At 41.8% G+C, this 72,089-nt stretch overlaps 4 protein-coding genes across 8 annotated transcripts in view; 2 read left to right on the top strand and 2 right to left on the bottom strand.

The window, feature by feature from the left end:
• LOC116221025 overlaps window positions 1–2,596 on the top strand; it is a 2,744-nt gene extending 148 nt beyond the window's left edge. The window contains exons 1-7 of one of the 3 annotated variants that reach the window (XM_031569984.2): window positions 1–45; window positions 154–468; window positions 763–897; window positions 1,042–1,085; window positions 1,332–1,400; window positions 1,685–1,753; window positions 1,952–2,596. The exon at window positions 1–45 is cut by the window's left edge and continues 148 nt beyond it. In XM_031569984.2, coding sequence (XP_031425844.1) covers window positions 1–45; window positions 154–468; window positions 763–897; window positions 1,042–1,085; window positions 1,332–1,400; window positions 1,685–1,753; window positions 1,952–2,038 — 764 coding nt within the window. In that variant the 3' untranslated portion in view covers window positions 2,039–2,596. The remainder of the gene's footprint in view (window positions 46–153; window positions 469–762; window positions 898–1,041; window positions 1,086–1,331; window positions 1,401–1,684; window positions 1,754–1,951) is intronic. The other 2 variants (XM_031569985.2, XM_031569986.2) reach the window with 2 other exon arrangements.
• A 14,316-nt stretch (window positions 2,597–16,912) lies between these two features.
• On the top strand, window positions 16,913–21,852 carry LOC116221111 (CXADR-like membrane protein). Its single transcript, XM_031570781.1, has 7 exons — window positions 16,913–17,295; window positions 17,423–17,743; window positions 19,654–19,965; window positions 20,242–20,346; window positions 20,516–20,559; window positions 20,812–20,880; window positions 21,062–21,852. The coding sequence occupies exons 1-7, from the start codon at window positions 17,244–17,246 to the stop codon at window positions 21,146–21,148; spliced, it is 990 nt and encodes a 329-aa protein (XP_031426641.1). The 5' UTR covers window positions 16,913–17,243; the 3' UTR covers window positions 21,149–21,852.
• Window positions 21,853–23,060: 1,208 nt separating this feature from the next.
• On the bottom strand, window positions 23,061–44,809 carry msi1b (musashi RNA binding protein 1b). Of its 2 annotated transcripts, none has more exons than XM_012826221.3 (15): window positions 44,586–44,809; window positions 44,144–44,184; window positions 43,370–43,451; window positions 43,104–43,188; window positions 36,800–36,841; window positions 36,478–36,570; window positions 30,938–30,986; window positions 29,203–29,285; window positions 28,712–28,829; window positions 28,239–28,319; window positions 27,200–27,256; window positions 26,553–26,612; window positions 26,011–26,162; window positions 25,771–25,818; window positions 23,061–25,517 (listed from the first exon to the last, which is right to left on the bottom strand). In XM_012826221.3, the coding sequence occupies exons 1-14, from the start codon at window positions 44,642–44,644 to the stop codon at window positions 25,777–25,779; spliced, it is 1,044 nt and encodes a 347-aa protein (XP_012681675.1). In that variant the 5' UTR covers window positions 44,645–44,809; the 3' UTR covers window positions 23,061–25,517; window positions 25,771–25,776. The 2 variants fall into 2 exon arrangements, with proteins under 2 accessions (XP_012681675.1, XP_031426640.1); XM_031570780.2 differs by having other exon boundaries at window positions 26,011–26,141.
• Window positions 44,810–61,999: 17,190 nt separating this feature from the next.
• Window positions 62,000–72,089, bottom strand: part of lzts1 (leucine zipper, putative tumor suppressor 1) — a 29,563-nt gene continuing 19,473 nt past the window's right edge. The window contains exons 1-5 of one of the 2 annotated variants that reach the window (XM_031570778.2): window positions 71,959–72,089; window positions 68,310–68,800; window positions 66,361–67,389; window positions 65,498–65,692; window positions 62,000–65,060 (exon numbers count right to left, since the gene is read on the bottom strand). The exon at window positions 71,959–72,089 is cut by the window's right edge and continues 77 nt beyond it. In XM_031570778.2, coding sequence (XP_031426638.1) covers window positions 64,467–65,060; window positions 65,498–65,692; window positions 66,361–67,389; window positions 68,310–68,660 — 2,169 coding nt within the window. In that variant the 5' untranslated portion in view covers window positions 68,661–68,800; window positions 71,959–72,089 and the 3' untranslated portion in view covers window positions 62,000–64,466. The remainder of the gene's footprint in view (window positions 65,061–65,497; window positions 65,693–66,360; window positions 67,390–68,309; window positions 68,801–71,958) is intronic. The other variant, XM_031570779.2, reaches the window with a different exon arrangement.

Raw genomic sequence — 72,089 nt, 5'->3', positions numbered from 1 at the left:
TTTGTAATGCCGTGCTTTTGTTTTCTTCAATTTTGTATATTTTAGGTAAGTCTATTCAAAAGCCATGATCTGTGGACCTATAGGTCTATTGATGATCGTATATCCTCTCTTCTGAATGAAGGTTTGTTGTGATATTCTGTTATCTTTTCACAGATGGTACGTATGGAATTACCGTTCGTCAAGAGCCGCACAACTTGCAGGTTTCTGAAGGCGCAAGTGTGAATATGACCTGTAATTTCAGCATCCAACGTGAATATAATTCCACTGTGACGGCGAACGTAAACTGGTTTAGAATAGATGTCAACCGATCGAAAGTATATTCTGACAGGCTAAACATTTGTGGGTCTTCAAGTTTACAGCTTCATTCAATGCGTTTGAATGACAGTGGTGTTTACATATGTGAAGTGAACGTTATAACACCACTGTTATTAAACGGCAACGGGACCGGCACACGTATTTTGGTGACAGGTAGGAGTTTTAATTACCTCAAGAAGCAGCACCGTTCATAAATATGTTTTCATTTGGTGATTTATTTTTTAGATAAGCAATCGCTTCTTTTACAGTTATAGGATGTGAATGAAAGTGGAAATTATCTTTCACCGACATTTCAGAAGAGCACGATTATGTGGCCCAGATGAGCGATGAATGAATGATTGTAGTATTTAATCTACGTCTTTATAAACATATATGTTTAGATTAGATGTGTGAAAACAATCTCGCAATTACTCATAACGTGAGTTTCATAAGGTTCATCATCCACAGCAATCAGATCCGGGGGACCAATGGAAGCGTTTCCAAACTTTCCAGCAGTAGGCAACCTGGCAGCTGTTGGTGTAAGCCTATTTGGTCTGCTGGTGATTATCGTTGTAATAGCCACCATTTTCAAAAAACGTCGAGGTAATTGAAAACATTTCACCAAATGTTACCAACATTTCATTATATACCATTTCATTTGCAATACTGATAAACTTCTGTAATGTGTCCTAAGGTCTATATGAGTAAAAAAAAACTACTGACTAAACAGATATTTTCTATCGTCAGGAAACAGCCAAGTCAGTGTGAACAGAGCAGAAAATGACCAACAGGTAGGTTGCTCACCTATAACTGTAATATAGTTGCTGTTTTATGTCCTTTATGCAGACTTCATCTGTTCGACTGCTTCCATGTCTATGATAATAATTTGTCCACTCAAAACTGCTAAAGCATATAGCATGATAGCATATCGCATGTAAAATATATACAGATTGGTATACAGGGACAGGCATGTAGGCTGTGGATCACAAGCAACTTTTAACCTATGATTTAAATAACTGATCCAAAATGGTCTTTAGGCTGAGGTCTCCGAGGTTACTTATGCATCCATCAACAATCAAAAGTCCCACAGCTCTAAAAACCAACAGGTACGTTCACTACAAACACATAGTAGATTACAGTCTGAAATAAAAGATAAGTAATAGCAGACATCTGCTTCATGGGCGAAATCTGTTTGACTGCTTCAATGTCTATTATAATATTTCATCCACTTGTAAATTATCAGCTGATCAAAACTGCTAAAACATATTTCACAGTAGCATATCTAATGTAAAATCTCCACAGATTGGTATGCGGGGACAGACGTGTAGGCTATTGATCACAAGCAACTGTAGACCTATGATTTAAATAACTGATCCAAAATGGTCTTTAGGTTGAGGTCGCTGAGGTTACTTATGCATCAATCAACAATCAAAGGACCCACAGCTCTAAAAACCAACAGGTACGTTCACTACGTACCTACATCGGATACCGATGTCAGGCCTACAGTCTCTACTAAAAGATACGTAATAGCAGACATTTGCTCTGTGAGTGATATTTATAATGGTAGGCAATGTGAGCACATGGCATAGTCTTATTTCAGTCTACATTGAATGGCAATGTAATAATCTAATTAGTTGTGTATATGCTTGAATCACAGAGGATGGAGGACAAAAAACAGGGCCAGGATTCCACTAACGAGGAGCAAGTTCTCTATTCTGCTATCCGAATAAAACATCCAGATTAGATGAGCCATCATCACATCTATTCTACAGTGATAAAATAGCCAGTGTGTTTGTGAAATTATGTGAATGTAAATAGCTGACATGAAATGGGCTTTAAATATTTTATTCATAAATACTATAATAGTAAACAAGAAAGAGAGAGCTGTTTATGTATGAATAGGTAGGAGCTTGTCTAGACACTAGATGAATGTGAATTGAAGATATCTCATTCTGATGTAATTCAGGGTCTAGGCTCTGTCAAGCGCTTAGAGACTATTTCAATTGTTACTGTCATTATATAAATAAAACTGAAATCGAAAATTGAAAGCAATACACCTTTGAGGAATTAAAACTTTAAGGAATTCCCCCTCTGAAGAACTCACCTTAAGAGTAAAAAACAGCATGTGGGCCACAGTAGCCACTGTGATTACAAGATTATGTTTTTCCTATCCAATTCTGGAGATTGTTCAGGTTAAGAGGCAAACCTATTTTGCTACAGGTACCTTGTATGACAAGATAAAAGAAGAGTTTGCCAAATGATTTTCATGTTTTCCAAAAATATTGTAAATTAAGTTTGAGGGAGGTGAAAATAAAATGATTGAAAAAAAGTTATTGCGTATTTGTGCGTGTCTCTCTCTCTCTCTCTCTGTGTGTGTGTGTGTGTGTGTGTGTGTGTGTGTGTGTGTGTGTGTGCGTGCACGCATGTATGTGTGTGTGAGAGTGAGAGAGATGAAAAGGTGTGTGTGTGAGGGAGAGATAGATAAAAAGTTGTGTATGAGAGAGAGAGGGTGTGGGATAGAGATGTAAAGGAAGAGTGTGGGTATCCTATACTGTTGGTATGAGATACACTAGAGACTAATGAAACCTACTGAGAGGCTGAGGGTGCAGCATGAACACACCAGTCTTTGATGAACCCTGGGTGAGGGCTCCTAACCACAAGGAGGGTCACTGTTGTGTTTCTCATGCACGCCTGCATCTATAAGTAGGAAGCCAAAGGTCTTGGGTTGTCAGTGGAACAACCACACAGCTCAAAGCTCCAACCTGCTAAGCAACTGGTTGAGGTTAAGATGCACGTTCATATTTTTCCCCTTGCTCGATATTTGAGCGCTGCTCATCATAAATGACAAGCAGCTACTCAGTTCACATGGAGAGGATTAGAACCAATTGGGGACAGGATAGCACACAAATGTGTATGTCAAGACAACGCGTCTGTGTGCAAGACAAAGTTGTGCCTAAAAGCCTCACACACGGTACAAACACACACTGCTAACCCCCCCCCCTAGCTTCCACCAACACTGCCTCCGTGCCAACTACTTGGCATATCTAGTACGCCATCCCTCCCTGAAGCACCACCCCTTGCCGATCGGACATGGATGGGAGTTGGTGGATGGTCATTGTCGCCCTGTCCGCTTCACATAACCTGCTCTTCCAACTCATCAACCTGCATCAAGGCCAGTTGAAGACAGCGAGGAAGATGAGAGCGAGTATGATTGTGATGAAAAGAAAAATGATGATGTGCAGAGTAGGCGATGGGATTCATCGGATAGTGGTGATTTAGATTCTAGTGAGGCAGAATGCTCTGATTTGGACTAATCTTATATATCAATGTAGATCAATTATTGACTAGATCAATTATGGACACCTGGACACGGATATTTTTATGCAAGTCTAGGAGCTTAACACGACACATAGATTTAAAAGTTTCACCACATCTGCTTGATGGAGTGTGACACATTACTGTGGGCGCTATGAGTAGGGGGGCACCAGACTGCAGCAAGCCAGAAGGTGCTGAACAAAGGCACCCATCTTTCAAAAACCCACAAGCGTGACAAGTGACAAATGGCATGCGCGTTGTTGCATTCTTCACTGCAAATTAGTGCATGAGTGACTGACAAACTTATACTGTACATGTATGTAGCCCACAGGTCCTCAAACGGAGCTTGTCTCGCCATGCGAAACTTTGTTTTTGTTTATCTTCCTGTTCTCGTCTGTTCTTAGTAGCTTAAATGATGAGCATTATAGACTGTAAGCCTGCCTGTGTAGTGCATTGCAGCAATGATAGAAAGAGGTGTGAATTTATTTAAAATAAAGTTATTTTTACTCTCCCTTCTAGCCTTCTGCTATTCTTTTTACCATCTGAAAGTTAACTGTAATGGTCAGCTAATAGATCAACACTTACTGCTCATTAGTACTATTATTATTACTTCTACTACTAATACAACTACATATCAGCAGTGTTATTCCATCGACAGTCCTAAACGTGTTATGCTTAGATTTGACCAGGGGTGCCCGGGCCACCGAGACAGCAGTAGCACCACGTCATCGCACTTTATCTCATGGACATAACTCAAGACCCTGTCACTAATTTCAAGTTAGAGAGGTAAAAGAGTGAAAGCAAAGTAGTTCATAATTAAAGCATAAAATAAGAGAAAATAGAGAACCGAATGCAGTTGTATGGGAAGAGGTTCTATGCCCTGTCTGTGTAGGCTATGAGGCACGACTGCAGCAAGACAGAAGGAACAATGAAATCTTTGAAAAAGTGTGCAAAGGTGTGTCTGATCACCTTCTATGTAGCCCACAGGATGTGTATCCACACGCACACAACTTTGCTTTTGGTTTCTTTCCTGTGTCCTCTGTTCAGAATCCTAAAAGATTATAGTTTTTAGACAGTATCTATACAGTGCATCAGAGCAATAACTAAACAATGGGTGTTAAGTTTATTTAAATGAAGGCATTTTCCATCCCTTTGGTGAGTGTCTGACTCATGATTATTGAACTGAGAGGTGCACAGTTAGTTGCTGGAAGGATGCAAGATGCAATCAGATGCGGTAGTGGAGTCTGGGCGGGTGACTTGAAGTAACCTGTTTGTTAAATTATGTTAATGTTAATAGCTGACATGATATTGCCTTTAAATATTTTACTGATAAATACTGATAAAAAAAAAAGATAGAGCTGTTTGTGTATGAATAGGTTGGCCCTTGTCTAGACACTAGATGAATGTGAATTGAAGATATCTCATTCTGATGTAATTCAGGGCCTAGGCTCTGTCAAGCGCTTAGGGATATTTCAATTGTAACTGGCACTATAAAAATAAAACTGAATTTGAAAATTGAAAGCTATACACTTTTGATGAACTAACACTTTAAGGAATTCACCCTCAGAAAAACTCACCGTAAGAGTATGAAACAGCATGTGGGCCACATAAAAATATAAGGAAATAAAACTACCAAGATGCCTTCAGAATCAGAGATCCTGTCCTCCCCGTGATAGATTCCAGAGGTTTAAGCTCTGAGTATTTTTCTGCTCTGCCCATCTGACTGAACAAAGCAGTGGGATTCTTGATTAACTCAATACACCTGACAGTAAATCATAAGAATCTTAAGGTGTGTTTGAGGGAAGGATAGATAGAACATTTTCCATTCAGAAAAGAGCCTTGACAACCCCTGATGTACGCACCAGTGCACTGTATTAACTGACAGCATGTTTAGCACAGGCCTGGCAGTGTTTCAAATTGGCCAGCAGAGAGAAGCAGAGGGCAAGCCTGACAAAAGGCTGATACTGAGCAAGTCTGATTGTGATATTACTGTACCTTAATCTTTCCTTGATTTTTGTCTCCCAAGATACAAGAGTCAGCTAAATTAATTTTCTCCATTTCCCCCTAAAAACAACTACCCTTCTGCCAGAGCATCTCATGTACCCTTCTGTGTGCAAGACAAAGCTGTGCCTAAAGGACCCAGTGCGAGTGGCAGTTGCAACAAGAGCCATATTTACAGTTGCCACTGATTATCCTCTTGTAACAGATTAGACCCTGACTTGCCTATGATACTCTCTCACACACACAAACACGCACACACATGGTACAAACACCGCTGCTCCCCCCCCCAAACCCCCCCCCCCCCCCTGCAATCAGCTCAAGGAGAGCTGTGCATCAGATGACTATTGAACTGAGAGGCCCACAGTTACTTGCTGGAAGGATGCAATATGTAGTCAAATGCGGTAGTGGTGACTCGAAGTAGCCTGAAAACTTGTCGGCGATAAGCGACACATCTGTATGTGTCCTCTTCCGGCCCTTTTAATGGCATATCATGCGGGCCCAAGTGCGGCTATTTGCCAATATCAGTTCGAAAAAGGATTTTTTAACGCCGTTCTTTTGTTGTCTACAATTTGTTATGGTTTTGGTAAGTCTATTCAAAAGCCATGATGTTGCGCGGATCTGTGCACCTATAGGTCTGTTGATGATCTTATATCCTCTCTTCTGAATTAAGGATTGTTGTGATATTCTCTTATCTTTTCACAGATGGTACGTATGGAATTACCGTTCGTCAAGAGCCGCACAGCTTGCAGGTTTCAGAAGGCGCAAGCGTGAATATGACCTGTAATTTCAGCACCCGAACTGAACATAATTACACTCTGATGGACGTAAACTGGTTTAGAATAATAGATGTCAAACGGTTAAAAGTATATTCTGAAAGGATAAAGTTTTCTGACTCTTCAAGTTTACAGCTTCATTCAATACGTTTGAATGCGAGTGGTTTTTACATATGCGAAGTGAACGTTATAACACCAGTGTACTTCAAAGGCGAGGGGAACGGCACCCACATTGTCGTGACAGGTAGGAGTTTAAATTACCTCAAGAAGCAGCACTGTTCATAAATGTTTTCATTTGGTGATTATTTTTTAGATAAGCCATTGCTTCTTTTACAGTAAAAGGATGTGAATGAAAGTGGAAATGATTTTTCACCGATATTTTAGACGAGCACGAATCTGTGGCCCAGATGAGCGATGAATTCATTGTTGTAGTATTTAATCTACGTCTTTATGTTTTGATTGGATACATGAAAAAATTCTCGCAATTACTTATAACGTGAGTTTCACATGGTTCATCATCCATAGCAATCAGATCCGGGCGACCAGTGGACGCAATTCCAAACTTTCCAGCAGTAGGCAAGCTGGCAGCTGTGGGTGTTAGCCTATTTGGTCTGCTGGTGATAATCGTTGTAATAGCCAAAATCTTCAAAAAACATCGAGGTAAGTGGAAACATTTTAGCAAATGTTACCAACATTTCATTATATTTAAAATGTAACAGTTCCAGTAGTAATACCTTTCCATTTATAATACTGATACACTTCTGTAATGTGTCCTAAGGTCTATATGAGTAGAAAAACTACTGACTTAACAATTATTTTCTGTCGTCAGGAAACGGCCAAGTCAGTGTGAACGGAGCAGAAAATGACCAACAGGTAGGTTGCTAACCGTATAACTGTAATATAGTTGCTGTTTTATATCCTTTAGGCAAACTTAATCTGTTTGACTGCTCCCAAGTATATGATAATATTTTGTCCACTTGTAAATGATCAGCTAATCAAAACTGCTAAAACATACTGCACTTTAGCATATTGTAAATCTCAACAGATTGGTTTGTGGGGACAGGCATGTAGGCTGTGGATCGCAAGAAACTTTTAACCTATGATTTAAATTACTGATCCAAAATGATCTTTAGGCTGAGGTCACCGAGGTTACGTATGCATCTACCAACAAACAAAGGTCCCACAGCTCTAAAAACCAACAGGTACGTTCACTACAAACACATAGTAGATTACAGTTTCAACTAAAAGATAAGTAATAGCAGAAATCTGCTTCATGGGCGATATTTATAATGGTAGGCAATGTGAGCACAGGCCGATTCTTATTTCAGTCTACATTGAATGGCAATGTAGACATCTAATTAGTTGTGTACATGCTTTGATCACAGAGGATGGAGGACAAAAAACATGGCCTGGATTCCACTAATGAGGAGCAAGTTCTCTATTCTGCTATCCGAATAAAACATGCAGATTAGATGAGCCATCATCACATCACATCTGATCTGCAGTGATAAAATACCTTATTTGTTTGTTAATGATGTTAATGTTAATAGCTGATCTGATATGGGCTTTAAATATTGTATTGATGAATACTATAATAGTAAACAAGAAAGAGAGAGATGTTTGTGTTTGAATAGGTAGGCACTTGTGTAGACTAGATAAATGTGAATTGAATATATCTCATTCTAATGTAATTCAGACTCTGGGCTCTCTCAAGCGCTTAGAGACAATTTCAATTGTTACTGGCACTATATTCATTGAAAGATATACACTTTTGAGGATCTAACACTTTAAGGAAGTCACCCTCTGAAGGAACTCATCTTAACAGTATGAAAGAGCATGTGGGGCCACAGTAGCCAAAACATCAATGTTCCTCCTGACAAACCACAATGATCAAGATCAGCCTGTGGACCAGACTGTCCAGATACAAGATTATGTTTTCCCCTATGTTATTTCTGGAGTTTGTTCAGGTTAAGAAGCCAACCATTTTCTTTGCTACGGGTACCCTGTATGAGAAGTTAAAAGGAGTTTGCAAAACGATTGTCATGTTTACAAAAATATTGTAAATTGAATTTGAGGGAGAGTTGAAAATAAAGTAATTGAAATTAAGTAATTGTGTGTGTGTGTGTGTGTGCGTGTGTGCGCGTGCACCTTTATGTGAATGTATGTGTTTCAGAGAGAGAGAGAGAGAGAGAGATAAAAAGGTGTTTGTGTATGAGAGAGAAAGGGTGTGGGATAGAGATGTAAAGGAAGAGTGTGGGTATCTTATACTGTGAGATTCACTAGAGACTAATGGGGCCTACTGAGAGGCTGAGGGTGCAGAATGAAGACACCAGTCTTTGATGAACCCTGAGTGAGGGCTCCTAACCACATAGAGGGCCACTGTTGTGTTTCTCATGCACGCCTGTATCTATAAATAGGAGGCCAAATGTCTTGGGTTTTGAGTGGAACAACCACACAGCTCAAAGACTGAACAATCAAATCTGCTAAGCAACAGGTTGAGGTTAAGATGCACGTACATGTTTTTTACCCTTGCTCGAGATTTGAGCAGTGCTCATCATAAATGACAAGCAGGTACTTACTTAGGTTAAGTTACTTAATTAACTTAAAGTTATACACCTTTGAGGATCTAACACTTTAAGGAATTCACCCTCTGAAGAACTCACCTTAACAGTATGAAACAGCATGTGAGCCACAGTAGCCACAATATCTATGTGCCTCCTGACAAACCACAATGATCAGGATCAGCCTGTGAACCAGACTGTCCAGATACACGATTATGTTTTTTCCTATGTTATTTCTGGAGATTGTTCAGGTTAAGAGGCAAACATCTTTTTTTACTATAGATACCCTGTTTGACAAGTTAAAAGAAGAGTTTGCAAAACGATTGTCATGATAACAAAAAATATTGCAAATTGAATTTGAGGGAGGTGAAAATAAAAATAAATAATTGTGTGTGTGTGTGTGCATGCATGTTGACTGCTAACCTAGTGAGAGGGTCACTGTTGTGTTTTTTAAGCATGACTGTATCTATAAATAGGAGGCAAAAGGCCTTTGGTTTTCAGTGGAACAACCACAGAGCTCAAAGGCTGACAGATAAAACCTGCTAAGCAATAGGTTGAGGTTAAGATGCACGTACATGTTTTTTACCCTTGCTCGAGATTTGAGCGATGCTCATCATCAATGACAAGCAGGTACTCAGTTCACATGAAGAAGATAAGAAACAACTGGGGACAGGATACACACATGTGTATGTCAAGTCAACGAGCCCATATGGAGAAAATGGAACCTTTGCTCACAGTTTGTCAAATGGCAAAGTTCCTTGAAAGGAAATATAGCAGTAATATAGTGAAAAGTTTATACAAACAATGGACCTCAGAAGCCAAAATTGGAATGTTTGAAAATAATTTATTAGGAGTTTTACGTGTTTAAAGAGACAGTGTGTATATGTGTGAAAGGAAAAATAAAATGACAAAAAATGACATATTATGCACAGAATAACGACAAAAAAGCAGTTGATAGCACTAACAGGGATCACCTCTTTTCACAGTGATCTTTCATGGCTCTGGTTGGTACACTTTCACAAGTTAAAATCCAACGTGAAGGGAGTCAAAACCACAAGAAAATAAAACTACCAAGATGATTTCAGAATCAGAGATGACAAAGATCATGGACCCTGTCTCGTCCGGTTTAGGCTCTGAGTATTTTCCATCTTTTCCTGCTCTGCCCATCTGACTGAACTAAGCAGTGGGAATCTTGATGAACTGAATACACCAGACCTAGTTAATCATAAGACTCTTAAGGTGTGCTCGAGAGAGGGATAGATCGAAGATTTTCCATGCAGAAAAGAGCCTTGACAACACCTGATCTATGCCCCGGTCCACTGTATTCAGTACACAGACAGAATGTTTAGCACTGGCCTGGCAGCGTTTCACATTGGCCAGCAGAGGGAGGCAGAGGACAAGCCTGACAAAAGGCTGATCCTGAGCAAGCCTGATTGTGATATTACCTTATTCTTTTCTTGATTTTTGACTCCCAAGATACAAGAGTCAACTCAATTAATTTTCTCTCTTTCCCTCTAAAACAACTACCCTTCTGTCAGAGCATCTCATGTACCCTTCTGTGTGCAAGACAAAGCTGTGCCTAAAAGCCCCAGAGAGAGTGGCAGTTGCAACAAGAGCCAAATTCACAATTGGCACTGATTATCCTCTTGTAACAGATTAGACCCTGACTGGCCCATGATACTCTCATACGTGATACAAACACACACACAAAAAACATCAGCAATCAGCTCAAGGAGTGCTGTGCATCAGCTGCCTATTGAACTGAGAGGCACAAAGTTGCTGGAAGGACTCAGGAGGCAGTCAGATGCTGTAGTGGAGTCTGTGCGGGTGACTCGAAGTAGCGACACTTGTCGGCGATAGGGGACATATCTGCAAGTACCCTATTCTGGCCATTTCAATTCCGTTTCATGTGGCCCCATATGCGGCGATTTGCCATAATCAGTTTGTTAAAGGATTATTTAACGCTGTGCTTTTGTTGTCTACAATTTTGTATGTTGTTGGTAAGTCTATTCAAATGATCTTGGGTGGATCTGTGGACCTATATGTCTATTGATTATCTTATATCCTCACCTCTGAATGAAGGATTGCTGTGATATTCCCAATGGCGATTTTCGTCCGAAATTTCTGGTGGGGCAATTTTGTATGATGTCATGTCATCGTCACAAAAATACAGGTAGCTGATTATTATATAAGCAGTAGGCCTATATGCACAGGTAGGCATAGGCTATGGGCTGCATTTTGAGTGCCGGCAGGGAGCAGAAATCCTATTTCAAATACATTGCACATGCTTCAGTGCTCAGCACGACACAAAAATGTTGCTTATAATATAGCAACCAATTAAAATATTGCAACAAAGTATAAATATTAGATAGACACATAGCTCAAATAACTTTGCTTTATCAAGCTTGTGGCACACGCATACAATATGAAGCAAAAGGCACAACTGAAACAAATAACAGCAACAAATCATGCTGCTAAATGAACAAAGATTACATAAAATGTTGTCTTATAAACAGAAATTATTTTAGTCTGCAACTTGAAACACAGAGTCTGGTTCCAAAACAGTAGAAAACTAGCGATAGCTGACTAGCGGTGACGTTAGTGGCGTAGATCTGACTGAGTACGATCTGTATGATTTATTTTTTCTGGCTAGGCAGAATTCAAGGGACACAATTACAACTGCCACTAAACCCAATGTAAATGTTGGGATGTCTCGATCACGCTCGCATATTGTTTCCATAGCAACAGTCTTAAGATTGCAGCGCTGCCCCAGAGGGGGAGTGACAGCAGAGAGCAGCATTTCACAGAGCAAGCACAAACACAGAAACACACACAAATCAAATTACAAAATTCTGCACCATAGCGCCATCGGGATCTGGTTGGGCAGTGCCCCACATGCCCCCAATGTAGAAACGCCACTGGATATTCCCTTATGTTTTCACAGATGGAAATACTGTTCGTCAGGAGCCGCACAACTTGCTGGTTTCGGAAGGCGCAAGTGTGAATATGACCTTTAATTTCAGCATCAAAACTGAACATAATCACACTCTAGATGCCAACTGAAAAGCCTTCCTCCTTAGTCGCTGGGCACCATCATAGTCTTCCTCATCATAACTACTCTGGGCCTAACAGAGAGAGAGCAAGGGGGGGGGTTAGAGAAAGTAACTAAATTCAATTCAATACAATTTGCTAAAATATTTTACAAAAAAGTGACAGATGAAAAGAGTAAGATGGTCAACATCAGGGGTTTGAACTTTTATAAACATCAAATTGGGCAAAAATGATTGCTTGTCGTCAGTGGACCAAAGCAGCCCAGGGGTACATGGTGATGATGCCGGCCTCACTCCCACGCTGGTGTTGAGATCACCTCCTCAAACAGGCTCAGTGACATCCCCACAAGGCCCACTGGCTGTATATCACTTTTATTACTAGAACTTCAGAAGGGCAATCTCTTTCAAGTGACATATTTGAGTATTTTTCATTTCAGTCAGTAGGTCTGCTTCAGCTGAATGTGATTGCCCTAAACCCAGTTCAGAGTAAACTTGAGTGCTGTCGTCTGCCTCACTTTCACTCATCTCCACATCCTTGCATTTAACATAAACGTTAAAGAATTAAATGTAATGTTAGGCTACAGTGCTCTGGGGATGTAGTTGTGTTTTTTTTTTGTGCTGTCAAATGATTATCATATTTAATCTCGATTAATCGCAATTAATCGCACATTTTCATCTATTCTAAATGTCCCTTCATTTATTTTTTCATTCTAATGCTCTTATCAACATGGAAAGTAGATTGGCTTGCTTTATGCAAATGTTTTATTTTATTGAAAAACAACATTGCCAAACAGGGCGGTACAAAATAAAATTAGTGCACATTTCAGGTAAACAAGGACTCAGCCTATAGTGCAGTTAAACCATGGTTTAATATTTTTTTTTTTCAAGTTTGCTGGGAACATAGCAGTCAGGCCTCTTATTTCAGAAACAATGAACTGTAACAGTTAGGTAACCAATAAAAGGTAAGCCTACTACTTCTATGGTTTCAGTCAGCTACTCAAACAGACAAGCCTGTTGACATTTTCAGACAACAGTGAAGCTCGCTTCTTTTGCACAACACAACTTTAAAAGTAAACTTTCCATTCAGAAGCTTTTTATCATCCATTTCGCCGTATCGCACTCACCATTCACTCAAACCGTAACGTTAGCCTACTACTATTGGCCGGCTTCCAAGCCCAAAAGGCGTTCCTATTGTTTTGCTTCCGGTCTAGCTAGCCCCAGCGTGGTGCTGTAGTTTTTCTAAGGTTACTAGTTGTTGCAACTAGCCTGGATACCAGACCGAACTTAGCACCGCCCACAACATTTGAAGTCAGGAAGTTCGGTCTGGCATTACTCCATTGGGGAGAAATTATCTGCGGACAGACATTGCCGGACCAATCAAATTGTCAAGGCGGGCTTTATATGATGATGGACAGATGATCAACAGTAACGTAATCAAGCACGTCACCAACACACGAGTTGAATTCGTTTTCAACAAACATGGCTGCCGCTGGAGAGCTGAAATGTATAGATTCGAGTCCATTTAGACATTGACAGTGCATTCATTTTGAAAGAGGAACAGAGAAACGCGATTAAGGCATTTGTCAATCGAAAAGATGTTTTTGCCTTCCTTCCTACGGGATCCGGTAAAGGTTTAATTTATCAGCTGGCCCTGGTCACATACTACATTGTTCTGATTGGTTGTAGGTAACCAATCAAGCGAAGAGGCATTTTTTCTCCTGGTTCGGTTGAAACACGCCCCATAATCACAGCCCAATGGAGCGATATCAGACTCATATTCTGACTAGAATTATGAGTATGACATTGTCAGGCTATGTTGCAACAGCATTTGAAAAAAAACTACACAGTTTGCGAGGCCAAAAAGAACATTAATCTAAAAAAAAAAAAAAACGTTAATCTCGAGATAACAAAATTGACGTCGCTAAAATGGGTTGCGTTAAAGCGCGTTAAACTGACAGCACTAGTTTTTTATTTTAAGAAACAGCTTTCATGGAACTCTTTTGTAAGGGGTCTACTAATAACAAGATTGACTGCTAGAGCCCACAAATAAATGTCTCATAATATGGAGTTTAAAGCTGCAAGTGCGATTATATGCTAATTAAGCTCAAAACAATGGGAGCGAAAAAGAGATATTACGAAATATTATTGAAGCATCTGAAATCCAAAACAATAGCCTACACATATCCATAAAAAACACCAAAATCAACTAGCTACCGAATACACTTCTACAGGTGGAGCGTTAAGCAGCACATTATAAAAACGGTATAGGACTAACAATTAAAAAGTGTACGACATAATGTTGTATCTAAATCTATGGGGCGCCGTTTGTAAAATGTTGCACGTTCGAAAATCCTGCTCAGTTTTCGTACATTTACCATTATCATATGGAAAAAAAGCATGACAATATTCAAATGTCACTTTTTCAAGCAGTCATTAGAGATAAATTCATGTAAATTCATGCGATAACTTTTCCAAGGATCATTTTTGGCAGTAACACAAAGTTGTTAAATAATATAAATCTTTCATCTAAATGTAAATGTTAAATATAAATGTAAATGTTAAATGTAAATGTTAAATATAAACGTAAATGTTCGATGTTATATGGGCCATTCTACCGAATTGGTGCAAAGTCAGGTTGGAAATATTTTGAAAATGTGTATGTTTTATTCCCAAAACTTTGTCCGTTTGTATATTGAACAATATCTAAAGCACACATTTCTAGTAAAAGAACCGTCAATTTTTATGTTGTATTTTCAGAATGTGTTGGAATGTTTTTCCTCTCCCAAAAATTGTCACTACCGAAACATAGTAATACACTATGGTAAAAGAGTATTATTATTAACCTGTTCAGATTGTGTTTCCTTCCCTTCTCTGAAGAATATTTTTACAAATATTTCTTGAAGGTTTTCGCAATGAAATCAATAAAAATTAAATTTTTACCACATTTCAAAGTTCAATTTATACAATTCATCTTACCATTCCATTTTGTCACTACCGAAACGATCATGTCACTACCGAAACGTTACCATATGTTTTGGTAGTGTGACTGTTTCGGTAGTGACTGTTTCGGTAGTGACAATTCTAGCTAATTTTGAGCATAAATAAATAATTCTAGCAAGTACATGGCTAGCAAACAAATCTTTGAAGAGGTGTACACACAAACAAACATAATACTTTGCATAAAACCCAGTTATATCAAAAGTATGGGATCTAGCTACTTACCATTCAGCCATGAGGGACAGGGATGCAGTATCACTGCCTGGTTATAAATGCAGGGGTGTGGCTAAAAACCAGGCTCAGCCAATGGACTAAAACTCTTGTGTTTCGGTAGTGACATGAAAACTATGGACATGATTTTTTGAGTATAGTTTATTTTTTTTTAAATTAAAACCACAATAAATCTAAATCTTCCAAGTTCTGTTTAAACTTAATCGTAAAGATCTTTGAAATTACATAAGTGGAAAAAAATCAAAAAAATCTAAAAAGTGTTATTTACAGACTCTGAAATTTAGACGCCAGGGTTAGGGACAGCTACTTCCCAATAGAAAGTACCCTATAAATGATGATTTTGTATATATTTAGCTTATCCCTATCTCAATTAATGTCTTGGGTTTAAATAGACCATAACATATTCTTAGTAAATATCTATGTCTGAATACTTAATTGTTTTGTAAATAGTTTTTATTGTTGTGGGACCACACTTTGCACCAATTCGGTAGAATGGCCCATATATAAATGTTAAATATAAGTGTTAAATGTAAATGTTAAATGTAAATACAAATATCAAATGTTAAATGTAAATGTAAATGTAAATGTAAATGTAAATGTAAATGTAAATGTTAAATGTAAATGTTCAGTTTACATGTCAGACTTGACAACAGAACATTACAATATTTACGGTAATTCATAGCTTTCAGTAACACTACCAGGGATACCTTGCGGGCAAAAGTGAAGATGTCGACCAACAGTGGACATCGTCGAGCAGTGCAACCTACTCAATTACGATCGCCATCAAACACAGATCATACCACAATAGCCAGACAGAGATATCTAGAAATAAATTACATTTTGGGAACCTGTGATCCCTTTACTGCACCCCATATCTAATAGAAAATCCGTCCCCCTACACACCTCAAAAACTGAAAGCCTACCAAAAGCACAGATAGTAATTTAATTTTCAGAAGGGGATGGGTTCATAACGATGTCGTCTGGAAGGTGAAAATTAATAAACATCTTCATTATCAGTGCAAAGATGATTGCCATTTAATAGCTAGCTACCAGCTAGCGAGCTACATGCTGTTAGCTAGCAGCCTTTAGCCTACCCAACACTGTTCTTTATCATTTGACACAATTTCCTGGTTAACACAAGTACAACCGAGCAACAACTGTCTGGCATTTTACTACCTATGTCAGACCAATTTAAAGCGGATATATTAAATAATCTTGAATGAAAGATGGTCAGTTCCTGTATAAATTCCAGTGGTAGACAGCTGTGGAGTGTATTTCTTGCCCGCAAGCTGGTAATTCTGACGTGACGTGAAAACTATGAAAGCCAATTACCGTAAATATTGTAAGGTTCAGTCTTCAAATCTGACATGTAGGCCTAGACTGAACATTTAACATTTACATTTAACATTTACATTTACATTTACATTTAACATTTACATTTAACATTTACATTTAGCATTTACATTTAACACTCATATTTAACATTTATATATAACATTAAACATTTACGTTTATATTTAACATTTACATTTACATTTAACATTTACATTTATATTTAACATTTACATTTAGATGAAACATTTATATTATTCAACAACTTTGTGTTACTGCCAAACATTATCCTTACATGAATATCTCTCTAAATGTTTGAAAAAGTGACATTTGAATATTGTCATGCTTTTTTCCCCCATATGATAATGCTAAATGTACTAAAACTGAGCAGGGTTTTAGAACGTGCGACATTTTACAAACGGCGCCCCATATAAATCTGCAGTCATGGACGTTCCTAAACCTTTTATGTTGACATTTGACCAAGATAATGGATTGGTGGAATGAAAGTAGCGGTAAGTCAGACTGACACACGGATGCTGTGGTAGTTTCAGATATCTTAAAGGAAACTGCGCTTTTGCTGAGTCGTTGCTGGTGCTCTTCTATCGGGGAAGAAACAGTTGATGCCATTTTCACGAATCTCAAGTGCCATTTCGAATTAGAAGGTGAACTGATGCAGTACAATTCATCAAATGATTTCATTCAGCGCTATACTTTTACTCTGGGGTACCTTCGATCGCTTTGGTAAGTGTTGATGATAATACAAACTATTTGGCACAGTAACGAAGGTACAGTGAAAGTACATTATACAAATGTTGATGATACAATGTACCTGAATTTCTTTTATTGACTGTCATCTTATCTTTTTCAGGGTCTGCCTATGAAGTGTCTGTTCGTCAGACCCCACACGTTATAAATGTTGCCGAGGGCGCAAACGACAACATAACCTGTCATTTTTATATCCCAGATAATACTCTTGATAAAATGCGCGTCGCTATAACCTGGAAAAAAGATAATGGAACCAAAGTACATTTTGAGACCATGGACTTACACCATTCAAATACTTCTTCCAGTGTTCTGCAGTTTCACTCATTGCTTCGGAGTCAGAGCGGGTTGTACACGTGTGAAGTGAAGATTGAAACACCTAAGCTCTGGAAAGGTCAAGGAAATGGTACCTATGTTACAGTCACTGGTAAGGCAGTTCATTATTTTTTTAGACAGGCTTCTGGTCCATTTATAAAAATGTGTTAAGGTAATGGTGAAAATGCCTGAAGTCACACCCGCTACTGCTGGTGAAAGAAACGTCTATCTGTCCATTTTGTGTATGGCAAGCAGGCATATTTGTTTTGTAGTTTACAGTGATATAGTATATGTATTTGAAAGCTTTACACTTTTGAGGAACTAACACTCACCCTCTGAAGAACTCACCTTAAGACAAAAATATTGTAAATTTAATTTAAGGGAGAGGTCAAAATAAATTGAAATAAAGTAATTGTGTGTGTGTGTGTGTGTGTGTGTGTGTGCGCGCATGCGCACACATGTATGTGTGTGTCTCTGTGTGTGAGAGAGATTAAGATGGATGAAAAGATGTGTGTGTTTGTGTGTGTGTGTGAGAGAGAGAAAGTGAGAGGGGACAGGATAAATGGGTACAGGATAGCACACAAATATGTATGTCAAGTGAACACACCCATATGGTGAAACAAGAACCTTTTCTCACAGTTTGTAGAGGCAACATTTCTGGAAATTAAATATAAAAGTAATATACTAAAATGTTCCAACTAAAGAGACAGTGTTTATATGTGTGAAAGAAAAAATAAAATGACGAAAAAAACATTATTCACAACATAACGGTAAAAAAGCAGTTGATAGCACTAACAGGGATCACCTCTTTTCACAGTGATCTTTCACGGCTCTGGTTGGTACAGCATACCCACACTTTCACAAGTTAAAATCCAACGTGAAGCTCACAGGGGAGTCAAAAATATAAGGAAATAAATTGACCAAGATTCCTTTAGAATCAGAGATGACAAAGATCATGGACCCTGTCTCATCCTCCCTATGAGCCTGTGATAGATTCCAGAGGTTCTCACTCCTGCTACTGAGTTTAGGCTCTGAGTATTTTCCATCTTTTCCTGCTCTGCCTTTCTGACTGAACTAAGCAGTGGGAATCTTGATTAACTGAATACACCTGACCTAGTTAATCATAAGACTCTTAAGGTGTGTTTGAGGGAGAGATAGAAAGATTCTTTCGTACAGAAAAGAGGCTTGACAACCCCTGATCTACGCACCACTGTATTCAGTACACTGACAGATTGTTTAGCAGTGGCCTGGCAGTATTTCAAATTGTCCAGCAGAGGAAGGCAGGGGACAAGCCTGACAAACGGTAGCTACTGAGCAAGCCTGATTGTCATATTACTGAACCTTAATCTTTTCTTGATTTTTGTCTCCCAAGAACTCAGTCAACTTCTCCCTTTCCCCCTAAAAACAACCACCCTTCTGCCAGAGCATCCCATGCACCCTTCTGTGTGCAAGACAACGCTGTGTAAGCCTCAGAGAGAGTGGCAGTTGCAACAAGAGCCAAATTCACAGTTAGCACTGATGTCCTCTTGTAACAGATTAGACCCTGACTACCCCATGATACTCTCTCTCACACACACACACACACGATACAAACACACACCGCTGCACAAAACAAGAGAGAGAAAAACAGCAAACAGCTCAAGGAGAGCCGTGCATTAGTTGCCTATTGAACTGAGAGGTACAAAGTTGCTGGAAGGAGGCAAGATGCAGTCAGATGCGGTAGTGGAGTCTGTGCGAGTGACTTGAAGTAGCCTGAACAGTTGTCGGCGATAGGGACATATCTGCAAGTACCCTGTTCTGGCCATTTCAATGCCGTTTCATGTGCCCCCAAATACAGCGCTTTGCCATTATCAGTTCGATAAAGGATTTTTTTAACGCTGTGCTTTTGTTGTCTACAATTTCGTATGCTTTTGGTAAGTCTATTCAAATGCCACGATCTTGTGGAACTATACGTCTACTAATGATCTTTTATCCTCTCTTCTGAATGAATGATTGTTGTGATATTCTTTTATCTTTTCACAGATGGAATTACCGTTCTTCAGGAGCCGCACAAGTTGCAGGTTTCTGAAGGCGCAAGTGTGAATATGACCTGTAATTTCAGCATCCAAACTGTACGTAATGCCACAATGTTGGCGGACGTAACCTGGATTAGAATACATGTCAACCGATCGAAGATCCATTTTGAAAGGATACACTTTCAACTGGCTGCCTCTTCAAGTTTACAGCTTCATTCAATGCGTTTGAATGAAAGTGGTTTGTACATATGTGAAGTGAACATCGTATCACCAAAACTCTTGAAGGGGAAGGGGAAAGGAACTCACGTTGTGGTGACAGGTAGGAAAAACAGCACCGTTCATAAATGTTTTCATTAGGCCCTTATTTTCTTAGATAAGCTATTGTTTCTTTTACAGTTATAGGATATGACTGAAAGTGAAAATTATTTTTCACCGACATTTCAGACGAGCACGAATCTGTGGGCCATCTGAGCGATGAATGCATGATTGTAGTTTTTAATCTACGTCTTTAAAGACATATTTCTTGAGATTGGATGTGTGAAAACAATCTCGCAATTACTCATAACGTGAGTTTCATATGGTTCATCATCCATAGCAATCAAACCCGGGTGGCCAGGCAACCTGGCAGCTGCAGGTGTTAGCCTGTTTGGTCTGCTGGCGATTATGGTTGTAATAGCCATAATTTCCAAAAAACGTCGAGGTAATTTGAAACATTTCACCATGTTTTACCAACATTTCATTATATTTATAATTTAACAGTTCCAGTCGTAATTCTATTCCATTTGTAATACTAATAAACCTCTGTAACGTGTCCTTAGGCCTATATGAGTTGAAAAACTACTGACTAAACAAATATTTTCTGTTGTCAGGAAACAGCCAAGTCAGTGTGAACAGGGCAGAAAATGATCAACAGGTAGGGTGCTAACCGTAAAACTGTTATATAGTTGCTGTTTTATGCCCTTTAGGCAGACTTCATCTGTTAGACTGCTTCCATATCTATGATAATATTTTGTCCACTTGTAAATACTAAACTAAATACTAAAACATGCTGCAAAGTTGTATATCTAATGAACATTTCCACAGATTGGTATGTGGTGACAGGCATGTAGGCTGTAGATCACAAGCAACTTTTAACCTATAATAACTGATCCAAAATGGTCTTTAGGCTGAGGTCCCCGAGGTTACTTATGCATCTATCAACAAACAAAGGACCCACAGCTCTAAAAACCAACAGGTACGTTCACTACAAACACAGTAGATTACAGTCTGAACTAAAAGATAAGTAATAGCAGACATTTGCTTCATGGGCAATATTTATAATGGTAGGCAATGTGAGCACAGGCCTAGTCTAATTTCAGTCTACATTGAATGGTAATGTAATGATCTAATTATTTGTGTACATGCTTGGATCACAGAGGACGGAGGACAAAAAACAGAGCCAGGATTCCACTAACGAGGAGCAAGTTATCTATTCTGCTATCCAAATAAAACATGCAGATTAGATGAGCCATCATCACATCACATCTATTTTACAGTGATAAAATAGCCTGTGTGTTTGTTAAATTATGTGAATGTTAATAGCTGACATAATATGGGCTTTAAATATTGTATTGATAAATACTATACTAGTAAACAAGAAAGAGAGAGATGTTTGTGTATGAATAGGAAGGCACTTGTAATAAATGTGAATTGAAGATATCTCATTCTAATGTAATTCAGGCTCTGGGCTCTGTCAAGCGCTTAGAGACTATTTCAAATGTTACTGGCACTATATACATTGAAAGATATACACTTTTGAGGATCTAACACTTTAAGGAAGTCACCCTCTGAAGGAACTCATCTTAACAGTATGAAACAGCATGTGGGGCCACAGTAGCCACAATAACAAGGTTCCTCCTGACAAATCACAATGATCAAGATCAGCCTGTGAACCAGACTGTCCAGATACAAGATTATGTCTTTCCCTATGTTATTTCTGGAGTTTGTTCAGGTTCAGAAGCCAACCATTTTCTTTGCTACAGGTACCTTGTATGAGAAGTTAAAAGAAGAGTTTGCAAAACGATTGTCATGTTTACAAAAATATTGTAAATTGAATTTGAGGGAGAGGTGAAAATAAAGTAATTGAAATTAAGTAATTGTGTGTGTGTGCGCTCATCTGTGTGTGTGCGTGCGCCTGTATGTGAATGTATGTGTTTCAGAGAGAGAGCGAGAGAGATAAAAAGGTGTTTGTGTATGAGAGAGAAAGGGTGTGGGATAGAGATGTAAAGGTGTGAGTGTGGGTATCTTATACTGTGAGATTCACTAGAGACTTATGAAACCTACTGAGAGGCTGAGGGTGCAGCATGAACACACCAGTCTTTGATGAACCCTGGGTGAGGGCTCCTAACCACATGGAGGGTCAATGTTGTGTTTCTCATGCACGCCTGTATCTATAAATAGGAGGCCAAAGGTCTTGGGTTTTGAGTGGAACAACCACACAGCTCAAAGGCTGACAGATCAAACCTGCTAAGCAACAGGTTGAGGTTAAGATGCACGTTCATGTTTTTTTACCCTTGCTCGAGATTTGAGCAGTGCTCATCATATATGACAAGCAGGTACTTACTTAGGTTAAGTTACTTACTTAACTTAAAGTTATACACCTTTGAGGAACTCACACTTTAAGGAAGTCACCCTCTGAAGGGAACTCACCACAACAGTATGAAACAGCATGTGGGGCCACAGTAGCCACACTATCAATGTTCCTCCTGACAAACCACAATAATCAAGATCAGCCTGTGAACCAGACTGTCCAGATACAAGATTATGTTTTTCCTATGTTATTTCTGGAGATTGTTCAGGTTAAGAGGCAAACATTTTTTTACTACAGATAACCTGTCTGACATGTTAAAAGAAGAGTTTGCAAAACGATTGTCTTGTTTAAAAAAAATATTGTAAATTGAATTTGAGGGAGAGGTGAAAATAAAGTTATTGAAATAAAGTAATTGTGTGTGTGTGTGTGTGTGTGTGTGTGTGTGTGTGCATGTCACTGTTGTGTTTTTCATGCATGACTGTATCTATAAATAGGAAGCCAAAGGTCTTTGGTTTTCAGTGGAACAACCACACAGCTCAAAGGCTGACAGATCAAACCTGCTAAGCAACAGGTTGAGGTTAAGATGCACGTACATGTTTTTTACCCTTGCTCGAGATTTGAGTGGTGCTCATCATCAATGACAAGCAGGTACTCAGTTCACAAGGAGAAGATAAGAAACAAGTTGGGACAGGATACACACATGTGTATTTCAAGTCAACGAGCCCATATGGAGAAAATAGAACCTTTGCTCACACAGTTTGTCAAAAGGAAAAGTTCCTTGAAAGGAAATATAGCAGTAATATAGTGAAATGTTTATAAAAAACAATGGACCTCAGAAGCCAAAATTGGAATGTTTGAAAATAATTTATTAGGAGTTTTACGTGTTTAAAGAGACAGTGTGTATATGTGTGAAAGGAAAAATAAAATGACAAAAAATGACATATTATGCACAGAATAACGACAAAAAAGCAGTTGATAGCACTAACGGGGATCACCTCTTTTCACAGTGATCTTTCATGGCTCTGGTTGGTGCAGCATACCCACACTTTCACAAGTTAAAATCCAACGTGAAGATCACAAGGGAGTCAAAACCACAAGAAAATAAAACTACCAAGATGATTTCAGAATCAGAGATGACAAAGATCATGGACCCTGTCTCGTCCTCCCCATGAGCTTGTGACACATTCCAGAGGTTTAGGCTCTGAGTATTTTCCATCTTTTCCTGCTCTGCCTATCTGACTGAACTAAGCAGTGGGAATCTTGATTAACTGAATACACCTGACCTAGTTAATCATAAGACTCCTAAGGTGTGCTCGAGAGAGGGATAGATCGAAGATTTTCCATGCAGAAAAGAGCCTTGACAACACCTGATCTATGCCCCAGTGCACTGTATTCAGTACACAGACAGAATGTTTAGCACTGGCCTGGCAGTGTTTCAAATTGGCCAGCAGAGGGAGGCAGAGGACAAGCCTGACAAAAGGCTGATACTGAGCAAGCCTGATTGTGATATTACCTTATTCTTTTCTTGATTTTTGACTCCCAAGATACAAGAGTCAACTCAATTTATTTTCTCCCTTTCCCTCTAAAACAACTACCCTTCTGTCAGAGCATCTCATGTACCCTTCTGTGTGCAAGACAAAGCTGTGCCTAAAAGCCCCAGAGAGAGTGGCAGTTGCAACAAGAGCCAAATTCACAGTTAGCACTGATTATCCTCTTGTAACAGATTAGACCCTGACTGTCCCATGACGCTCACACACACACACACACACATGATACAAGCACACACCGCTTCTCAAAAAAAAATATTAACAAAAAAAAAAACCCAAAAGAGCAATCAGCTCAAGGAGAGCTGTGCATGTTACACATGTTTCTACTTGTAACAGCATCCTTCATTTGACCTTGAAGCGTTTTCATGAAACAAAACATGGTTTAGACAAACTTAATGAGCACAATGATGAAGCAGGAAAAGGGAGGAGAGAAAGAAGAAGAGGCAACACTACCTATAGATTCACAAAATGATAAACATCATCCAAAAGCCAGGTTTGACAGTGGAAGCATTGTGTATTTAGAGTAGACTGAAGCAACTGCACCCCTGCACTCCGGGTGAATGCATCGGATGCTAAGATGAGTGATATGTGTGGGGAAACTCCTGGAAGATCTCAATGTATGACTTCACTTAATGCGTATGAGTTTCCTGATCTGGGCTGTGTGTGTGTGTGTGTGTCCTTGCTGTACTGCTCCTTGTCTGTACTGTGAAAGGATGTGCTCATTCTAACAGAAAAAGATTAGTGTAAAAAAGTTGTTCAGATTAGCAGTGTTAAGGTAACTTAGATGTACACATACTTTACATGAATTCAGCAATGGCTGGGACTTACAGCATATCCAGCGAATGGCTGATGTTAGTATGACAGTGTCTCACCTCTAGACTGGCATGACTGGTTTTCATTTACAGAGACACGGTTACATCCCCGTCACAGTTCCCCATACAGCATAACAACACCATCAAATTTGAAGTGGAAAATTCAGAAAAAGACAGAACAAGTATATACAGTGTTTTATTAAAAACAACCGAAACTCTCGGTTAAAAACCTGACTATGAAAAATATTTTCTTGATTATCACTATAATCATTAGTATGCAAAAGCTACCAAAATATACATTTTTTTTTTGACATTTCAGCTCGTCTTCCACTTGGAAAAAAAATTACATCCAAAATGTTCAGAGTTTAAAGTTACAAGGTTCAAAACCAGCGAGATAACAGCACATTCAAAGATTATTGCTCCCATTCTAAAGTTTCACAACTAAAGGAAACTAAAAGAAAACAAACAAACAAACAAACAAACAAGTAATGACAGAGAAACATGTAAACCTGTACTCTCGTCCTCTGAGCAAAACATAACTATGGTCACGTTAGCTGCATGTACACAATCGGATACACACCTCAGCTCCATCTAACAATATCTGTGAATAAGCCATGCACTTTACTTCAGTGGGCATGAGAGAGTACAGCAGCGCCAGAACCAAAAAAAAAAGCAAGAACTACAGTTAGATACTTTCAAATCACTTTAAAAATGTGAACGGGAGACAAGACAGTGAAAATGACTTCTCCAGATGTCCCGTCGTTGAGAGAGTGTGCGAGAGACAGGAAATAAAAAGATGAACAGCTGACCTCTGACCTTTTTTCAGCAGGAAAAGATTTGGCCACATCAGGCCCCGGGGAGCCTGAGTGTTGAAACCTCCAGTAGAGACAAAGTGCTCTGGCTCAAAGCAGCGCTGAAGCCTTCTGCCTGCTCAGCTAACAGCCTGACAGAACAGGAGGAGAGCACACACACACACACACACACACACAAAAACACACAAACATGTAAAGTGTTCTTGTTATACAGTAACAGACCAAATACAGACCAAATAATATAATGGGCAAACAGTCTTGTTTTCTACCGTAAAATGCAGAGAGCTGTGTGAGAACATTGAGATATTGATTTTCATGCCGTTTTAACTTAATGTAAACTATGTGTATGTGAGTGTGACTGTGAGGGTCAGATGCTGTACTCACTTTTTCTTAGTGGTAGCCATTAGTGAAGGCTGCAGCAATCAGAGGACCCTAAGAAGGAGAAAGGATGACGGAGAAAACAAAAGTGTAGAGGAAGAGAAGAAAGAGAGACGGTTAATCCAACAGAAGACAAAGAAGGAAATGTTATACATACTATATGATGACTTAAAAAAATGAAAGCAGCTTAATGGCGTGACTTCTTGTTTAAAAGCAAACTTTGACGGGCGTGGTTGGCCTTCTCACCCCCAGACTGTGGCCGAACCCGGTGCTGGGCGCTGGGCTGGCTGCGCTGATGTAGTTACTGACCGCTGACTCCTGGTTGGCTCCATACAGATCTGCCATCGGCCCGGGACTGCTAGTGCTCAAGAACCCAGCTGAACGAGAAGGGGTCGAGCCTACAGTCACAATAGATGACGACTGATAAAGAAGACTAGGTCATAAGGAACGCTAGCTAGTTCGTCTTCATACAAACTCGATCGTGTACAAAATGCCAATAATTTACATTGGTAAGACTACCAATAACAATATAAAGTACAATTAAAAGACGTAAAACGTCCAAAGGTATTCTAAAAAAACCTATAAGGTTTCATGTAAACTTTTACATATACAACAATCTCGCACTCATTTATAAACATTGGCAATGCAAAATAGCATGAAAAGAAAGTGGTCCTGGTGTATAATGGACAATGCAGAGGGACATTATACCAATATGCATTACAGCAACAAGTCCATATTAGAAGTAACTAAGGGGAAGAATTGAGTAGTAAAAAGAGCGTTTGGTCTACCTCTAACCACTGCTGCTGCAGCTGCTGCCGCTGCCATAGGATTGTATGTCAGCGGGATGGCTGAACGAAAGAACACAGACAAATTATTACAAACCATTACCTAACAGCGGCAAAAGAAACACAATGATAAAATAATCACGAAGACAGAGGAAGAAGTAAAGCAATATGTAAATCAACACTTATTAACATTATTGGCATACAACACATTTGTGTGCTGACTAAAGGACTTTGTCCCAATAGGGTGAATGCATAATAGATCCTAATATCAGGATCTTGTAGTATTAGAGGTCATGTTCCTGACATCTAGAGACATACTGTATTCATACTGCATTCATGAGCCTGCTATAGGCAAGAGTGCAGCTATGTGGCCGAATCAATGTATATATATATATTTATGTATGAGCAGCATGGCATACAACCAGTATTTTTGGCGGCCATGACTTGCCGCGCTCTCTTCATTCACCAGGCCTAGCCACTACTGCGTCAGCACCTCCACAAAGGGCATCTACACTGTAAGTGTCTGTAATATTATCCATAGTCTGCTGGTATGCAGTTCTTGTATATGCTACATGCTAACGCTAACATTCGTGTCTAAAAATGTGCTTGGCTTTGTGAAGCTGCTTGTAAACCTCAAACAAAGGACTGACCTGTGAGTTCAGGGGGGTGGGGTGAAGTCAGGAGGGGGGTCCTCTCTAAGTGGTACTCTAAAAGGGAGACACCAGAGATCAGGCAGCGTTAAAACACACCAGCAAAAAGCACACTCGCTCAGTCACACACATGTATTCACAGGTCCAGCTCGTAGAGTGACATTTAGCTAAAGACTGGGTACAACAGGTAGGGAAGGTAGGAGGGGTTACAGAGTGACTAATTGGATGTACACCTGTAGACTTACAGACAGACAAACTCACAGATTTACATAAATGTGAACTCCTTCATGAAATCAGTGTGAGGATACACATACATACACACACACACACACACATGCACGCACACACACACACACACACACACACACACACACACACATCCTACATGTTTCAGTACACTCCTTGAAATTTACAAGCAGCTGTCTGCCAAATGTTGATGATGAATGGTGATATGCCTGCTTCTATAGCATGCATTTGTTTGTTGTGGGTGTATGTGTGTGGGTCTATATCTATGTGTGTGTGTTTGTGTGTGTGTGTCCATCAGTATGTGGTGTGTGGTATGTATTTGTGTGTAAGTGTGTCTGTAAGCATGTGGTGTGTGGTGTGTATGTGTGTGTGTGTGTGTGTGTGTGTGTGTGTCTGTCAGTGTGTGGTATGTGTGTATGTGTATGTGTGTCTGTCAGTATGTGTTGTGTAGTATACACACATGTGTCTGTGTGTGTGTCTGTGTGTGTGTGTGTGTGTGTGTGTGTGTGTGTGTGTGTGTGTGTGTGTGTGTGCGCGCGCGTGCGCGCGCGTGTGCAATGAGTACCATGAAAACAAGCAGGTTGCATACACTCTACTACGAGGGTTCATATCCACAATAACACATCCTCTTTCACAATCTCATGTGGTCTCATGCTCCGATATGTACATTATTACTGGAAAACAGCACCAGACAAATACATGTCATATAAACCACTAGGCACTTGTACAGTACAACCCAAAAGCCAAGGGTACAATCAGTCAGGCTGTCCATCTGAATGAAGGCATGTCTTACCAGGGAACTGATAGGCATAGCCGGGGGTGAGGCCAGCATAGCTTCGGCTGGTGTAGGTGGCCGTCTGGAACCCTGGGTAACCTGAGAAACAGGGCAGGTGTCTGAGCATGACGTCACGGGGCCCTTCCATTGAACTGTGTGTGTTTGTGTGTGTGTGTGGATAGGCTTGTTGATGAGCTAGGTAAAAAAGATTTTTAAATGTTTAAAATTAAACATGGGCTCATGTGTAGTTAACAAACTGGGCACTAGGTGGAAGCAGAGAGTTTTGAGTTCACTATATAAGCATGAAGATGACTGAATTGGCATGCATTACAACCTGTTCATTGTCGTACACAGTTCTATCTATAATGATTACATTTATTATCTATTATTAACTAAACTCAGTTAATGAGACACAATTTTACTCTGTACATCTCTCTCCTTCCGCAGTTTAACCCAGGTCCTGGCATCAAGAGCTGCCACTATCATCTTACCTAGCATGCCGATTCCTAGCATGAAGGCATCCATTCCGTATGGCATGACCCGTGCGCGACCTCTGGATGAACCTGTAGGTGTCATCACTTCCTTGGGCTGTGCCTTCTTGCACTCCACCTGAAAACAAGTACATTGGATGAGAGGTACACTTAGGCTTAGCATCAATGGGATTAATGTAGCACAGAGAATACAGAAGGAGAGAGGAGATTCTTGTTTTAAATTGAACAAAACCAGTGAAAAAATGACAAATTCATAGGTAAGGGGCAAACAATCTGATTCCACCAGACACATAAAAATACAGATATGTATAACTCCCCTCTCTTTCTCTCTTTCTCTCTCTCTATCTATCTCTCTCTCACACACTCACACACACACACACACACACACACACACACACGCAAACACATACACGCAAACACATACACAACACACATACACAATATACACAAACACACTCACTCACAAAGCACAACCAGCTATCGAAACTAACCATTTTGTTGTTGATCTCATGGAAGTGGATCTCACAGACTTTCTCCACCACGTCTTCATTCTCGAACGTGACAAAGCCGAAACCTGAGAAGGGAGGCTCCAGAGGTGAGAACCGCATTCACGCACCACCACAACAAAAGCTGCTCACATGTTTCCCCTGTCCTCCTCCGCTCCAACTTCCTTTTAGCATCCGATGTCAAGGCCACCTTAATTATACTGAACAGCCTCGATTCCACAGATTATATTGCTGCTCGACTATTCAAAACTGCAGGTCTCCCAGATGGATGGTATAATTATGATATTACTTATATTATCATTCTTCACTGAATGTGTAAAAGAAGAACTTTAACAACCGTTTCACATATTACATTCATATAAACTCCAGGACCGCTAAGGATACCAAGGGTTAATATGATAATAGTGAAATTATTATTCTGGACTGAAGAAGAGTAAAAAAGGGACTTCCTAACTAGGGACTACATACTACATGTATGAGAAGCCATTCATTTGACAGGAGGAGTTCTCACCACAAGATCATTAAATACGATTAGTAGTAAGTAACTTGTATAACTTTCACCACAATGTACTTCGATGCAGGATAGGAGTGAGGTGTTCAATTATGAAGAGGGGTCATTCTAGATGGTGGTGAAGTCAGTATGGCCTAGGGCACACAGATTATGCAGCGGAGGTTGTGTGGGTTGTGAGCACAAATCCTCCTTCGCGAAACAACCGTTGACACCTGTTGCACTGATCAATGTCTTTCTATTCTCTGTTCACACTTGAGGTATCGAAGTCCATCTGAGGTGAGTGTGGCAGCCTGGCACGTTCACTCCACCTCCATCTATCCATCTATCTCGTCATCCTCTTTTTTTTCTATCCCTCGGTTTACTTCACTCCTTTGCACTCCTCCCCCACCCTGTAACCTCCCGCACCTCCGGGTCGCGGCAAAGCCGTCAGGCTGTCGTAATCGATCAGTAGCAGGGAGGGGGAAATGCTTAACGAGGGTTTATCTTAAACCCAGATTAACTGGACGACTAATTAGCCCAGCCCCCACCCTCCCCAATGGATTGCCCTACAGGAGAGGAGAGGTGGAGGTGGAGAGGGAGGAGGAGGAGGAGAAGAGAGGATGAAGAGAGGAAAGAGGAGAAGACAAGGACTGTATGGAAGCATATGGTGAGGAGATGCACAGCTCTGCATGGTGGAAGGACTGTAGAGACCAGGAACAGGCCAGAGTGAATACAGGGAGTGAGTTTTCAGTGGAGGGAGATGAGACCTTGATAGGCGCCCTTGATAGTCGCCCTTGATAGTCGCCGACTGTGGAGCAGAGCAGGCCCTGACCTGGTGCGGCTCGGGGTCTGGATTGGTGCTACCCGAGGGCCTATTTACAGGCAAAAGTTGACTGAGGGCAAATGGTGCGTGGATGAGAGATAGAAACAAAGGTATATAGAGAGAGGTATATATATAGGGAGAGAGAGATAGAGAGAGAGAGAAAATCCTGCTCATCTCCTTCCTCAGGCTTGAAATGAATTGCATAATTACGGCTGAATGTATATGACCTTCAGCTTGTTCAAAGCAGATCCAGGCAAAGCACCTCATGTGATGCAAACTATACATGCAATCTCTGTCAAGCGATTGTGAGGGGGCACATGTAAGGAGGAGTGTGATGGGCTTCCCAGAATGAGAGGATTCATTGTAATTACAAAGTAGAAATATGAAAACAAATAGACAATACTAACCTCTGTGCCTGTTGGTGGTTTTGTCGAACATGAGCATGGCGTCATCGACCTGGAAGACACAAGAGGAGGAGAGGGGAATAGAACGAGAATTAGAAATTACACAGCTGCTGACATATGCAAAAGTAGACTGTATTTCTGTATATTTGAACCACTTGATGCAGTGTAAACTGAACAAAAGCTCAACATAGTGCCAGTACAACATGGCACAAACACACACACACACACACACACACACACACACACACACACACACACACACACACGGACCTGTCTCTCTCTTACAACATGGCACAAACACACCACATTGGCCCAAGTGGGCTCTGCTCTGATTCTAGTTTGTGTGATCAGAGTACTACAAACACATAACCTAATAATGAGGGCCCAAGTGAACTGAAAGCGACATATTTGAACTCTGTTTTTTCTTCCGCTGGCGTCTTAGCCCTCTCCACCCTCTGACTTGGGTGCCCTGCGACAGATGGACAGATCGAGTGACGGGAGGGGCGGGCGAGAGGGCGGCAGAGGGGTGTGGGGGGTTTGCGTTTAGGGATGATGGTGGCTCAGTTCGATAAATGAGCAGCAGTGTGTGTGTGTGTGGGGGGGGGGGGGGGGGGGACACGTTTAAATATGTCCTGCTATGAGTTTGGTCATTCTCTCTGAGGATGGGAAGTTGGGGTAAAGAAAATAAGAAAAGTCAAATACATTATCAGGCGCTTAGCAACCATGTTCACCACGTGTTGAGAGGGCCAACACACTTTTAAGCTTCCTTTCTCTACTCAACATACTTCACTACTTCCATAGCAACCGAAGAGGTAGGGGGCATATTGGGTGTGCTGACGAGAGTGTACCCCCCCCCCCCTCACACACACACACACACACACACACAAAACCTCGCCTATGAATTCTCTTCATGAATATACGGTTGAGGGAAAAAAAGAGGTAGACAAGAAATTCTGCCTTGTATAGTAAGTGACCCATGTTTTCATAATTGGCTAAACGTTTGCTATTGTAAAATGTGCTGGCCTGTGTGTGTATGTGTGTGTATGTGTGTGTGTGTGTGTGTGTGTGTGTGTGTGTGTGTGTGTGTGTGTGTGTGTGTGTGTGTGTGTGTGTGTGTGTGTGTGTGTGTGTGTGTGAGAGAGAGTTTTATCAAGTGAAGTGCTAGTCTGAAAAGAAATGAAATAAATAGGAAATAGAATACATGCTGAGACACCGTTAGGAAAAGCAGAACAAAAGGTTACAGAGAGAGAATGAAAGAGCAGGAGAGTGAGAGAGAGAGAAAGAGAAAGAGAATAAAAGAGCAGGAAAGAGAGAGAGAATGTGTGAGAGAGCGCAGGAGAGTGTGCGAGAATAAGAACACAGGAGAGTGAGTGAGAGAGAGAGAGAGAGGGAATGACAGAGAAAGGGAGAGGGAAGAAAAAAGTGCAAAAGAAAGCAAAGGTGCTTTGATTAGTGGCTATGGCAGCGGTATGATTTTTGCATGTTTTTTCAATCCCTTACTCTCCTCCTGTGTTACCATCACTAATAAAATAGATCCCCCCTCGTTACACCGCACTGACGCACATGTTAATAGACTCTCATGGATCTCATTTCGGTACCCCCAGAAATAAAGATGACTACCTATTGCCTTTTACGGGACCCTCCCAGACTCTCTTTTAGGCGTCATTTCGTCACAATGTGCGCCTGAAAACATGGCATGGTATTTATGAACAGACTGCGCGTGGCTAAAACCTCTTTTAGAGCAAAAGCTCTTCTGACTTATGCTATTTTAACCCTCTGTGATACATATTATGATATCCTAGGGTAAATAGGAATTTTTAGTGTTTTGCCTGCTTAACATTGGGCACTTCAACAAAATCAGTTATTTATTATTTTAGGGTTTGTTGCCTCAAAGCAGCATTGTACCATAACGGGGGAAAAAATACACAATATTTTCAGACAGTATAAAAGGAAACATATTCACTAAAACACCAATCTCTATAACTAAAGAAGCACTTGAAGAAGCAGATTTATCTGGTTTTCAGTGCATTACAAGTCTCATATTTCATCAAAAAGAATCCCGTGTTATATTTATTTGCTCAGCCAAACATTGTACCATTGTGGATTGAAAAATCAATATCTTACATAAACAAAGTTTAAACGATTAACGTACACAAATAATCATATCAAATCATCATAATCACTGTTGTTTACTCTTAAAAGGTCCATAACCTTGACCTAATAATTCGCAGGCATGCACATACACACATGAGCACCCGCACACACGCACGTACACACACCCTCTCCATTCTCCCTTTGAGTAATGCACCTCACTTAACGTTTAGGACGCAATACAAATACAGGTAGGTAACACATTTTTAGCACCTCCTCCTTACAATCGTCGACTGCAGTGCCACCACTGCTTTAAATCTTTTTGACAGTGGAACATTATGGTCTTATGGCCAGCTGGACCAGGACAACACAGAGGTCTCGTATGAAGAGGGAAAGACCCTGGTGCACAGCACCCAAACTTTGACCAGAATGGCAACTACTACCGTCTGAACACAGCCGACCAGGTGATCCTGTTCAGACTCGAATCTGGACACAACAAAAAGCGTGCCCATATGCACAACAAACTAAGAGTCGGTCCGATGGACAGAAGCCCTTGTGGAGCTGGTCCGATGAGCAGCAAAAAACTTTCTCCAAGACCGCCCCAGCCAGGATGCCCTCAGAACAGCAATAAGGCCTGACCTGACAAACCTGAGGACAAAGCGCTTTGGTAACCTGGAGGAGCTACAGAGAACAGCTGCATGTGTGCGGGCGAGGAAATCTAGCAATGCGATCGTGTCTCATTTTGTTGAAACAAGCTAAATTAGGCTATGGTGCCTGGAGGCAACACTGTACCGAAGGGTGCCAAAAGCGTAATCCAGATTGCGAGTTGCGTGAAGCGTGAATAGGGGAAACTTCCAAAAACAATGGAGTCAGTATTCTGAGCACCATTTTTTCTCATTCGTCGCAAATTACAGTTAGAGGGCGGTGACATGTATCGATTATGTGATCAGCCGCAGGTGTAGTACACTAAACGTGAAATGAAAATGTGGACTGGCCAAGCTGCTGTTCCTGCTGCACTCTCTAATGTACGTCCACCTGCCCTTCAGAGTATTATAAATTGAAATAAGATCATGATCCAGCCATGATCGCACTAACAGACACCTGCCAAAAACTCTTTATCACATGCAGATAATGTTGCACTTAGGACTGACTTGGCCCGGCTGTGTTGTGTGTGTGTGTGTGTATGTGTGTGTTTGTGTGTGTGTGTGTGAAGTCAGTGTGTACTTAATATAGTGTGTAAGGAGTTTGTGATTCTATAGTCAGTAAGAATATCTCGAGGCACATTCTCAATGTATGGCTTTGGTGAGGGTGTGACATAAGGTTCTGAAATGAGCCTATGTGTGTATCAATGTGCGTGAGTGTGTGTGCGTGTGTATGTGTGTGTGTGTGTGTGTGTATGTGTGTGTGTATGTGTGTATGTGTGTAATTCTGTGTGTGTGTCACAGTTTACAACTTGAAGGACAGCTCAGCAGAGCTCTAGCAGAAGAGGGGCTGTGGAGAAGGTCAAAGGTCAGCGCTGTACTGTGTTTGAGTGCAGTGGGTGATGGTGTGAGGGCACTCTTTTAGTGTGTAAGAAGAGCAGACAGTCTGACCACATTCAGCTCACTGCTGACAGTCCTGACATTTGCAAAATGACCCCATCAGTCCTCACAGAAACACACACACACATACACACAATCGTGCACACACTGATCACACAGAACACCATCTCTCTCTCTCTCTCTCTCTCTCTCTCTCTCTCTCCTAGCAGACAGTTGATGACACCAGGACTGATGGAGATGGAATAACTTCTCCCTTCTGCCATTCATTCCACAGACACTTGGAAAACGCATATGCACTATGGAGGCTGGATAAACAATTCATCAGATGATTCTCTCCCAAAGTTGCTGTGAGACTGTCTTCAGTGGTAATTAAGGCCCAGTCAATAAAACACAGTAAACTCAAGACACTGCCTTTCTATCGAAATGCTTTACGGTCTTAAGGGTCTTGAGACGCTAACAAATAGACGGTGCACCGATGAGATGGCGACTTCAATTCAACCATTGTCAGTGACTTTCCTACCGCAACAGCAAAAAGTCCTCAGGGCATATCAGTAGACTTTATAATGATACAATCTTTCTCACCTCCATCTGAAACACTTAAATTACAGTGTGAAGGGGAACATTAATGGAGTAATATGTCACATGGTGGACATTTTCATAGAGGACAGCACTTTCCCCAATGCCTCCTCCCTCTTCCTCTCATCCTGCTTGTCTTTCTCTCTCTCTCTCTCTCTCACCATCCCTCTGCCCAAACCAGGGCGAACAGACAAAGTGTCCAGTGAGGCAATCTAATGTGGAACTTCCACGGGTGGCTGGAACCTACATTTTTCCATCTATCTCTCTCTGTCTCCCTCTCTCTCTATCTCTTTCAACAAAAGTCACACCAGTGGGTTTTTCTATGACCATTCCCAGCTCCGATCCTCCATGTAAAAGGGGTTCCAATTATAAGATCAATGCAAAATGAGTGCAGTCTTTCTCCCACTCTAATTGTAGTCTCCCTACGGCTTCAAATCAAAAAGCGCTGGTGGAAGCTGGGAAGCTAACTCAAATCCTTGTACAAGACATTCTCCTAGTGTCTTTTCCAACAGTATAATTCATAGCTTTGATATAGAGCAGAGACAATGTGCAATTTTCTTTTGGAGACAAGGAAAACTTTACACATACACCTGTTGTGTCCTGTCCAGTCAAAACGTCGATGGAGTGAAGAAGAGATAATATGAAATGGCGGAAGTTTGTGTCTGTCTTTAATGTCAGTTTATCGGTTGTATTGTTACACAGATCTCAGTGTTGACAAACGCCCTCGACCCCTTATTCTCTCTCTCTCTCTCTCTCTCTCTCTCACACACACACACACACACACAGACACACACACTACAAGCCTCTTCTCCGCTGAATTACTTGGGGACAATGGCAAGCCTGGGTCGCCACGGTAACAGGCCGGGAGGGGGTTGTGGGTTGGAGCAGCTGTTACATCAGATTAATTCAGATTCGGGTAATCCCTCCCCCCTCAGTCTCCACTCACTAAACTTTTCATTCTCTCTACACAAACCCCCCCACCCCCCCAGCCCAGTCCCGTCCCGCTCTTTCTACTCTTCTTTGCACTGACTTCAAACTCCGTTTGTTCAGTAGAAAAACTTTTCCTCCACTGTGTCTCTCACTCGTCTTAAAAGTAATTTGCTAGACTTTTTTAATTACTGATAAGGTGTTTTATAATTTGCTAATATTTGAAACTATTTGAGACTTAATGTGAATGTAAAAAAAACATATTATGCCCCTGTAATTATACAGTTTAAATTAACACATTTGTCACTATGGTTACCTTAGACATGACACATGAAATGATTTTCATAAAGATGTTCATGATCAACAATATCTACCCAACTGAAAAAGAAAAAAAAGTATAAGTCTTACCTTTCCAAACTGGTCAAAATATTGCTTGACATCTTCAATGGTAGTGTTTACAGACAGGCCTCCCACAAAGATCTTCTTGGTCCGAGTCACTAACTGTAATTGAAGAGAGAATATTCAAGTTCCACTATCACCATGCTTCAAGAAACAGCCGTTCACATACAAAAGAAATGTGATGGAACTGTCAGGCTGAGATGCTTTTGCGCAACGACTCCCTGATATTTATGTTCAGGTTTACACTGTGTTTTCTAATCATTGTCAGATATTATGGACAGGAAATAAGACGGACAGACCAAAAGAGAAATAGTTAGACTCATTGACATACCTTGGGCTGAGCTCTGCGTGGGAACGCAACTTTTGGGTCAATCTAGAGGAGGAAGTCAAGATGAGAAGCTAGTTTAGACAAACACGAACACAGTCCTTAAATCCAGGGGAGACTGAAGAGATCGTTAGCTTTTCATCCAATCAAGGTAGGCTCCTGGGGATATGTCAAGTTCTGTTATTTCTCTCCCTGACTTTCTCTCTCAAAAACGTGTTTTAAATGATGTCAATAAAGAGAAAAGATACTAATGAGGAAAATGGGCAATATCATCCCAGGTGAGGAACAAATTTCACAGCTTAAAGAAGAAAGAAACAAAGCTTAAATACTGCAACAGACGCAGCAAAGGAACAATAACAATAGAGAGGGTAAAGGTGGAGAGATCATTGAATACATTTGTGTTTTGCGGCCATTTTATATGGCAGGTGCTGAAGAGGAGAGTGATCTGGTAATGGTTCGCCTGGAAAATGAAAAGACAAGACAAGACGGATAGATGGAGGGAGGAAGAGTGGACCTGTCACTTTCACCTGCTACTGAATGTGGGAAAGAAAGTGGGAAAGAAAAAAAAAAACCTCCCCATCTCACTCAAGCTGTTTATTTTCCTGACACAGTATCAGTATCTCAAACCCCTTTGCCTGTCAGCTAGCGGTGGCTTCTCTCAACCTTGGGTAAGGACATGGCCTTAGCTACAGGCTGACAAGTGACTTAGGAAGTAAATCTGAGTCTCACGTCTCATTCTATTCTTTACACACACAGTCCCCTAGTACCTGCCAGAGTGCACGTCTCTCAGTGTGAGTGAATTAATGTGTGCGTGTGAGCCTGTTTGTGTTTTTGTGTGAGTGTGTCTGTGTGTTTGCCTGTCTGTGTTTGTGTGTGAGTGTGTGTGTGTCTGTATGTGTGTGTCTGTGTGTGTGTGTGTGTGTGTGTGTGTGCGTGTGTGTGTGTGTCACTGTCACTGTAAGTGTATATGTATGTGGGAGAAGTTGATCTCTCTGACCTAGCCTTTTCTTTCACGCCTTTGTGTGACATGTGATCTGCAGGAATCTCACACCGACACTGAGGTCATAAATGTATCTCAATTCCTCGACTAAAATTGGTTATTAAAAAAAAAGAACAAAAAACAAAACAAAACAAACACAAAAAATAGACTCTTTGACATATTTTGACGACACAGATATCTTGTTCGTGCTTCTTAGTTTTTGCACTTCTTGTCTCATCCTTTTTAACTGTATTTGTTTATCTCTCTTGCTCTTTCTCCCTCCCTCCCTTTCCTCTTCATTCCGCTCTTTGTCCAGTCCATATTGTTTTGGTACAATAGTGCACAGTGCGACCCATCTTCCATGGAGTAGATCTGACCCAAAATCTCTACACGTAATGGAAACCTTCAGTTTTTGTCATTGTCAAGACTTGACTACCACTACTAATGTGTTAGTGCTACAGAATTTCATTACAATCAAGAATCATTCCAGTAATTTATTTATCTATGTGTCTATATGAAGAACTATGAAGGTCCTCTGCATTCAAGCATTGGAGACCCTCATGCAAAGAACAGACAGAGGATCGAAAATTCCATCTAACCAAACCGCTAGTCCATGCTGTGAAGACACATGCTACAAATAGGCTAGAAGATCTCTATATTAGTCTAAAAACTTCAGCTAGTCCAGCTAGATACCCACCGCTACACTATTCAGCACTGTACTGTGGTAACAGTGATTGTGTGGACAGAGCAGTACAGAGCTAGCAGCAAGCTAATATTAGTTTGTAACCAGCAACAGGTTTTTTACCAGAGCTACTGCTAGGAGCTAGCAGCCCAAATTAAGTAAACCACTTCAGTTCGACACTGGAGTTGTTTGTAATGGCACATACTGTATGATATCTACCAGTATTGGATGTGAAGTAAGAAAAATACAACAGCTAGAGAACAGAGAGAAGATGCTAGGCTAGACTGAGTGGAGATTGAATGCGTAAAACTACGTTTGTGTTTAGCACTATGGTTCTCTACCTACTACTCTGATATAGTCACCTCATGTCACCAACCACTTCTGTCGCCCCACACTCCTGTGCACAATCAAAAACAAACACACACACACACACGTGAGCACACGCACACACAAACAAATGAACAAAATCAACACACAGACGCACATTCTGGTGGGGAGAAAATAACTGAATGGTACAAAAAAAGTGAAATAAATGAAAACATAGGGTACATCAAAACGAATGGTGTTAATCAAGCTGAATAAAGAAAAATAAAGGAGTAATTATCATGGGGGTGGCTTGTTTGGTTTTGAGACCAGCAAACATACACCTCTGCATCTGTTACTGTTTGAAAAGAAGACATGCAGCTTGGTAATGTAAGGTAATATCATTCCCCGTCTTTGTATTACATATTTCCATGTTGGCTGTGGACAAGAACAAAGTAAAGAAAGACACAGGGAGAGGTCTATTACCAGTGTGTGGTTCTCTTGTGCATATACCACCAAATGAAAATAGTCCTATTTCTACAGTATACCTGAGGAACATGTTGTGCGATCTAGTATTTAACATGATTAAAAAATGTGACATCCCTCTGCCTCTGAACAGATGTGTTCTGGTGATGTTGTTAATCACATTCGTATTGAACATATTACTTATCTCCTTACGGTTAGTCCAATAGAAAAACAGGGACATCCGAAGTAGCAGCATACCAAATTGTGAACAAACAAAAGCACACAGGCACACGCACACACACACGCACAAACATACACCGCACCCGTAGTATCTATTTGGGCTTACCAAAAAGGTCAATCCCATCAGGTCAGTCATTTAAAATCTGTCAGCAGCAGTTGGCTGAGGATACTATAATGAGTAAAACCCCACTGTAGTGTTGACACACACACACACACACACACTAATCCAGACTTGCTATCCAGGTTCGAGCCCTGGCATAAAGATGCACATAGTCTAGTCCAGCTCATACTATTTCCATTCGATCTGATTAGTTTCCTCAGACCAGCTCCTTTAATTACTACAAGGAGACAGAAAAGAATTAGACTAACATTTCCCCTCTGCCCCCAAATCTCTCTCTCTATTTCCCCCTGTCTCTCTCTCTAATTCTACTCTCCACATATCTCTCTAATGTTCTCTCTCTCTCTCTCTCTTTCCCTCTCTCTCTCTCTCTCTCCCTCTCTCTCCCCCTCCCCCTTCTCTGCTTGCTTTGGTCAGCTTGTTAGGCTAATCTCTTCCAGCCCAAAGGAAGGCCAGGCAGCTTGCCATGAGGCACCTTCACACAGGCCCCAGTCTCACAGGCAGAGCTGGGGGGGTGGGGGCGGTGGGGGGGTGTCTATGAAGGGGGGCGCATAAAAGCCTGCGTGTCTCTCGCCTGGCCCAGGCCTCCGCTCCGCTCACATAGCCCAGATTACTAAGTTTACATGGAGTTCAGTGGTATGGCCAAGCTGTTACTGAAGCACAGAGGCCTGGGAAGACTTTATGTACTCGCTAGTGCTGCAACCTGTCTTCACAAAATACTAGACTACTTGTAACATGCAAATTGAGTAAATGAGTAAAATATGAGCCTTAAGCTTAAGAGTTTTGTGTCAGGGAGAAAAATACAAAGTGACCATTACATGGCGATTTACTGACACAATTTGTGTCGCTGTTTGAATATTCTACGAGGAAATACTCAATTCACCTTAATGTACATCAATATAATACTGTATTTTTGCACGTCTGGTTTGATGCTAACTGCATTTCATTGGCTTTGTACCTGTACTCTGCACAATGACAATAAAGTTGAATCTAATCTAATCTAATATAATGACAGAGCCAGTGATTAAAAGGTCACTTCACTGACCACTGGCTGATAAATTCAGTCTTTAACACAGAGACACTTTAGACAGTTTATGAGTTTGAAAACGGACGCATGGCTGCATGGAATGTCATTTGAAGAGACCGCCATCACCATGCCAACTTCTGTCCTGACTGCAAGTGACAGCCCTGTCCTCCTGACTTCAGCAGCCTTTGTTTATTTCTATTCTCTAGCCAGACAAAGACTACATGTCATGTATTCTACAAGCGATCTTAACCAGTCGGACTATACCGCTTAGTCCTGGTTTAAATTAATAGTGTAATCATATATATATATAACTGATTCTTCCAACTGCTTTGTGCTGTTTCTTGATCCACACACAAAAACACATTTACAGTCCCTATAACTAGGGTTGTTTAACATATTTTAACATCAGCAGGTGCCAGCATTGTACACAAATCTATGTAATCACGCTAGCAGGTCTCTGGGACAGTATGAGAAACGTGGTGGTGGTTTTGGGCAAGGGTTATAGGAGAAGAAGGAGATGGGTAAGAGAGAAAGAGAAAGCGATAAAAAAAGAGATAGACAGAGAAAGAGAAAGGGGGAGAGGGAGAGAGAAAGAGGGAAAGAACTCTGAAAGTTTCACTGAACTGACCCAGAGACGCTACCACTCCCTCTCTCCGACCCCCTGGGGAAAGAGACTCTACCGTCCCTATGGCAACCAACGGGCAGCATTGTCCTCGGACCCGCCCACATCCACAGCACTCACAAAGACACCCACACAAATGCTCACACACACACACACACACACACACACACACACGCACACACACACACACAAACAAACTAGAAAAAAGGACCGTATAAAGTATAAAGGTTATTTTTTTCTCTCTCTCTGTTTCTGACCACTTCTTTAATATTTACTGTCTAACTCACTGCCAGTATGGACTCTACATAACTTTATGAACATAAATGCCCACAGAGAACAAACTAAAGACACTTTCCATGTTCTAGTGAAATGTAGACAAAAACAACCCTTTGTGCACATAACTGAAACAGTATCACCTATGAATTGTTAGAAAAGCTCACTGTAGTTCACAGTAAAGGTGACCCACTTCACATCAACCCCCTTCTTGACAAAAGAAAAGAAAACAATAAAAGCTTGTCTTGGAATGAAAAGCTATGAAACTCTTCCCTTCTACAATAACTTCATGCAACATTTAACAATAAAAGAATGCATGTGACAGAAGACTACATCAGCAGATTATACCACATAATAAATGCCCAGTCATTTGAGAGATGCATGGTCTGCAGACAGGATTCTTAGTAGGCAGACAAAATATATGACCAGGCTGACAACTCAAGAAACTGATGCAACATGTAACTGATTTAAAACAAAATGTATGAATCTAAGATCCACAGGATTAAGGACTGTGAATAATAAATTGTATCAGAGTTACCAACAAACCTTGAACAGAGACTTTTGTGTAAGAAACCAGATTTATCCATTAAACACGCTACCAGTACCAGTACACAACAATATGTATTTATGATTACTCTGAATACCTTATCAGCCTTGGCAAAAGTATATCTGACAATATTAAACTCATGCCACAGCTAATGCATCCTAAAAATGTATGAAAAACAAATGTATAGCCTATCCCCAAAGATTTGAAAATTGTAATTTGTTTTAAAGTCTATTTGTTTTGTATTTTTTTTAGATTTGAATAACTATCTATTCCTCCTGAATCAAAAGAGTTTCCCTAACTTTAACACAGCACACTACAAAGAGTGGCACCCACCATACCAGGGTCCCCAAGTTACCATGGTAATCGACCCAGAGGGAGAGAGCTTTCCTGGCCTCTTTGCAGAGGAAGGGAGGAGGAGGGGGGCGACTGTGCTCCATTTCAGAACTTTACCCATTTCCCCAGTAACCAAATGACAAGACTGTCACGAGTCCAGCATAAATGTATTAGTCACCACATAATACTGTATACTGACTAAGAAAGTACTTCATACAGTAAAAAAAGCTGTTAGTCTGCTGGTGGCCTTTGCCAGCCAAGTACAATTCATCAGCATAAGCTGAGTTAGTAGTAAGCTGAGAACATTGTCCAATGAGACTAAGCTTTTATTAAAGTATGTAGGATACTTCTCTCAACTATTCTTTTTGTGTGACCATCTAAAATGTCCACAATGTTCAAAGATCTCCTGATTGCTGGCGTGGAGGCTGCATGCAGAGTTTCAAGGCTTTTTATCATATAAATGCATTTTGCACAATTGAATTGAGTTTACTGTCAGAAAATACTCTTTTTTGACTTGCTATATGGGCACACTACATTTTCACTGATAAGAAAACAGGGTGACTACAACCAGATAGCCTATGAGCAGCTCTCGACCATAATGGCACACTCAGTGTGCACCTGCCATTATGCCATATCCGGGAATATCCTAGCATGAAACATAGAAATAAATATAGAATATAAACGCACGTAGACTATGTTTAAAAAGATAAATGACACTCACTGTTTTTGAGTCCAACTCGTGTCTGGTTACGGCCAAAACTTGGTCCACGCCAGCTTGATCAAGAAACGTGACAAACCCAAAACCTCTGTAAACAAACAGACAACATGTTTTTATTTCCACGAACCTCAGGAGACTAGAGCGCAATAAATGTATAAATAAGCTCGCAATCGTAAAAAGAAATAGTGAGGCTCTCATGCCGTTGCGGCTGAGCGCTGGCTGGAATGCCCGCTGATAGGACGCCACAGTGGGCACGGCGAGTCCCTCACCTCGACCTCTTTGTAACTGGATCCCGCATGACCATACACTCTTTCACCTCGCCGTACTTGCAGAAGTACTCCTTCAGACCCTCTGAGATGGAAGAAAAATCAAGATTTAAAAAAAGAGGGACTCTGTTATCAACGCGGAAAAACGCAATGGGGAGGTATAGCTAGGCCTACTATAGATCTAAGTTTAGGAGCATTTAATTTCAAATAATTGATAAACCTGACGATTCTGTCATGATGTGGATAAATGCTTACAAAAGTCCCCAACACACAAATCAAAATGTAGCTTCTCGAGAATAACTTTCCTGTTGTTTAGGGGGCGTGTCTCCCATTGAGCTCTGACTAAGCTAAAGAAAATAGCCCACTTCAGGTAGCGGCCTAGGCTACCACCTCCTTTGCCCCAGCTAAGTTCTCCTTTCATCATAACTTCTTCATCGGTGTTACTTTCTCTCTGTTGTGATGTTCGTGTTCACTTTCACGTTCAGACAGGTTTCAAAACCTTCGGGTTATTCGTAGCCGAAAGACGTTATGTTCTATTGTCTAATACCTGACAAATCTAATTCATTCTCTGTTCGTTATGCCAACTCGGAACTGCGGAGTAGCATGAATAGGAGTTTTGACGAGGCATGTTGGACCCCCCTTTCTACCTCTTCCAACTAACCTGAGTTAGTTAATAACAAGGCAACTATTTTAACGAACGGATATTGCTTTCGCTCAACTGAGTCTCAATTGACTGTCCCTGACCATTGTGAAATAGTCTGAGGAAAAGCAGCTTACCTTGTGTCGTTTGCCAGCTAAGGCCACCGATGAACATTTTGCTGAATGACATAAGAAAAAACATTGTGAGACCATGCCTTCCTAACTCAAGTATGGCATATAAATGGTGGTAAGATACATTTTTTGGGAAGAATAGACATCAAAAAAGCAAATGATCAAAGATGTTGAATAAGCAACTTTTTAAAAGCCCCTTCACAAAGAAAACGGTAAACAAATCATTTAATACTAAATCTGAAGCTATTTCCCGTTTTCCATCTCGAGCACACATAATAATGATCATCCATTAGTGTCGGATGCGACGTGCTGTTGACCAACCAACATGCTCTCCGTCTTTGTCCAGAAACTCCCAAAGTCTCGTTAAGTCTCGATAACTCCCTTGTCTCCAAAGGAGCAAAAACGGATCTACATACACAAGAAAGCTTAGAAAAATTATTCGCTTTACCATGGGTCGTGAGGGGAATCCGAGGAAGATAAACCACTCTGACTGCCTTCTGTCTCCATCGTTAACCGTGCTTGCCTCTTCTACGCGGTATAGGAGTGCAAGCAGTGTGGAGTATCCTACGGGATAGGGGTATGGACGAGAGGAGCGGGGGCACTGACAGAAACAGAGGAGGGATCAGACTCGCTTCAAGCCTGCGAGACTCCTCCTCTCCAGGTCTGCATTGGTGAGGGCGCACTGGTGTAGTGTATTACATTCACCACAACAAATACCATGCCAATTTGGTTGCTTAGGTTACGTCCCTTGAGAAGTAAAGAGTATAGTGAAATTGGGCTCAAGGTGGACGCAGCAACCTGACGTTTGTTTCTGTAACAATAGACAAACTTCCCTGTCTTTTTCTCATGTAACCTGTGTGTACACACGTGCGCCCAGGGTGTTACAGTACAATAGGCCTCAACAGTTATCTGCAGTTGGCATTGATTTTGAGTTCCTCTTAGTTGCACGAATGTAAAACTATAGCCCAGCTTAGCTTTAGAAATAATGCACCAGTATTGCTGAAGATGCCTGTCTTCACTCTCTACATAGGCTCTGGTAGGTCATAGAGCTCCCTTTTTCTTAGTCTGAGGAGCTTATAGTTAGGTGATTCACACATTTAGTAAAGTTTTCTGATTTGTGATGACCCCTTTCCCACGTGATGAGGACACATATGCTTCAGTGCTGCCTGTTTTCACACTTTTCTCTCTTGCCATTTAATCACTTAAAATGAAAAGAGCATATGCATTTATAGTTTGTTCTTACTCATCTGTCTGCACCTGAGTTGTACACATGCAAACCCACCACACACAAACACACACACAAACACACTCACATACACAGACAGATACACACCCACACCCACAAGCATGCATGAGCGCACATATACACACAGACATGTACACAAATACACACTCACACACACACACAGACACACACACAAGCATGCACGAGTGCACATATACACACACTCACACACACACACACACACACATACACACACACACAAGCATCCATGGGCACACACACATTCACACAGAAATTCACCCCCACACACACACACACACGGACCAGATTACAGAGCTGTAATTGGATTGCATGTAAGCACTGTGCGTCTGTGTGAATTACCCGATTAGGCCATTCACCCTGTGCACGCCACATGTTGCGTCCCGTTTCCACGCTTAACGAGCACTGCAAGACAAAAAGTAATTAGTGAGGGTTGGGAAACATATGCCACTTAAACAGTCTACTAGGTGTTCTGGTCCTCCAACAGATTTCTGAAGATATATGTTACTCTTTCTAATACACACGTGAACCACCTGGTCTAAAATTCAAACATAATCCCACTATCTGTGGCTCCAGTAAAAGTAAAGCAGCACACTAACAGGGCCACCTCACCTAGATTTGTGTGTTTATTGGTGTTTGCCAATGTGACAGTTTATGATCTACACGTGTACAAATAGCTTGTTCTCGATAGTGTCAAAAACAAAAAAAGCCAATTGTGCTTCATGTATTGTAATATGTTTGTCAAATCTGGGCATGAACATATGATATTTTATTTGTGAAGCTGTTGTAAACTGATGAATTGTTGATGTCCTTGGTGCTTTAGTGTGTAAATGCACCCTTTATAACTGAGGAATTGTTGAAGGTAATCTAATTGCATGTGTGAGATTTAAATCTCAGAGTGCTCAGTGTTCACTGCTGAGTCCCAAGTATTTAATTAGTAAAAGCCTTTGCTAATCTCTCTCCCCCTCCCACACACACACTCACATATAGAGACACAAGCAGACTCACACAGAGACACACACTTTTGCACACACTTGTCAACCCCCCCCCCCCCTTCTCTGTACACACACACGCATGCACACACACGCACGTGACATCTTTCATCACCCAGTACAGTTGTGAGTTGCTTCTATGGTATGCCACTTGTTATGGTATTTCTATGGTATTTAGTAGTAATGGGTCATACTCTAACATACCTTTCAGTGACTCAGCTATGTTCTTGCTTACGTTAATTCTGATAGGAAAAATGATATCAGCATCTGTGAAAAGCACCTGAATCCTTTGCATACTTTACATAATAGGCACAAACTTCATTCAATGTGTGTGAATACACAAAATGGGTATTAAAGATGGCTGTCATTATTATCATTACATATCATTATACATTCATATCCTACCATAAGATGGTTGTCAGTGGCACATAGAGGACCACATGGGCATATTAACAACTTTATACCACACTTTTCTATAATTTTTTCAAGTTTGTTGTGCCTTACTATAATTATGACTGCGACTGCTCATGTTCTAACTGTGCAGACAATATGGCAGCCACTGTAGGAGGGAACTCGGTGTGTATGGCACAGAGGCTATGATTGCTGAGAAGTGGGCGTGCCCTATTTCTGCATGCTTGATCAATGACTGGAGTTGGGGGTTGATGGAAGAGAGGATAGATAGAGAGGGAGAGAGAGCGAGAGAGAGAGAGAGAGAAAGAGAGAGAGAGAGAGAGAGAGAGAGAGAGAGGATAGATAGAGAGGGAGAGAGAGAGTTTGCATGTAGTTATGAAACAACAGCATAAAAGCAGATTGGTTGGCAGGTTTTTACTTCGTACCTAGAGATTCTGAATACATATACATTGGGGCTAGATTTGGTCATGTACATTTCTGTCTACATAAAATGTTTCTAAGCTGAGCTCAGTGATGAACCATTTACAGGAAGCATTCATAATATGGGCTATGTTCTATTAGGGGGCGGTGGTAAGATAACTATATTTCTGTTTCTTTCTGAACTTTTGGAATTACACTATGGATCAAATATTCATCAACATTGTTTTTAATTAGCAGTTGTATTTCTGGTGCATTTTTGCACTGGTTGTACTTTCATGTGCACAGCAAGCACATTTCTCCCCCCTCTTTTCCCTAGTTTAGCCTTTAGGCAATTCCACATGTATTGAACTGTGCCTGACTCCTGTGTCAGTGGGGGAGGGCCACCTGTTACCATGCACCACCTTCCATGCACAGGGCTTACAGAGCTACAGAGAGTTTTTTTTCCTTAGACAGTGGCAGACTTCCATATGTGTGAAGAACCACATAACTGACGTTGCTTCCTATGGGGAGGATACAAAGAGGCTGGCTGTTATTTGTGTAGGAATGAAAGTATGCTTTCACGAACCCAGGAAGGCAGTACGAAGGACAGGTAGAATTAAGGAAGTATGCAGTGTGGTGGACCGGCAGTACTTTAAATGCCATGTGATCATATGCTGACCCATTTACCTACTGGATCAATGACTAATTATTTAAGTATTTCATTAATTAATTAGTTAATTAACACACACACACTCGCAAAGCATTGCTGTTATTCTTTTATGTTCTTGAGATGTGTATTTGTTTGTTTTGTTCTGTTCTGAAAAATGTTTTTGAAAGATTTGCACTTGCAGAGTTGCATGGTTTATTGCTTTAATCTATAAATAGTGGACTAATACTTCATGCAAATGCTCTGTTATGGTCAGCCGTAGTGATGTAGCCCCCAAAGGTATGAATACCTCCAACTTGAGCACTGAAAAATGTCCATGGTGATTCAATGTGAAGTTGTACACCATTTCCATAATGTATACATAGTTTTACCGCAGTAGTGGCACTCTAGATTGTCGTAAGACACTTTGAATGGATTATGTTCAAGTCAAATACATAAACTGCAAAGTAGTTAAACGAGGAATCATTACAGTCTGTACGCATAAAAGGCAATGAATACCGGCAGTGATAAAGTGCTCAACACTGCCATCTACTGTCCAAGCTCGCTTCAGACATGCCAGACACGCCTCACACATCACACCCTCATTGCCTACTCCTATCACCACAGAAGTAAGCATTAAGTTTAAAACCAATAGTATCCATACTGGCCTTCCTGGCCACATTAGGTTATTAGTTCCACTGTGTATATCTGGTATTTCAGTGGGATCTGTAATGTCTATCACAGAGAAAAAAAGATTTTGTAAGTAGGGGTGCAAGTGGGCTGGATAAATTAAACACAATAAACAGTCTGGCACTGGTAGACTATATTTGTCTTGTTATGTTTATAATGTAGGCATTGTTACATTGTGGCATGATATAGCCTCTGCTGATTCACATGCCCTAAAACTCAAATGGGGACACTAAGACTAAGAGCAAGAATTATTGAACATTGCACACTGAGCTGTGTAAATGACACACGCTGGATCCAATCAGTGTATATGTTAACGTAGCCAGCGTGTAGCCTATAGTGCTGTGCAGTGAGTAATCCTCATTTCCCGACAGTTTAAGAGACGTGCTGGTGACAGAAGCCAGTACCAATGGGTTTTAGTCTCCTTGCTTGCACGTTTGTTTCCTCCCATACCCGAGGTTGTGAGTTTGAGTCCGGTGCAGGGCTGCGCTTGTCTAGCCTACACTTGCAGGTTACATACAGCCAGTACGGGCATTACTGAGGGTGTTGACCATCATGCTCTGATCCTGATTTAAGGCAGGAACTGAAACTTCAGAGTATGGCGTTCTTTTGGTGTCTTTTTATTTGCCCAGCTTGTTTTCCCTTGTTCAGTAACCCTGTCCTCCAGGCGGCTAATTGTGAAATTAGATCAATTAAACATGCCTGGATATATGCCTCAATTCGCAATTGTTTTTCTAGTTTAGTGGGTTTGACCGTTCTGTGGGTTTGGAATAGTCCACGAAAGTGTAAAGTACAATAATAGTTGAAGAAAACTGACCTGTGAGAAAAGGTAAAACACTAATGACGGATTAGAAGAACATCTCGGGTATGTACTAATTACAAAACAATCAAGCAAAAGTTAGCGGTAGCGAGGTAACATCAGACTTTTCTGAATCACATTAAGCCTGTCAAATATTATCTGTGGAGGGAAATAAGGAGGTGCTAGTTCAAACGTTTGAAGGAAGACCAGAGCTTTTTGTCAACACTGAGCAAAACATCCAGGAAAATGCATAGCAAGATATCTACGACAACCATGGAATTAGAGGTAAAGTTATCTTAGTTAATGGACGGCAGTCTTGGGTGACTGATTAGGCTAAATATTTGCATATGTGTAGATAGCCTGTGACGTTATGTAGTTATGTACGTTATGACGTTAGTCAGAGCCCTAATTACTGGTGCTGCAGGATCTGCAGGGGTGCGAACTTGTCACCTTTCGACAAGCTATCCTTCACCTTTTTTTGACTCGGCTATTCTTAGGGGTCATGCAGACGGAGTCTAGTTTGCCTGAACCCGGAGAACCCCGTCTCCGGATAGCCATATCGTGCAGACGAACGCACTGTATCCACACACTGTATCCGCACTCCCTCGAATTGGGGGTCCAAAGTGAGTAAACTCGAAATCGGTTGCGGTTGGTGTTCGTCTGCACGCTATCCGCATACCTAATCGGATTGCCCCACGTGATCGCATTATTAGACCAGCCAGAACAACAGACACAACCGGCATTATTTAATAACTGAATGGGTTACCATGGCGCAGTGAGTTTGGCAGCCAGTTATAACAGCTCTCCAGTTTAAAAAAAAAAATTCTTCCTATTACCTTGCTCCTTTTCCACGTGAATTTCCCTAACGGGATTAATACAAATGTATCTATCTATCTGTTGTTAGGAAAGGGATGACATTAACAAGCCACACTTTAATCTATCACTGTTTAATCTATTTGCATCAGACCATTTTTCAAAAAACTGTTTTTAAAAGTGTCAGCAATAGCCTATATGAGCAAATCTGACGTGAAAAGACTTTTTATTATAGACGGAAGTTTCAAAACAGATGAATGTTACGTTAGCTTTAGTCCTGTCAGACAACGATAGCGATAGCTACTAGCTAGCGTTAACGTAACTTCAGAGGTAGCCTACAGTACGTGAAGGACAAAGCCCTCAACAATAGCCTACATTTGTTGTTAGTAATAAAACCATGAAATTGGAAGCAATTGTAAACCATGAAACATCCAGGATCCACAGCACTTGCATTGTGGTCTCTCGTGCTCAAGCTCAGCATCTCCATAAAGCACAGGCATTTAAACAACTCAGACATGTCATGTTGCACATTGCTTTGTTGCACTGTTCTAAACTCTTTATTATCAATAACAAATATAATTATTTTTCGCTTAACCTACAGTCTGCTCTTACCACTGATTTTATAAACCACCATATTGTGTTACTGTGCAGATTAAATGTAGGCTATGCGGCTAAGCTAAATTTTGCTAGTTGGAGCTCAACTACTGTCATATGTTACTTTATTAGCATGCTCCTGTCTTCTTCTCCGTTTCTTCAGTAGTCTGTAGCACCTTAAAGCGCCACCAACAGGCGTGGGGGATGTACTACAGCTGAGTCAATCGGATTCGCTGGGTTCATGTGCACGCGATTTAAAAAGTTGATGTGTGAAAAATGAACCCGGGTTCAGGCAAACTAGGCTTCGTCTGCATGGGGCCTTAGGTTTACGGTTTTCATTGACTTTGTCGGCAGAGATAACGTATTTCCTAAAGGATCCGTATTGAAACCGGACGTCGTCACTTTACTCCGGTCTCTGGTTGGATAAAACTTGTCACATGTCCTGAACAGAAATGGACAAGGACCTTTGATTTATTCTTTAGGAATCATGTCGATGCCTGACTTTTAATGTTGTGTCACGTTAACATTAATAGCGATTAAATTACACTTGTGTCGGTGTAATTGCTAGCGGTAAATAAACGTTAATAACTTGAATGACTGATTAAGGATATATGTTACACATCACAAACACACGTAATCAATGTTTTTTGTGTGATAATTAGGTAATAGGTAAGCTAAAAATTACAGTATCTTAGGCGAGCTAATTGACCTAGCTAGCTATACCGGAATTAACAGTGCTAGCTTTGTGTTTGGTCATATAGCTTCGTAAAAGTTTGGTTAACAAGTCACTTGTGTGTTTAGTTGTATGACTTCGTAAAAGTTTGATTAACAAGTCAATTGAGCATTAAGCCACCTGACTATAATGGGTCAATTTATATCAGCATGCTAACGTTATACTTATTAGCAGCGAGGCTAGCTAGCTACTATGTGTTCCAATGGATTGTATGTCTAAGCGTTAGCAGCAACCTAACAATAATGGTCGAGAGCTTCAGTTAAGACCTACAATACTCTGCAACATTCGTGTACCACATGAACATCTAACCGAGTCAATATAGACAGATAAAAAGTCGTGTAGATAGCTTTATTCACATAAGCCGTATAACTTCACAAAAATAATAATAATTTAAAGAAAACCGATCGTTTGAATGTCAAGTTATTAGCCAATCAAACGGAGTAAAGCACCCACTTCCGGTTTCAATACGGATTCTCTGGTCAACACGTTATCTCTGCCGACAGACTTCAATATATTCCATTTGAAGTTATTCGTCCGACTGTCTCTCTGACACAGAATGGCAGACTGATATGGGCATTTATACACGGGCCCACGACGAAGGGCAAGGGTAAACAAGACACCAACACATTATGAAAACTACACTAGGGCACAAATCGTAAACACACTGACTGATCACTAACAGAAAATGCACGCTAACAAAAACTAAGGAGGAAAACCACAAGACATTCGAAATTAAAACGCAAAGCTTAGATAAATCATTCACTGCATTCTGGCACCCAACTACGTCATGCATACTACCCGGAAAACATACAGCATGCTCACTGCACACCACGTAGCCCCCACCAAGTTGGGTTAGGTGTCCCTATCAATCCAAGCCTTAAGCACAAAGTCTTTCAGTTGAGCAGGGAGCTGGCGTGGGCACTGCAAGCGCCCCGGACGTCCTTCGGAGGCCTGTGGAGTGGACAGGGCATGAAGGTGGGCGCTGCTCCCTCGTTTCACAGTGGTGAGGACCTCGTGGTGGAGGACCACTGTCCTCCTCTGCCCTACCAGCTGAACCTGATAAACTACATCTGACAGTCTATTCATTACCGGCCCGACCCACTGGTTCGCCAACTTTGGGGATACCCCCTGCTTCCACTTTGTCTCCAGTGTCAGTCTTCCCCCCGACACCGGACATTGTAGACTCACTTCTGGCAAGTTCCTGCCTCACTCATCCACCGCCTGGCTAGCTCCTGCAACTCCCGCAACTCCCGCAGCCTCGATCGCAGATGACCGTAGTAGTCCAGTCTGGGCCCACAGTCGATGGAGGGTATTTGTGATCTCCAAATGGCCTGCCCCCACCGAGCCATTAACCAGTTTCAGGAACTGGGCTCGGAGGCCAGGCGGCGCCAGCAGCTACATGATCTCACACTGACCATCTGGTGTCCAGCAGCATCAGCACAGCAGCCCATTATGGAGGGCGAAGCCAAGCCACTGTGAGTGGAGAGCCTTCATCTCAGAGTCCAAGAAGGAGATGTCTGCCCAGAGCAGTTGCTGGCCCAACACAGGATCTCGTGTCTGGGTGCTCCGCCGCTCTGAGTTGAGGGGCTCCACCTCGCCATGCTCGCTGGTGGCTGCTGGGGACTGCGGTGCCTGGAGAGGGCTGCTCGGTACCCCCGCTGGCTGGAGAGGGCTGCTTGTTGCTATGGAAGACCAGAGAGGTCCATCAACAGGCTCGGATCGTGCGACTCGCAGGGCAGGCACCACTGGGATTCTTGTTGCGCTGACAGTGCTGGAACTGCTCAGCCATTGACCAATTTCTCATTGCGTTACTTGATTACATATCCTTTTACGATTGTCACAGGAGGGGATAAAAAGAAGAAATGGAACTCTATCAGAGCGACATATAACAGATATCTGCGGTTGTCTGGCGTTCTGCTCATACACAAGCAGGACTGACTCCTGCAGCACCTCATATTCCTCGAACCGTATGTGAAAGCAATAAATGATCTTGGAAAAGCCAAGGATGAACTAATAATATATGTAGTAATGTTAACTGTCTTTAAAGTGTGTTTCCATATGTGATTGTGTTTTGGATTGTCTCAGCAGTTTTTGTTTAGCTAATGTTTCTGTTTTCTGTGATAGCAGTAGTAGGAGATGGGCCACTTCACTGTCGTTGATAATAGTCTATGCTTGATACTTCATATTGTTACAGTTTAAAAGAGTCCGTTTTGCCATTGCGTAGTTGAAATGGGGCCCTGCTGCCACAGAGGCCTTGTGTGGAATAGAACAAGATGTAGGACCTCTGCTGTAGTTTTACTAACCGTGTTGCCAGGTAACTGTCATTGATAAAAACTATGAAGAGGATGGCAGCTATCCCCAATGAGAATTCTGAGGTTTCTGATAGCCTCACCTGCTTCCCCACAGAACCATACCTCGTTGCACCCCCCATTAACAAAGTATGCACCCTACAGGTTAGTGGCTTAAGTAGGGAAAGAGTGTGTACTCCTCAGGTTAATGGATTGAGCAGGGAGAGAGTATGCACTGCTCAGCTTAGTATTGTAACCCAGGAGGGAGTATGCACCGCTCAGGTTAGTATTGTAACCCAGGAGGGAGTATGCACCGCTCAGGTTAGTATTGTAACCCAGGAGGGAGTATGCACCGCTCAGGTTAGTATTGTAACCCAGGAGGGAGTATGTACTGCTCAGCGTAGTATTGTAACCCAAGAGGGAGTATGCACTGGTCAGTGTAGTGTTGTAAGCCGGGAGAGAGTATGCACCGCTCAGCTTAGTATTGTAACCCGGGAGAGAGTATGTACTGCTCAGCGTAGTATTGTAACCCAGGAGGGAGTATGTACTGCTCAGGTTAGTATTGTAACCCAGGAGGGAGTATGCAACGCTCAGCGTAGTGTTGTAAGCCGGGAGAGAGTATGCACCGCTCAGGTTAGTATTGTAACCCAGGAGGGAGTATGTACTGCTCAGCGTAGTATTGTAACCCAAGAGGGAGTATGCACTGCTCAGCGTAGTATTGTAACCCAAGAGGGAGTATGCAACGCTCAGCGTAGTGTTGTAAGCCAGGAGAGAGTATGCACTGCTCAGGTTGGCATTTTAAACCAAGTTGGTGCCAGGGCAGGGAGAGCACAGAGGGTGACAATGGGTGCAGTGCGGAGGCTTCACGGGACCAGTACGACATGTTTGGGCAGTATGTGGCCTCCTGCTTGCAGGAGCTGAAGAGCAGGCACAGCAGGCAGGAAGTGCAGGACCACCTGTGTCGCATCCTCCGTCGAGGCAACTGTGCTCCAACCAACGCAGAACAACAGAAATAAACGTCTCTGACTCCCAAGAGAAATACATCCATTGTTCTTGAAACGATTATTTGAAGGCCATTAACTCAGCTGGGGCCTGAATTGGCCACCATTAGTGTGCCTTTACATTAAATCGGTGTTGTCACCAATGTCCAGCCGTTAGCTTCATTTACATGATCGATGGAAAATGACAGTAATGGGAGCAAGTCGCACAGTCTGTAGCTGCCATAGCAAACCCCCTGCTGTGGTAATGGGTCTTCTGACTGAAGTGACCCTTCTGAGACAGGGTGAAGGTTCCATGGAGCTGGACATTCATGGATTACAATAATCTGTGTGTGCACAATGCACTGAAGGGAATTAGGTGACGTAAACCTGGATTGACGTCATTCCATCCCAGAATTTGAGAAAATATAATTGTTCTCAACTGATGGCCTTATGTGTGTGGCTATGATGGAAACTGCCACTAGAGGGAGACAAAGACAGAGAAAAGATTGCGGGGAAAAGTGACAGATGCACATACATCATCCTTACTTTAGCAACAACCAGGGGCAAATCAATGGGTGAGAGGGACCCTGAAAAACTCAAAGCACTCAGAGATGCGCAGAGGGCTTCGAACATGGCAGATGTTAGAGATTTATTCTTTTAGATTCAGCGGTGCCCCTTGTCATCTACCTAATTGATTTAGTTTATCATTTGGCTTTGTAGTTTTTTAGCTATGGAACAATTTGCAGTGTTACTGCGGATTGCAAATAAGGTCCTGTTTTTTTTACAAAGTTACAAATTGTGTCCTCAACAGTTGAGTGTTGTTTAGTAGGAGTGCATGTAATTCTTAGAGGTTGTAAGACGTACCTCTTGTTATATTTGTAATGCCACTTTGTTGCATCATTATGTAGGAAAAGAGTAACAATGTAATGAATTGGTACACATTGTATTGCATGGCATAGTTACAAAAGTCTTATGAAGTATTACCACAACGAATAATATACTATACTATGCTATAATATAATATTGCATAGAGTAGACTATACTCAAAACTAGAGGGTCTGGTCTTACTGTTGTCTCCTCATCATCAGTCATGAGTCTCTTTTAGAAACTGGCTTTTCTGTCTCCCATTGAGTATTTCATAAACGAATTGCCTTGAAAAGTGAGACTCAAGGTGCAGTGTTAATGAGGACGTGCACAAATTAATCTAATTACCCCCCATCACTCCCCCCCCCCCCCCCCCAACACACACACACACACACACACACACACCCTTGTCCTGCTCTGCGAGTGGAAAACGAATGTTTGTGAGAAGTGATTCACTTTGAACACATGGGGGAGAGCTTGAGCCTATCTTTCCCCTTCATCCTGGCATGTATGATAGCAGGAGTGGCTGGCACGGTACCAGGGACCACCGGAGACAGCTGGCCACGACCTTGATGAGGCCTCCCCACTGCAATAGGAGACGGAGACGGACTTCCTGCCCAGGCTTTTGTTCTCCCAACTCGAAGCGGGGCTACATATGTCCATACTAATGAAGTCCGTGATAAAGATCAGATTAAGAGGGCAAATGGGACTAATGCCATGGAGGAGCACAGGAGAGCGTATGCAGAATCACACTGCAACACACTGAACATGACTATGAGGGTGTAATGATGAATTCTTTCCCCTCTCACTCACACTCTCTCTCTCTTACACACACACACACACACACACACACACACACACACACACACACACACACACACACACACACACACTAAACTTTCAGCCATCATGTTCCTCCAGAGATCCTCATGCTCCCTTGGGATTGGCTGACACAGATGTTGGTGCATTACCACCTGTCCTCCCTCTGCCGTGTAGAAAGTAACAAGGCTCAGGCCTACATGTGCTCTCCTGTTATCCAGCAAACCTCTAAAGTACAATCATTTCTGTCCATATAATCCCTTTGTTTGATAATAAGGTAATAAGCTCTGAGTGTGTAAATATTTGGACATTTAGATGAAAGATTAGATAAAGCACAAACGATTGCAGGATATAAAGCTATCAGTGTGTCCTTCATAGACGTCCATGTCTAAAAACACCTCTGGTCGTCACTCTTGCATTGACACCAGGGACATCTCCTATCTCACATGTGAACAGCTGATTTTGACATATTTTTCTAAATTGATCCAATCTGTCCGTCTTTGGAATCCTCCTTGATACAACTTGATACAACCCCATAACCAAAATACTAAATGCACAAACTCAGAGATGCAGATGAGGTATTATGTGGTTTATCACTATCCCCTGGGTTTCATATGAAAGGACACCCACTGCTTCATAAATCTCTACAGAGATAAGGAGTCTTGTGTGCGATCGATTCTCCCTCTCTCATGCACAAACGGATTGACAGCTGGAGTTTCACGACTGAATTAAATCTTCTGCAGTCCATATAATGTAACACTGGAATAATAGAATATCATTTCACAGCTAAAGAGGGCAACGTCAATCAATACGGGCTGAACCAAGGCACTGTGAGCTGCGGCGTAATGATCAGCAGGGCTTTGTAAGTACAAGGGGTCTGTGTGAATCAATGTGCTATTACTCAAAATCATGCTTGACATTTACAACAGTTTTACTGTCTCTCTGGCCTGATAAAGAGTGATGTTTATTGGGGTTTATAAGACCTGCCAGGGGTACTGCAGAATGGGAGCCAGAAAAAAACTCTTAAGAGGATCCTTATCTGACAGGAAGTTTGCAAAGTTTGTGCAGCAGTTTTTTTTTTTTAAAGACTTAAACGTCCTTAACCAGAATCATAGACAATCTTCTCACCTCTAATTAAAACAGGATAAGTTCTTCCATGATTCGCATCATTGACTACTTACCAGAGAAGATCGAGTATCAGGGAACAACTCCATCTGGTAAATTCATTTTCCCTCCCAAACCAGATGGTGAAGACTGCTCAACCAATCAATGGCCTTGATATGCTAATGAACTGTATTAGTACACTATCTGAATTGATTATAGGTAATGCCAACACTCCCCTGCAGGGCCAGTATACCTGATAAAGGACTTCTGATGTAAACACGCAAGCCACTTGGTACTCGGAAGAGACTCTGCAAGGTTGTGTGTTTGTGCAAGGGGAATCGATAAATGGAACATACACAGTTTAATTGACCGGAAACACAACTCTGTCCCTATGTGTTTATATGGCCTCTCTCTCTCTCAAAGACTCGCCTTTAATTGCTTGCCTCATCACTATGGAAGGGGAGACTTCGGCGGCCTCCACCGGGGAGGGAATTGGTGATGCAGAGATCATCAAGGATTTGCAAGTGTGTCAGCTTCATGGCGGAAGAAATAGTTCATATAAGCAAAATGCTGTAGCTCTTGCTTTAGCTGTAGCTGTACATCTTTGACTGTAACGTCAGTGAGGGAATACTGGGTTGGAATGTGAGCACAATGCTAAACCAGCGATTCATCTTCAGCAGTGTCATATCATTATGCTTGAAGGGGAAAGCCTCAAGGTTAGCATGGACAGAGTATATCCACAGTAAACCAGTCTTAACTAGACCTGATGGACCAAAAGGCTGAGTTGATTTTCATAACTTAGCATGTCATTTGATGAGAAGGAAAATGCCTAGTTGGTTTTCAGGCTTTAGTGTGCATTGCACAGTATGAAGTTGATGTTTGATGTAATTACACATTTGAGACAGCCTGCTTAATTACTTCCTGCTTTTGATGCACACACCCTGAAGAGACTGGACAGCTCAGAAAACTGTAGGCTGTTTTGTCATCACCAGGATCAGAACCACTGGACATTTAATTTCCCACTGAATCATTTCTTTTCTGCTGAAAGACAAGCGATTTTCTGTGCCATAGTGCAGACAGAACCATTATGCTCTGTTATCTGATCTGTGTCCATAATGCCTCTTGGTCTTCCATACAAAAACGGCCCTCAACAACCTCTTTGATGTGCACTGAATCTGATGATCTGTATTTGCAGGGTGTGAGAAGAGCTGTAGTTCTGTCTTAGTCGACTTACTGTCAGACAAATGTAGTAGTGGTAATGGTTTGTGACATTTGTGACAGGACTTTGACATGACACATTTTGTAAACGTCATATGAATCCCAGTGTCACTTACATTGGGACCACATCTTGTGTCACCCGTTTTTGATATGTTAGATTATTGCCTCCTCATCTCTTTTGCGCGTTAATTAGCGATGCCAAACTCATCAAGAAAAGCCACAGTGCCATTTTAAAACCCATTTTTAACTCCCATTACCAGCGGATTAATGAAGCATCCCACACACTTGACACAAAATCACCCTCTTTAAAAAAAAAAAAAAAAAAATGACAGGAAGTGAAATGGTGTTAGTGAATGGCGTCAATGAAATGTTGAAATGGAGATAAAAAGATTTTTGCGCTATAAAACCGAAGAATCATCAGAGTAAGTGTCATTGAGATGAAGCCTGCAAAAAGGACTCGAGTCCCTCCCCTCATCCATGCGTTTCACGGCTTCCTTTAAGCCAAAAATAGTGTGACTGAATAAGCAACAGTACAGACAAAGGAGAGGGTCTTTTGTCAAAAAAAGAGACAAGTGGCTGGCCTCAGGAAAAGTGCTAAAGTGAAAAAAGCGGGGAAAGAAAAGGGAAAAAAAGGGGAAAAAAAGATAAACCATAAAATGGAGGCATTAGAGAAGTGGGACAAGTGTAGGAAATGTAAGAAAGATAAAAGTGATGATGTCTGTGGTTTAGGGAAATAGAAGTGTCTCGTAAAGAGAGAGAGAGAGAGAGAGAGAGACAGAGGAAGAGAGAGAGGGAGTGGGAGAGAGAGGGAGAGAGAGACAGAGGGAGAGAAAGAGACAGAGAAAGTAAGGGAGAAACAAAGAGACACAGATAGAGAGGGTGAAAAAGAGAGAGAGGGAGAAGGAACAAAGGAGTGACAGAGATAGAAATAGAGAAAGGCAGAGGTTGAAGGAGAGAGAGAGCGAGAGAGAGAGGATAAGAGAGGAAGAGAGAGACGGAGTGCTGAAAGGGAGAAACGAAGGGAAGAAAAGGAGGTGTGTCATTGACGGAGGGTCTCCCGCAGGGGTGGAGGATCAGTGTGGTGGAGCTGCAGTGTGTAACAGAGCTGATAACTGCTCCCCTGGCCCCCTGGCTCAGCTGGGTTCAGGGCTCGCTGTGTGTGTGTGTGTGTGTGTCTGTGTGTGTGTGTGTGTCTGTGTCTGTGTGTGTGTGTGTGTGTGTGTGTGTGTGTGTGTGTGTGTATGTGTGTATGCGCAGACGTGAGCTCCTCTGTGCATGTTACTACATGTAAGATAGCATGTGTGTGTGTGTGTATGAGTGTGTGTATCTGTAAATGTGTGTGTGTGTGTGTGAGAGAAAATATGATTACAACTGTGTTGTCTGTATATGTGTGTGTGTGTGTTTGTGCAAATGTGTGTGAGGCTGAACATTTGTGTGTGAGAGAGAATAGTGTGTGTCGGAGGGTGTGTGTGTGTGTGTGTGAGTGTGTGGCACGTGGCAGAGACAACAGGGAAAGCGAGAGTGGGTAATTTGCTGGGAGGGGGATTGCTGGTGATAAAGGGGAGGGGGGAGGAGGGAGAGCAGATGGATTTAAAAATGCCCCCCCCCACTCCCAATACACCCGACACAGCCCCTCCCCCTCTCCAAATGAAAATGGTCACTGAACACCCTGTGCAAGCTGTTCCCTGACCCCAGATTGAGATTAGACATGCAGTAGCAGACCTTCTGTAAATATGAGATGGGTGGGAAAGCTGAAAAATGTAATCCAAGGCAAAAGAAGAACTATTATAATTTTTTTAAACATGTTTTTTGTCTTAACTGTGTGCCTTCATATATGTATGAAACATCACAAATTTTTTGCATTTATTATCCAGTAGCTTCATGATCCTATATTATCCTACTTTCCAGTTTACTTATACATTTCTGCATTATAATATTCACATATACTGTCTGCTGTACATATGTCAGCCCTCCTGGGACATTCCTGCCATTGTCCTCATGTATGATTGACAGCTGGATGTTAGCCTCCCAGCGGGGTCCAGCACCATTAGCATACCGTGGCCTGTGGCTCAACTGCTGTGCAATTATTCAGTCCACAGGCCTCAAGGCTGTTGTGTCCGGATGACGGGGGTGTGCAGTATCAGGTGGGGGGGGGGGGGGGGGGGGGGCACAGGCGGATGGCAAAGGGGTGTCTTACGACGTCCCATATTGCAGCTGACACTGATCACTGAGGCCCTAATCTGGCGCGTAGCGTAGCGTTGTGTAGTGTAGCGTAATAGCTACTATCTTGAATTTACATATATCTCTGTCAAATTTTTCTCTCTTGAATTAGTTGCTATTTCGACTGCTACTTGAGCAAGGTAGGAATCGTCCCTTTCATTACCAAGGCCATCCTTTGAGGCGTCTGAGAAATGTCAACGACATTGTTGGACCACTGGGGCCCCGGCCTCACAGAGCCCCCTCATCATAGCTAATCTGACAGCGGTGCCTTTCTTATCAGCGATTAACTTTCAATCATTACTTATGAAACTGAACATGATTAATGAGCATAACGCTTGTATCGCGCCTGATAACACCTAATCCACCTGTATCGCCTGTCCCTCTCACCAAACACGCAAGATTAAGGCCTTTCACCAAACAGGATGAAGGTTAAATTATGCGTTGCATATTTAAGAACACGCAGGGCTTTGTGGATGTCCATTGTGTGTGACAGACCCATCTGAACCCAAACAAAGCTTTTTTTATTATTTGATCTCGGTGCTGATACTCCACATCTGATTGGGCTGGGGGGTAAGGCCTCTGAGGCAGAGAGGAGGCTGGGCTGACATTAAAAAAAAAAAAAAAGTCTGATGGGAGGATTTTGAGTTTATTTTATTTTTCGCTTAAATAGAAAAAAGAGAAAAGAGAAAGGTGAAAATGGATTATTCTACCAAGTGGATTAGCAGCACAGCAGCAGCGATAAGATACACACAAAGAGCTAGAGTTCACACAGAGGTGCTCAGGAGGATGGAGTGTGAGTTAGCCACAGATTTAGACACCGGTGTGCTCTGCCATGCATTAAATTCCCTCGTTTTTTGTGTGTGTTAAATCATCTCAAACGGACACATTTGCTTACTCTCGCTAATCTACCAACTCCTGTTGGAGGGGGCTGACACATGCTGATTTGTCGCTGTGGTATGAAGATCCAGATAGCATTGGGGATTAAGGAATGGAGGAACACACTGAAGAAATCAAAATCGTTCTTTCGAAGAGATCTTTGTTTTGTTTATTTAAAATAAATAGAAATATACAATACATACATTGGGTAAAAATTCATCTGTGGATTGCCATATTTGCGAGTTACTGTAACCATTTAGCTAGTGTTGGTGTGTGTTAGTATCTGAAAAAGCACATAAGCCTATGTCACAATATCCACAGGAAGTGGTGAAGGCTGAGAGGGTTGACGAGACTGAGGTGGAATATGTGGGAACTCAGATATGACATTGGAATGACAAGACAGAATGCAAGAAGGAAGCAAAAGTTCTAGGCTACATCCTGGACATTTGTGTACCAATAATGTAAAACGCATGATATTGTGAACAGTACATTGCAACCAGTAACCCTCCCTATCAAGTCAAAACGCTCTTGAGCTAAAACAAGTCTGAAAGAAGACATTGGAAAGAGGCATTGGGAAATGCTGCTCACCATGACCAATCTTTTGCCAGTGTCAACATTCAACTTTCAACTTTTATTCAAGTATGTAGTTGTGGATTCTAATTGCTACCTTGCATCCAGTCTATAAACAACAGTACAGCTGTCCTAAAAAGCTTCAGATGTCCTCTGTATAAACCAAAGACATTCATGGGTATTGAAGGATGGGAAGACATTTTGTATTGTTATTTTTTTCCACCACTGGAGGTCACTGAGTGGATGCCAAACCTACTCTGGGCTCAACTTTTCACTTCCCCCCTTACGCCTCAGGTTTGAATTATTCTTTGAGTTCTTTGTCTGACAAAGTAAATTGTCGAGGAGCGTTGTTGGCTCATAATCTTTACAGTGAACTTGCTGCTGTCACATCATGGACATTAAAGTACTGAGGTTAAAGTATCAGTGTAGATAGTGGTCTGGACAGTGCAGATAAAAAATGTCTTCTTTTTGAGGTGATGTCCCAATAAACACTGCCTACTGTGTATACAGTGTATTTGCTCATTGTTTACAAACTGTTTTGTCATCCATCTTAAAAAGGCCCTTACCTCATTATCAAATGCTTTGGAAAAATGCACAATTAGTATTGCTTTTGTATATATACATTTGGTTGAACTAACTGCCCATTTCATTTTTCAGACTAAATGATAAGGCTTCCCGATGAATAAAGATTGTTACCAAATTCAAACTGCAGGGAACAAGTAGTGCATACCATTTAGTCTCCTAGAGTAAACAGAACCTCATGTTGACATTCTGACTTAGTAAAAGTAAAGCACTGGTGGAGTGTGGCAGGTGCAAGCTCCATCTGTGGCGGCCATTTTATCAGTGAATTTAAGGCTCACAAAAAACACTATTCATACAGGCCTCATTCACCCGTTAGTGCATTGCTTGGACATTCAATCATTAGTGTTCAAGTGCTTTGTGGCTATACACCTGGCTTTGGAAATAGAGATTAGAGATCATGCTGTTTGCACATTAGTGGGTTAATATCATACCAGTGTGTGCTATTGTCAGTGGAGGAGTGTGGGTTTAGTCTTTACAACTATGTTTATAGCTAATGTGTCTTGTACTATTACATTCAACACATCTCAGGTCTTGTAATGATATAATATATCCACTGAGATGTCACCATATTTATACATACACATTTTTCAGGAACTGCTTTGAATATTCTGCGCATCTAAAAGGACAAGGGTGTCCTGGCAGTCCTATGTCTTTCTTTTTGCCTGGACTCAACTGTATACAAAGAAAACATTGCCGAAATATCAACTAGCAAGATTAAATGAATTCTGCTTTCTGTTCTGCCAGCATAAGAAAATAATTTGTTTTCCCATGTTATAGTTGAATTTTAAAAACTGTAAACTACGGTTATAAAGGATCCCAGGTAATAGGTAACAGGGGGAAAATGTTGCTAGGTGTGCTTTACCTCTTATTAGGCTCATTGCAGCCCGATTCTGCAAGTCCATATGTCAGGTCAGTTGCCACTGGGATTATAGTCTGGAAATGCTCAATAGAGAAAAGCTTCTATGGCCAGGTTGTGCTTGCCGGTCAGCGAAGACAAAGAGGCAGCACATACATTTTTGACTCTCTCTGACATGAAGGTTGCTCTGGCTTGGCGAATATTCTCAACCACTGTGTAAAGATTTTGGATCAGTGCCCGTTAGCCTGCCCAGTCACGCTGTTTCCAGACCACAATGAACACAGTTAATATAGGATGGCGGCCAAATTAGCACCCTTCAAGGCTTTCTATTGGCATACCATTTTTACACAATGGAAGACCATGAGACCATGGTTTACCACCCTGGCCTTGATGTAACGTTCAAAACATCAACAAGAGCTGATTTAGCACTGTCAGTGATAAACAAGCATCTTATTGTTTTATCGATTATGAAAGATATGTTATCTTGATGAATCCATCACTGGTCCTGGTCCTGTACATAATCCATCCGTGATGATGGTGATGATGATGATGTCATATTATTGTTTTAACCGTAGAAGTAGAAAATGATTCCATGGCTTCACCCATCCATGACCTTATATCTCTGTGGCAACCAGGTTGTCAAAGTGAAGCTGGGGACTGTGGATGTCCATGTCAAGCTCAGTCCTGCTATCCATCTCTGCTGTCAGTTCCCGCAGTATTTTCTCCAAGTCTTGGTTCTTTTTGTGCATCTGCAAGTAGTTGTACTGCAGCTGCCTCTGGTATCTTATCACCTTGTCCTTTTCCTTGTTCCATGTGTGTCTCTCCTGTTGGAAGTGGTTCACCATCTTGTCTTTCTTTTGTTTCTCCTCCATCAGCTCCTTTCTCATTCTTTCCACCTCCTTTTGTAGAGCGTCTGTGTCCACCATTTTGGCTCTCTGTGTTGCCTGCCCATTCCCCTCTCTCCCCCCTTTCTCTTGATCTGCTGCATCAGCTGTGCCACCACCAAAGACCTCCATTTTGGCTCTGGTGATCTGCAGCTTCAGATGCTCCTCCTCAAGTTTGGCTCTGCTGCTCTGCAGTTTCACCTGTTCCTCCTTTGCCATACTCAGCTCCTGTTTCATGCCCTTGATGTCGGTCTCCAGGTGGCCAACCTTTTCCCTCAAGAGGTCAGCCTCATTTTTTTTTCTTTGTAGTTCATTCTGGCATACCTGGTGGATAGATCACATATTCATAGGTTACTAAGTGATTTCTACGTGACTTAGAGATTTCAAGCTTCTGTCATATTCACTGTGTGTGTAGCATATACCGGACTTGAACAGTATTTGCATTGCATCTTCATATATTTACACTGGCAGTTGGGGAATTCAGACTTTCTCCTCACACTTGCAATTAAGAGAATCCCTGCTCTCCGTCTGGTAATCCCACCTATTTAATTGTTGGATTGACTCGAGTGGGCAAACAAAACCATTCACTTCAATGAGCCCCTACATCCTGACATAGGTTTCTGCACGCAAGAGAGCACTCTTGTAATGTGAAATATATGGTTGAGTGAGATTGGTGGGAAAGTGAGAGTGAAAAGCTTAATGAATTACGACCCAGGAGAGTATTGGTGGCAGTTGATCAAGAAGACACAGTGAGTCTGTACCTCGACCTCTGCGCAGCGAGTGCGAATGGCGTCTTCATTCTCCTTGCTCTTCCTCTCCAGCTCCCCCATCTTGTTCTTGGCTTCTCTGAGCGCTGCTTTGAGGTTGACAATCTCGCTCAGCTTGTGTCCGACATCCGCCTGCGAGTCTTTCAGTTGCTGTTTCAGAAGTGATATCTCCCCTGATTTCTGGCACACCTGCAAATGAAACACACCAAGAATTAATCTTCTTTCTCATCACCTGTTCTTGGTATTCACTCCATAAACAAGTCAAATTTCATTACTATCCTTTGCTCTCAACACCGGGGAACACAAGAGAAAAATGATTCCCCTAATTACATGCATGTCCTCTTTGTTTTCTGTGCACAAAATCTGATCTGTCACAGTAAACCCACACATAAATCCTGAGACTCTAACGAGAGCAAGTGTATCAGCCAAAATGGCAGCCAATTCAGCAAGAATTTCAGGAAAACATTGCACCAGCCGTGAACTTTATTGGGAGAAATATCAAAGCAATTAATTAGCACAGTGAATATATTGTGTGCATAGCTATGACACAATACTATTCCACTGCATTTGTGGTGCGACATCTCTGCATAGTTTTCTTCAGTATTTTCTCTAAACACCATTTGTTTTTTTATGACAGTTTAACCACTCATGTCAGGGCACAACAGTTACATTTAAAATAAATTTACATTTATTTATTTTGCAGATGGCTTTATCCAAAGGGACTTAGAGTTACAGATATACATCAGTAACATATGTGTGCTCCCTGGGAATCAAACCCGTAACCTTCCTCTACCAGTTGCTCTACCAGTTGAGCCAGAGGAACGTAATTAGCCATCCACTGGGCTTTCATCTCTCACCTCCCACTGAGTCTCCTCCAGGGTCGGAGCTAGCTGGATCTGCTCCCTCTCGTAGCTCCTCAGCCTAGCCTCCACAATCTCCCTGTCACGGTTGAGCTGGTCCACCTCCTCCTGGAGCTGCTCCTTGTCCTGCTGGAGCTGGATGACTTGAAGCTGGAGGAGCTGCTGTGACCTGAGTGCCCTCTGGGAGGCCTGGCGGAGCTTGGTGGAGCAGCGCTGTTTGAGCCCCTGCATCTCCTCGGCGCAGTACCGCTGTTTCTCCTCGAACAATTGGCACGTGTCGACCTCCTTCTCCTCGAAACACCCCTGCAGCTCATGCAGCTCTGACTCACGTTCCAGAAGCTTCCGCTCCAGCTGCAGGATCAGCGACTCGTCCATTGAGATTGGCGAGCGCACGCAGCCCATCTCCGACGCCGGCGTTGCGGCCATGGCTTTAGTCACACTTGTTGTCGTCTCGGGGAACAACTCCAGACTAAGCAAACCCCCAGAATGGCATGTGGTAGCCGCTGCGGCTATATCCTTATTCAGGTTCATTGCCGCCGTTAGACTATCGCTGAGTGTCGACGTGGCTTGCGCATTAGCCACATTGCCCGTGCTGTTCATCCAGCTGCCCACTGTTATCTCACCAGCCCCGTTGCTGTCCCCGACACACGCAGGCCCTGACACGCCACTCAACCCTGAGGAGTTACCGCTCAGGTGGTGGTGGTGCTGCAGCAGGCTGACGTTGTGGGCCGAGCCACTGTAGCGCACCAGGTGGCCTGTGGATGTGCCAGTGCTGGTGCTGTCCAGCTGGCTGCTGTACCCCGTACTGTGGGTCGGCAGGCTGGACATGGAGTTCCGACCTGAGTCGGTCAGCGTGCCCGACCCGGTGTCCTGTTTGGGTTCCGGGGTGTCCTTTGACCTCTCGGATGGGCTGAGCGTGTGGCCCAGGATGTGGTTCAGGCTGTTGTGTGTCTCCATGGAGGAGCTGCTGCTCCTGGGAAGGACTGGCTTGAAGGCAGTGGGCCGGATAAGGACCTTCTCCACACTCTAAAACAGACAAAAGAGAAAGCAAAAAGGTGATAAATAAAAACAGCCAATATACAAATGGAAACTGCACAGTGCACTGTTGGGTAGAATGGGCTATTTTCTGTTATTTTCTCCTCCTCTCTTGCCACCTCTTCTCTTGGGCAAGAGACAGAGAGAGCGAGAGAGAAAGAGAGAGAAGAGATGGATGACTCCCTGGTATGATATTAATTATGTATGTCAGTGGCGTGTGAGAGCGGGAAGATTTCGCCGCCTCAGCATACCTTCTGTCTGACTCCGTGGCTGCCGTGCCACGGCTCCGTGTGTCTCTGGCACCCGTAGTTTATAAAAGGGGCTATTGAGAGCGGGGCAGCTTGCATAAGCGCAGGCCCGGCCCCCCAGACCAAAACTCTTGGGAGATCAAGGCATTCTTAACGCGTCAATCTCAGGGCTTAATTAAATGGAGTAGACAACAGTAAGCTCTCAGAGAGAACGCTGGAAACCACCAGGAATTACTCGCCCATATTACTGTACTTGTCTGGGGGCTTGGAGGGAAAACAATAGCGTGGTTTTGAGAGAAGGAGAAGCCCCTTAATGTTATATGCATGGCTCAGTAGTTTCCAGAAATGCATAATATGTGCCCTGGAGTTGGCTTTTCTTTTTTAGATAAAGAGAAACTATCCGTCTTGTACTGTCTCCTAGAAAGTACATGCAATGCAGCTGGAAACAACAAGGCCCCATTCCAAAGTCAAGTTAAAACCAGATTAATTATTCAGTTGAAACACTGACTTCTAAATCAGAAATCAGTAATGCATTCAAAAGGTTTTATTTGATAGTTATTTTATCACGTGTTTTCCAGAGATCAGACTGAAAAATGTATTAAAATAAATAAAAAAAGATAACAATCTAAATGTCTTTGTCATCTTTTGACTTTGGGTTGTTACCTTCTCCAGTTTTCCAGACATCGGTATTAGTTCCGGTGGAGTTTTCCTGCCTGCATCGGTATCCAATGACGCTCTATCACGGTCCTCTGCTTCCGCGTTTCTGTGGTGACCAGGCTTGGGCTTCTGGCTCACCTTGATATAAAAGAAGTCCTCACTTTTGCCCGAATGGAAAACACCTTTGTTGTTATTATTAGTGCCACTAGGGTCCTGAGAGAACCCATACTTCAGGAGGCCGTCCAAACTCTTGCCTGTACGTTTGGAGTGGAGCCCCTTTTTGAGTTTGTTCTGTGAAGCGCGGCAGTGCTTGCTGTTGAGGCTATGTCCCGGGATCAAACTGCTAACACTGCCCATGGCTCCAGGGACATCAGTGTGGATCCAGAGGAAGAGGTGGTGATGAGAGTGCAATCAGAGGATGCTGTGATTGAAGACGGCTGATGGTGAAGTGTACACATAGCCTCTAGAGATTCTCCTCAGTGTTCCCATGTGTCATCCTGGATAGAGATGAAAAAGGAAATGGCAAAAAAAACAGCTTTATCAGTTGTCATTAAATACAATTCACGGCGATGATGGTCATCTATGTGTGTACATCAAGAAGACCTACACAAAGTTTGCTATTGTTTAAAACAATACAAAAGGACTGTTTACCATTATAATTAAACCATTTATTTATATTGATTTCGACCCTCATGGATATTCTTAAGTAAACATTTGATTTAAAAAACGTTTCAATAATGGGCAGCTTTGTAGAAATTCAGTGCAAATAAAGGCTCTGTCGATTTGGACGAACAATGGGACACAGAGAAAAATCCGCACACACCACGAAGCCTTCTGATGTTGGGGATGTGCGTTAATGATGTTCCTGTTAGCTGAGATAAAAATGGGTGTGTATGCAGGACGTTAGCCAGTTTTGGCCTACTTCTCTTTGTGTTTGTGTTCAAATCATTCTTAGGTCAGGAACAAACACAGAAACAGGAAGTGTGTCTTTAGGGACTGCTCTGGGTGAGTTGATAAGGAGATAAGACTGATGGCAGTTATTCAGAGCTTCCTGATTTTAAAATTAACTCTTAGAAGCATTCTTACCAGACTTAACAAACACAATACTTAAACGCACATTCCAAAGTTCTTTTAATATGCTTGATATCGCAGTGGTGGACATCGTACACACACACAAACACACACACACACACACACACACACACACACACACACACACACACACATATTCAGGAGTAATAACAACCTTGGAGATCCCATTCCATCCCATCCCAATCTCTCATTTTGGCTGCTCCTAATAACCTGCCAACATAATAAAGCACTCCTCCTAGTAGCACTGCAGCACCGAGCCGAGTAAGCAGACAATAGAACAATAGATTGTGTGCCTTATTTCCAAACTGGTTACCCCACAAAACAGGGCCTGAATGTTTGAATGAGATACATTTTACTCTTACTTCTACTCAAGTAATTGTTTTGATGGGTACTTTTATTTCTACTTGAGTCATTATTATTATAAAGTAACAACAATTTTACTTGAGTACAGCTTTTGCTTATGCTGCCCACCTCTGGTTGTCAGTCACATGATGGCTGTCTAGTGGTATTATATTGAGAAACCGTGTGCATGCCTTTGAAATAAAAAAGGGTTAAAAATCCCTTAAATAATTTTGAATTAACTAAATAAATCCCTCCCGTTTTTCTCAGTTGCAGAAAGATGTGTTATGCAGTTTGTTATAGATTCTGAGAGAAAATCCCTACAGCAGCATCAACACCCTGCCGCCACCACCACTGAAATATAACACTGCCAATTAAAGGCAATTTGACGAGGTGCATCGTGGCACAGGTGGTTTTCCAAAGGGATTATCAGTGGAGAGGCCTTGCTGCCACTCCATTACCTCATTTTCACACCTCTGGCACTCATTTTTTCTCAACCTCTCTCTTTCAATCAGTATGTTGCTCTGTTTCTCTCTCTCTCTCCCTCTCTAACCCTTACTCCCTCCTCTCTTTCTTTCTTTCTTTCTTTCTTTTTTTTCTCTCTGACTTTCTCTCTGTCTTTCTATCTTTCTCTCTCTCTCTTGTTGTCCCTCTTTTTGTCTCTCTCACTTTCACTTTTTTGCCTTTTTCTCTCTGTTCTCTCCAGACATGGCATCTGACATGCGGTCCATATGCCACTTTTTTCTGATCTGCTGATCTGGCAGTCCACAGGGATCCCCCCTCAGTCCTCTCACTTGTCTAACTGGCTCCTCATCTTACCACCGGCTCATCTCCGCTCATCGGCCAGCCCTGACACATTCAGAAGCAGCTGGTCCCCCTAGCCTGCCCCGTGTCCTGGATTCATATCCATCATAACAGATGCATTGTGTCCCACTGACCTGCTGAGTGTCCGTGCAAAACAAAAGAGTGGCCTTTGACAGGCGCGTGTGTGACAGCTCTCATTATGATGATGAACTGCATACCAAAGACTCCTCCGATATACATATTCCACAGCACACTGACATGATACTGAACACACACCAACTCATCTCTCTCTCTCTCCCTCCCTCTCTCTCACACACACACATGCATTCCCTCCATCATTCACACAAAAGATGCCACATGCTCAGCAAATAAGTTAGAAAATGTATTCTATCATATCACATCATATCATATCATATCATATCATATCACATCATATCACACCATATCACATCATATCATATCTAGGGTTACATCCTACAATACATCCTATCCATCCTATCCATCTGCTAGTATCCTGACGTAGTTTACCTTTTTGTCCTCTAAGCCATGAGTTCCCTTCCACCCCATCCCCCATCCCTGTTCTCCCATAAAATAATTTCCTCCTTTGAAGTCCATTTTAATCACCTACAGTTGCCAGTGTGGCAATGAAATCTCAGTGTCTCCCTATTTACTTTGAAATGAATCCTTAAAAAAAAGCAAACTGACTGACTCACACTCACTTACTCACACTCACTTACACACTCCTGCTGGCTGCAAATTACAACATCTGTTCTCTCCTGAATCCCAGGCGAGATATGGCAGGAGAGCAGACAACCCTTTAGCAGTTTCCTCCAATGAAATGGCTTGGCTGACATCTCTTTGTTTTAAGCTCCAGCACATGCTAAACCTGCCCTTGAGCTACTCTGAACAAAGGTATGCTTTTACTTTTGTGGGTTTTGCTCATAGCAAATGTTATTATTTAACATTATGACCAGAGTAGACTAGAGTAGACTATTTATGGGATGCAAAGACCCTGAACACTGCTTGAAGATAATAATGATATTACCAAGACAGACTAAAGTCTATCATGATCATTTAAAGACAGATTCTCTGCTCTGCTGCAATAATATATTTCTCTATGCACTCAGAACATAATAACACATGTGTACTGGTTGCATTGCATTGCATGTTATGACATTCAGAGAGTTGACATGAAGTCTGTCTACATGACACATTAAGGCTATACTGTAGTAGAGATAAACATTCTCAACTAACCTAAAGTATGCAAGATTCTGCTTGCCTGCATGTCTGTCCTCCTGCACGACTGGTTGCCAGTTTGTCTGGCTTTGCTTCCTAGTCCTTATCACTGCTTGTCTAGACTGGACTATTGAGACGGAAACTCCATGCAACAACAGCTCCACGCACGCAAGTGATCACTTACTGTGGCAAGAGCAGCCTCCATGTGGCAGGTTTGTCCAGGCTACATCCCCTCAACGCTCTTATAAGATCCTCTCCAGGTGCAACCCAGAGTGCGCTGTGTGTTATGTGAGTGTCTGTCTGTGTATGTGTGTA

This window comes from Clupea harengus, chromosome 7 (genome assembly GCF_900700415.2).
Source record: "Clupea harengus chromosome 7, Ch_v2.0.2, whole genome shotgun sequence".
NCBI lineage: Eukaryota > Metazoa > Chordata > Actinopteri > Clupeiformes > Clupeidae > Clupea > Clupea harengus.
This window is presented reverse-complemented; position numbering and strand designations above follow the sequence as displayed.

Excerpts from the sequence above, each read along its gene's own strand:
- LOC116221111 (XM_031570781.1), top strand. The coding sequence starts at position 17,244 with ATGATTTCATTCAGCGCTATACTTTTACTCTGGGGTACCTTCGATCGC. Across the intron at positions 17,744-19,653 it reads TACCTATGTTACAGTCACTG|ATGGAATTACCGTTCTTCAG; the intron begins GTAAGGCAGTTC and ends ATCTTTTCACAG. Across the intron at positions 20,560-20,811 it reads GGGCAGAAAATGATCAACAG|GCTGAGGTCCCCGAGGTTAC; the intron begins GTAGGGTGCTAA and ends AATGGTCTTTAG.
- msi1b (XM_012826221.3), bottom strand. The coding sequence starts at position 44,644 with ATGGAGACAGAAGGCAGTCAGAGTGGTTTATCTTCCTCGGATTCCCCT. Across the intron at positions 29,286-30,937 it reads AACCACCAACAGGCACAGAG|GTTTCGGCTTTGTCACGTTC; the intron begins GTTAGTATTGTC and ends CTCCCTTCTCAG. Across the intron at positions 28,830-29,202 it reads ATGAGATCAACAACAAAATG|GTGGAGTGCAAGAAGGCACA; the intron begins GTTAGTTTCGAT and ends ACTTGTTTTCAG.